The following is a 72,089-nucleotide window of genomic DNA, read 5'->3' as shown; positions in this document are numbered from 1 at the left end:
GGACTTGGAACCACAGTTTCAACTTCGACAAAGAGCTCACAGAGGTGATTCTGCCGGGCTGAGCAGGGATTTGTGGGTATGAGCTCTGGCCAAGGTCTGCACACCTTAGTTGTTCTTGTTATGCTGGTGGCCAGGCATGAGGTGGGAAGAGAGAATAACGAACTCATCTTTCTACTGGCTCTCTCAGCCAGTGTCACCAAGCTCTCCCCATGTATTGCACACCTGAATGTGTGAAGAGGAAAAGAGGAGAAGACACAGATGTGAACTTGGCTGACCCTTTGAAGGTCTCTGATAAATGAGCAGACAACAGGGCTGGGACCAGGGTGAGGGGTGACGCATCTAGGGGCAAAACTGAAGGAGACGCCTATTCCCAGCTCTGCACTTGTGGACTCTTGAGAGTGAGTGTGTCACCCAGTATTGCGCCCTAGGCTTCTCACCCACCTCCCCCTAATTCTGGCCCTGAAAGAAAATGCCAGGCCAGAAGTGAGCGGTGGTGCTTGTTAAGAAGTGCAGGGGCTGTGGTGGTCCAGGGTAGTTGTTCCCACTCTGGTCTAGGGGGCCTGGAAGAATTCTCAGAGGAAGTGAGCAGTTCAGACTCCTGGGAAAGGAGATACCTCCCCACTCAATCCAACTGATTGCACACCTCTGTCCTGGCCACCTCACCTTTCCAGGGCTGCCAAGAGCAGGAGGGGGGAACTACTAGTGCCGTGTCCTTTTCTTGCCCCTCTGTGCCCAGGCAGAATAGGCAAAAGAGAGCTGAACATTTGTGCACACGGTGCGGAATGCACACAGACTGGCAGGACGCAGCCGGAGAGGACACGGGGTCCATGGAACCAGTCTCAGCTTGAATATGCTTGTCTGGGAGCGCATCTGCACACCCTTGGAGGTGGTGTGCCCGGCCTGAGCTACCCAACAGCCAGTGGGCACTCGGAACAAACCAGGCCATGCCTGGAGGGAGCCTGTCAAGTAGGAGGATGAATGCAGGTGTGCACGCTCGGCTGAGCTTTGTCTCTGAGTTGGTTTGCTTACCTCAACGGTTTGTCCCTGTTTGGCGTGTGGCTCTGTTCATAGGTCTGTAACTGTGTCTTTGCACGTCAGTCTTCCTGTGACCCTGTGCTTTTCTCTCTTTCTCTCTGTCCCTGTCTCTGTCCCTCTGTCCGTGAGTGATGTGAGGCCAGGCCGGGGGCAGTCGCAGCCGCGTCCTCTCTTGCCCTCATTGGTTCACAGCCGTTCCCCCGGGCAGCCGCCGCCAGTCCCGCCCCTCCCCCGCACCCCCGCCCGGGACCAGAGCGCGCTCAGAGCCGCCAGAAAGCTCAGTCTCCTGCTCAAAACAGGAGTGCAGCAGCCGGAGCGAGTAGGGACAAGCTCGCCGAACACCGGGCGTCTCGACAGGGACCCGAGGCTGCAGGATTGCTCCGAGACGCTGCGGTGGCGGCAGCGCCGGAGGATGCGGAGGACTCTCTGGCCACCCGCCCTCCGTGCGCTCTGCCACCAGCGCTCAGCAGAGACCCCGGGCTGCGGCTGCACTCGCTGAGTGCCTCTCCCAGCAGCCGCAGCCCAGAGGTGCCCGGCACCTGGAGCTCACTGGAGCTGAGGGTCCGAGCTGAGCTGGCTGTTGTAAAGCCGAAAGACGAGTCAGTGACTGGGACCTCTGTCCTGGTGGCGACGGTGAGAAACGGTGAGCCCGAGGGGCGCGGCATAGAACTCTCCAGCTCCGAGCACTGGGGTCCGCCGGCCGGCAGGGAAGGCAGCTGAGCACAGAGGCGAGTGAGCGGACGCGTCCTGGGGTCTTTGCAGTCCCCGCCAGCCCAAGGCACCGACTCTCGGTCAGTTGAGCTCGGCAGGGCGGGAGAGGCGCGCCATGGAGGCGCCGGGTTTCGCCAGTATGCTCCAGGCCAAGTGAAGCGGTCCGGCTGGGGTCGGCGGGACCCGCGGGCCATGTACGGCGACATATTCAACGCCACGGGCGGCCCCGAGGCGGCGGTAGACAGCGCGCTGGCCCCAGGAGCCACGGTCAAGGCAGAAGGCGCTTTGCCGCTGGAGCTGGCCACTGCGCGCGGTATGCGGGACGGCGCGGCCACAAAGCCCGACCTGCCCACCTACCTGCTGCTCTTCTTCCTGCTGCTGCTCTCGGTGGCGCTCGTCGTCCTCTTCATCGGTTGCCAGCTGCGCCATTCGGCCTTTGCCGCGCTGCCCCACGACCGCTCGCTGCGCGATGCCCGCGCGCCCTGGAAGACGCGGCCGGTGTAGTGGGGGACTGAGCCACGGCCGCCGGGCGCCTAGTCCCGACCTAGCCAAGAGCAGCCAGCTTGAGCCTGGTAGAGAGGGCATGATGCCGGGGATCGCTGGCCGCTGGGAACACTGCACCCTGACCCAAAGACCCTTCCTGAACTAGAGTGGCAACCCCAGCGGAAAGGGAGACCGAGGCGTCGGGAGGCTGTGTAGGGTCTCGATTCCAGTACCTGTAGGTACCGTGGTTCTGATCCCCTGGCCGAATCTTTCTTCCTCTGGACAAAGAGTCCAGTTGGGAAACCTTCCTGAAAGGCGGCGCGCCAGCCCGGGCACAGAAGGCTTGCTCGCCGCCTGCTGACTTCCTTACTTTGCACATGGAAGGGACAGGGACCGCGAGCGTGCAACTAGCCTGGAGCTACCTGTCTGGACTCGCAGGCCCTGTGGCTGTTTCCCCACTGCTGCCACCACCTCTCTTGCTCCTTGACACCGAGGAGGACCCCACTAGGATCTCAGCGTCGTGAACTCACCTGAACTTTGGAAGGTTGGCACTCCGGGGCCGCATCCCCCTGGGGAAATGACTGAACGCGGGGTTTCAGTGGGTCCCGCCCGGGTCTAAGGACCCTGTGTTCCTTCTGTGGGCACGGGCAGTGGGAGGCCAGTGGAAAGGCGCAGGGGCCCACCTACGCGTCTCACATCTTCAGGGGCCGCATTTCTACAATAAAAACTCACCCAATTAGACCTAGTGCTGAGAACGTGCTGGTAATTGTTTGCGCCGCTTTGGAAAAGGGGATAAGGGTAGATCGATCCCGAGTAGGAGACCCAAGGGAGACCCACCTCTCCTCCCAGGACATTTTGATGATACTACCCCCTCTTCAGCTTTTCCCCAGGGTCGGTCAATTACTTCCTCGGGAAGTTTTTTTTCAGGATGGTCTCCAGGGAAAATTGCTGCCTGACCTGCTGAATAAATTCCCATTAACAGGGCTCCTGGGGACCCTTTCTGCAGGGCAGTTCCTTCCACCTGGCATCTTCCCTTTTGCTCTGGGCTTCCCTGGGCCTGAAACCCCTGAAGAGCCATATCTGGACCAGAACCATCTGGTGAAGGAAGAGCCTGAAGGTCAGGTGGTGGCAGTTCCTCCCAAAGGAGATGGGGCACTTCCTCCCAAAGGAGATGGGGGCCTGCCCTGGAGAACCTGGCAGGAGGGAAATGGATGCATAAACCCAGTTAAGGGGAAAACAACTTCAAAGAACTTGAGAGGGACTAGAAAGGCTTGTGATAACCTTACAAAAACCTTAACCAAAGTTAACCCAATTATAGGGAGTCTTTTTATGGGACTTTAAAACCGTTTCAGGAGTCACCTGGCTCTGGAGCACTAGAGCTTAGAGAAGGTTTGACTGAAAATGAATTTGACAGACTGGCTAATCCAGTCATTCTGACCCACGCCAGGGTCACTTGGGCTTTGGCAATCTTTAGACAACTAAGGACTCTTGGCTCTGGCCAAATGCGTACAGGCACAAAATTCTGCAACAATTCTAAGAGCTGTGACACTGAAACTGGTTCCTGAGGCCAGACTGAGGTTGGGGAAGAGAGATTGGCCAGGGCTCCCGAGGCCCAGCCCAGCCCACCACTTCTCCTCAGTCAGTGCCCAAGATTCCCTCCTGGCTCCTATCCCAGGAAGCACTGGAGAGGAGGCATAGAAACCAGAAAAGCCTCCCCGGGCTTGATTCTCCACACCTTCCAGAACTAATACCCACCAGGTCCTAACAATGCCAATTCTATGATCACCTCATACAGCATTTCAGTTTGGTCTTCAGAAAGGTAGCCAAACCTCTGCAGCCTATAATAAAGGTAACCCAAGCTAATCTCCATGAACCTTGGTTGCAGAGAGGACTAGATGGAAATAAATGTGAGAAATATGAGGGCCCGTGGCTGGCATACAAAATCACAGGCTGCTGAAATGGGGGACCCTTCAGCCTTGGTCTGAGGGCTTGGTCTGAGGGATTAGGAGACTAATGTAGAGGCAGAGTATCCCTCTACCACATGTGGTGGTGGCCAGATCTGATGGCAGTATGCAGAGCGGTCAAACGTACAAGCTCTGGAGTTCAAATGCCTGGCTTTAAATCCCAGCTCCACCTCTCACTAGCTGTATGGCCTTGTGCAAATAACCTATTTGAGCCTATTCCCTCATCTGCAAAATGGGTATTATATCACCTAGCTCTACAAGTTTGAATAATAGAGTATAACCAAAGTTATTATAACCAATAACATGCTAGCATAATGCTTGTACAAAATGAGCATCCAAATGATAGCTATTTGTAGAACTGAGCTATAGGCTTGAAGCAGCACTGCTGCTGGGAGAAGGAGACCCCACCAACAGGATGTGCTCTCACTAGGGCCCACTGTCTTTTGTGACCACAAACAAATGCAAAGACTGGTTCCTTCATGGAAGAACATGAGTAGATGAACATCATCTACTCATGACTGGCTTAGGATTCACTTGTAGTTCCTGGGCCAGAATCAGCTCAAACCAGAGTTAATCCAGGAGGCTTTTGGGATCTCTCTGATGTCTCTACAGGGTTGCAGTGGCCTCAGCCACCTAAGTCAAATGCTTGGCCACTTCAAATGAATAGATACTTTGGGAATAAGTTTCTGGGTAATTGAGCCTGCACAGACCTGGAATCTAGAAAGCACACAGAGTCAGTAAGGGTACTATCTGCCAGCATTGTGAACCCAAGTAACATGGTTCTCTTTTCTAGAATAGTATTGGACTGAGGGGTAATGGGTTCTTTCTCATGTTGAACCCAGCCCCAGATTCTCTTCTGAGCAGCAGGGATGTGTCTGAATTCACATCTGCCCTCTACAGATACTTAGAATAAGTGGACTACAGTGTGGTGATTGGATATTTAGATGGTGTTAAAATTGAACGCATATGTCTTCCCAAGATTCCTACGTTGAAGCCCTAACCCCGAGAGTGGCTGTATTTAGAGTAAGAAAGTGAAGTTATATGAAATCATAAGGGTGGAGCTCTGTTCTGATAGGATTAGTGTCCTTGCAGGACCACAGAGAGCTCTCAACTCTGGTCAGGCGCAGGCACTGAGAAAAGGCTATATGAGGACACACTGAGAAGATGGTTATCTGCAAACTAGGAAGAGGGCCCTCAATAGAAACCGACTCAGCCGGAACTCTAATCTTGGAGGACTTCTAGCTTACAGAACTGTGAGAAAATAAATTTCTGTTTAAGCTACCGAGTCTATGGCATTTTGTTGAAGCAGCCCAAGCTAAGAGAGATGACTGTCTGGGAGTAGACCTGTGCACACACCCTCCTGCCCTTTGCTCTCCCACCAGTTCCAAGATGTCTTGAAATCACCTTTGGAGACAGGGCATGGCAGGCTAAAAATAGGAATAGGGCCCATGTCACAGGTGTTTGGCTTCCTCTGCTATAACCAGCCACCATGAGCAGCCAAGAGGGTAGAGGAAGACATTTTTGTTGGTGGGGGTTGGGGGAGAGGCTGGAGATCATGGTGGGGAGGTAGTTGCCGATGCTAGGAGCCAAGGAGAGGTAGCATAGTGGTGACCAAGAGTCTGAGTCCTGGAGCCAATGACCTGAGCTTGGTTGTCCACTCCATGCCTTCATCATATTTCTGATAGCCCGTTTCATCATCTGTAGAATAGAGATGACAATACCTGCTTCAAAGGATTTTCAATATGGAGTGAAACATGATCAGTACAGTGTTCAGCTCATGTTTGACATGTAGTAAATGCCCTGAATGTGAGCTATCATTATTAACCAGGATGGCCATTTCAGAAGTGCGTGCAGCGGTACAAACAACTGCTTCCTGTCAGTGACCTGTCCTTTATCAGCCATGTGCTATCAGGAAACAGTAAAGAGGTCTGTACTTCCCAACAGGTATGCCCAGAATTGGAGGACAGCTATTCTGGGTCTTTTCTCACTTTGCACTTTCCCCCTAAACTATCTCATTTGCTCTCATGGCTTCAGTTGCTTTTCAGATGACTCTCTCCACACTATCCCTGAGCCCACTGAACACCTCCATTTGGGTATCTCATGGGAAACTTCAAACTCAACAAGCCTAAAACTTATCATCTGTCTAAATTAGATCCTCCTTCAGTCTTCACCTGAATAGATTGCACCAGCCTATGGTTGCCCAAAGTAAAAAAGGCATGGTGGTCCTTATTGACCCTAAACTCTTCCTCATCCTCCAATATGTAACTCATCACCCCCTAGGCACCACTCTACTCCTGTCCATGTCCACCATCACAACCCTAACTCAAAGTTCTACTTCCATTTTTGTCTCTCCTCACTCAATATAACATATCTGCCTCCAGCCCCAGCATATATACCAATGGCTTCTCTTTGCTCTCAGGATTAAACACAAAAGCCTAATAAGGACCAGAATCATCTGGTCCCACCAGCCTCGTCTTCTCTCACTCCTCTTACACTCCAGTGGCCTTTCAATCCCTAAGGCTCCTCTGCCTAAGCTATTTGTCTCTCCTCCTTCCTCTGGCTTGATGCCTTCTCATCCTTCATGTCTCCAGTTAAATGTTTCTTCCTCAGAAAGGGCTTGCCTAAATCCTGAGGTAAGATTATATCCGCTCAAAACCCCATATTGCCTCCCCAATCACAGCTACTAAATAACTGCATAATTAGTAGCCCAATGCTTCTTCCACTAGTAACTGTAAGTTGTATGAACAGAGAACAGGGATATCATCTGTCCTGTTCACTGCTGTTTTCTCAATGCCTAGCATAGTTTTAAACAGAGAATAGGCAATAAATATTTATTGAACGAAATATAGTGGGAAAACAGAGCTAGAGGTTAAAGTAAATTTGAAAGGTGTATTTACATCTAATATCCTTTGATTTTCCACCTTAAACTAACCTCGTATCAGGTGAAATACTGAGTTAAACATTCCTTTATTGATTGGTCTTCCAAGTGGCTAGTTTCCTAGGGGTGGTAATCCAAAGTTGTTAGCAACTAACGTTTCCTGTCTCCACCTAGGTAACACTTCAGTTATTACTGTATCTCCTGCAGAGACTAAAGAACAAACAATTTAAAAGTTTGTACCTTTAGCTATTTCTGCTTGAATAGCTTTCTCCTTTTCCTGCAGAAAAGCACAGATCATTGCAGTAACATTCACATGCCTTCTGAATTGCCTTGAATAAGAACTGGTTAAATCACTGTTTCACGTAACAACTTCCTCATCTTCTTGGACTTTGATCCCTTCCCTGGCTACTATATCTAAAATTATAATTCCACCTTGTTCCCCAACCCTGGTATCTTCCTTTCCTGCTTTTTTTTTTTTCTTTTTCTTTTTTCTCTCTTTGGAACTTACTAGTAAACACACACATATATTTTATTTACCTTGTTTGGTGTCTTCATTAACCAGAATGAAGATCCTCAAGAGAAAGAATTTTTGTTTTAACCACTCTTATTCCTCAGCCTGACATCTACCAAGCCCTCAAATATTAGTCAAATGAATGAACAAGCTCATATGGCTCAGGGCCAGAAAAAATAGAAATATTCAGAAACACAGGAGTAGAGTCTATAGTTTAAAATCTCCCTCATTTGTGGGTCCTGCTTCTCCACCCTCCAAAACTGATTAACCTAATGAACTTGAAACTACTCAGTTATAGCTTCACTTTCCATGAGGACAAGAACTATGATTCCAGCTCTACTGCCTAGCATAAAGCTTGACCTGTAGTAATCACTGAATTGGCAAGTTAGTATTAATTGGGTTACAGTCCAAGCTGCTATAACAAAGCCATCCACCACTCAAGTTTTTTTCTCACAGTACTGTTTCAGGGGTAGCACAACTGTTATCCTCATCCCTCAGCTTCCATGTCCACTTCAAGGTGCATACTCTAGATCCTGCCTTCATATCTGCATTCCAGCCAGAGGAGAAAAGAGCAAGGGGTGCATTCCTCTTCCAGATATAATGCAGAAGTGGTGCCTATCACTTCTGCTAATATTCTACTGGCCAAGCTTAGTCACATGACCATACCTAGCTGAAAAGAAAGCTAGGAAATGTGGTATCCAGCTGGACACAGGTGTTCTGCAATGAAAGGGCAAATGGGCACTGGTAAGTTTACAGCAGTTTATTAAACAGACAATAAAAGGAAAGGACCTTCTTTTCATATGAACATCATCTCTCCAGCCTTACTATTTACACATTACTAGTTTGTGCCTGCATTCTTCACCTTCACTGAATTCACTAACTTGGTCTAAACAATTCTAAGTTAATGAAAACCACATTTCACAAAATTTTATGTAAACAAAAGGCAATTAGGGAAAGTCTACTGTTAATTACACTTCTGAACTAATGTTGGCAAAACTATAAAGTGGATAAAATCTAAAAAGCCCTCCAGACCCTTTGTTGTTTCTTCTTCCTGAACTTCTCCCCCTATATCACCCACACACACTCTTCCGCAAAATTAATCTTTTATTCTGAAGCACAAATATGGTTCATATATTGGTTTTATCTTATGTTCCCACTCCCACCTGAGTGCAACGAAAGGCTTGCCCCTTATGTACAACAGTTAGGGAAGGATATTATGGAGTCTAAACCATGGCACTAAAATCACACTACAAAATTTTTAACACCCCAGCTTCTGTAAGCTCTGAAATTAAAAGTACACTTTTTGCAGTTATTTTCTCTTGTCAAGTGTATCAAGGAAACTATGCCCTGTCTACTTTCTTTGGGAAAATATTAAATGTTAACAGGTTAAAAGCTCTAACTTGACTATTAATTTTGCAGGTTCTACAAGCAACAATTCCAAGAATTTGGTAACTTTGTAGCAAAGTCCAAAAGTTCAAAGAGAAAGGATATGAGAGTTTTCTTAGCTGAATTTCCCCCTTTCTTCTCAATTATACTTTAGCCAACCCTCTCAATACCCCACCCCACATCAAACCACTTCTGAGGCATAAAGAGATCTAATAAAACATTGAGCTAGAAACAATTCAACTGAGAAGTATATTATTACATTATTTAAAAGGTAAATTCTAAATACTTAAAAAATTCACATCCTGCTTCAGTACTCTCATTAATTCAACAAATACTGGCATGCTTACTTATATCAAGAACTGTTCTAGCAGTGGCAACACAGGTCTGTCCTCACAGATCTTACATTCCCATGAGGTAAGATAATAATAAACAGGGTAAATAAATATATATGTTGGATGGTGATAAATGCTACGCAGAATGAAAAGCTTTCTTAGGTACAAAGAACTCAAGAAACACTTTGGAACCAAACCAACTTCTCTAAGAACTCTTTCAAAAAAGGAGCTAGAGCTCCATCCATAATCAGTAAAGTATCTGTGAAAGAAAGCCAAGGATCAATGTACAGTGACTACCAGAACAGGTTAGAAGGGCACACTCATAAACCTTTGCTACTGGTTTGGGGGTTTGAGTTTTTACTTTTCTCACCGTTAAAATTCTCAGCATTTATCTCAGATGAAAGTATTATTTAAAATGAAATAATGGAGGCAACTTATTAGATGGGGAAGGGGTGATTAAGACAAAGTATAAGCATCTTTTCAAAATCCATCTCTAAACATCAATAAACTGCCTCAGAAAATCTCTCACTAGGAATTACACACACACCCACTTGATACAATATGGATAATAAGTCTTAACCACCAGTCTAAATCCCTCTTCCCACCTCCCATCCGACATACTTTAACATGGAGACGGTTAACCAAGCGGCCCATAGCTCTTCTTTATATTGCCCATTACCCTTAAAAAAAAAAAAAAAAAAAAAAAACCAATTTAGATAGAAAGAATAAGTTATTTTTGTTTTTGCAAAGTTTATTATAGACTTACAAATTCGACGACAAAAATCAGTAATATTTAAAACGTTAAATGCTTCCTTCTTTCAATCATAAATACTATAGAGCTCTAAATAAGTACTTCCTTATAAACATTGCTGCAGCCTACTGACAACCTTAAAAATGTTTATAAAATGATACCCGCATCAAAACTGCTGTAATACAAATAGTATTAGCCACTGTCCCACCCCCTCATCACCTGAACTGTTTTGGCTATAGCAACCTGAAAACTAATTATCTTAAACCCAAGAGAAGCCAACATCCTTAGTGCTCACTGAACCTTCTTCTGCCAGGACAAATGTGCTTTTTAAAAAAATACACTTCTAAAACAATCAGTGATGTTGCTACAAAATACCTTACAAAATGCCTTTTAAGTAAAAAGACATAGGAATGAACTGATTTTCAGAAATTGGTAGGAATGTCCAATCTTTTGGCTTCCCTAAGCCACAGTGAAGTATAATTATCTTGGGCCACACATAAAATACATTAAACACTAACGATAGCTGATGAGCAAAAAAAAAAAAAAAAAAAAAAAAACCAACCAAACAAAAAAACTCGCAAAACAATCTCATGATGTTTTAAGAAAATTTACCAATTTGTGTTGGGCCATATTCAGAGCTGTCCTGGACCACATGCAGCCCATGGGTGCGGGCTGGACAAGCTTGAATACCGGAAGCCTTTCCTTAAAAAAAAAAAAAGGGAACGAGTGCTTTTACATTTATCCTTTTAGGGTTAAAATATGTAGTTTGGTTTTTCTACATTTCTGGCAAGGGCACATGATTTTTCACCATTCCTTTTTTTTTTTTTTTTTGAGATGGAGTTTTGCTCTTGTTGCCCAAGCTGGCGTGCAATGGCATGATCGTGGCTCGATGCAGCCTCAGCCTCCTGGGTTCCAGCGATTCTCCTGTCTCATCTGGGATTACAGGTATGCGCCACCACACCCGGCTAATTTTGTATTTTTAGTAGAGACGGGGTTTCACCATGTCGGTCAGGCTTGTCTTGAACTCCCGACCTTAGGTGATCCACCTGCCTCAGCCTCCCAAAGTGCTGGGATTACAGGCGTGAGCCACCACGCCTCGCTCACCATTCCTTTCTAATTAGAATGAGTTTGCACGTCTTCTATATGTAATTCAGAGGTTGGTGAAAGTGTGCACCACAGTGACAATGATGCAAAGTCAGTCTGTGATTTAAAATTTTTTCAAAAAAGAAGACAAAAGAAAATAAAAAATCGTAAATTCACAAAGTGGATAATCAAAGGTTGATACACTGAGGTTAAGCAACATCAGAAGTAATTATTCTGAATTAAAGAACTAGTAGAAATGTAAAAGATAGTAATAATTTTGAGTTCTTATGTTCTAAGTACTGTTCTAAATACTGTACTTGTATTACACTTCAATTAATCGTCCCTTAAATCCTTCCTATGAAGTAGACTTTTCCTTTACAGGTCAGGCAAGTGAGGCATAGAGTGGTTAAGCAACTTGTCTAAGCTATGAGGCCCATGACTCAAACGCAGGCAGGCCAACTCCAGAACAAAACAAAACAAAAAAAGACACATTAAGCAAGTTTTGAGGTTTATTAAAATAAAGAATTAGCAAACAATATGCAAAAACAAAGTTCTTAAGAGTTATGGCTTTGAAAAGCACAATATAGTAAAACCTAATACATTTTTATAAGTATCAAAATAACAGAATTGAAGCATGTTGCTAGAATTTCAGCTTCTACAACATAAACAGAAGCAAAACAAATACAAATAAGCAGCAGACCTACAGTGCAGCCATCAGCTTGGTCTTCATTATCTGCATATGAAATATCTTAAGAAAAGGTGGGCAGGTAGACACAAACATCTGTTTCCATGATTACAATCCTCTTCAATTTTAAAATAAGTGAAGTTCAAAATACAACTTACGCCAACCATGTTAAAAAAAAAAAAAATCACTTCCCTAACCATTATCTTCTAGAGTTCCTATAGTTAAAATACTTTATGAATAAATCAATGCAACATTATCTCGATATTAGAAGGGAAAATCTGACCCTAAAAGTTTGGTTTTTTTTGTTTTTTTTGTTTTTTTTTTGTTTTTTTTAACAAAGAACTTCGGATTCTTTGGCCTTACTGGAGTTTTGTTATAGTTAACACCAGTCTGTATTAATTAAGAAGGCACTATTAATGAGGGGGGGAATCTACCTGTACACAAAATTATGTACTTTAACAGCATCTTCAAATAAACCTTTAAAGGATAATGGTTTATGGTCATTTTAAGAATTTTAAGAACTGAGTTATTTGGACAAGAACCATACAAACCTTTTTCACTCTGCCATGAATGATCGAAGAATCCTGCTCTAGGACTGGATCTTTTCATAGAAAATAACTTATCACCTGTTTTACTGCAATTGCTACTAGCAATTATTATATAGCATGTGCTCTTCAAAACAGAAATAAAAACTGATGTGTGAAATCCCTTTCATTGGTTTTGGTAAACCATCCAATTTTGGGCTGTCATTTCAATTATAATACAGTTGTATTTTAGAAGATAAGATAATCCAATATAACAAAGGCTTGATAAATATTGTCACTCTGTAATCAGGACATACTAAACTGCAATTCAGCAAATTCCAAAGAACTGTCCAGGTTTCTTTCCAGCAGGTTGAATTCTTTGTTTATGCAGAAGAAATGCCTTCAATTCTCACATTCGATTCATGCATCTTGTATGATAAGAAAAGTTAAGAATTTTACTTATATCAATGAGAAAAATGCTGCTGCTCTGGAGGACCTGAGATTAGTCCCCCAAAAGCTGCCCTAATAATATCTGATACCACCTATAAACCACCACTTAGGAAAACTCTCTCCATAAAAATCACCAAACACTTCTAAAACCACCAGGCTACCTACTACCCTAAGACACGTGCTCATCTAGCTGAACAATATAACGATGACACACATTTATATTTATACCCAAGAGAAGAGGTGAGGATTTAACTAGTAAGACAAAGAAGGGATCTGACATTCTTTAAAGTTAAAATATAGGTCCAAAATATAAGTCATCACAAAAGGCTGAACTCAGTAATTATCAAAAAATTCTTCCTTCCTTATGAAGCAAAAAGGGTATTTATATATTTTAAGTGGCAAAGGTGATAATGATCCAAAGCACTATCAAGCAAATGACTAGAAAAAGTATAAAGAAATAGATCCAAATTGGTACATCAGATGTTCTCTATCACAGAAGTACAGCACTTTGATAGGTACTATCAAACTTTTTAGAGTTTTTCTGCTGTTGGTAGAATTTCATTTTTCGTATAAACTTTCTCTTCCAACAAAATACTACCACATGGGAAGGAACTGTTCCCCACAGGTACCCTCAGGTAATATGGAAGGTTTTTAACATGAACCCCAGTTCTAATCTTGACAACAGATTTCAGGTATGAGTACTTAATGATCATATCCTGAAGGATATCTTACTCTCAACTGTTATGAAAGGTATAAAATAGCTACATCCTCTATCTGTGCTATTAGATGTGGCTTGTTGAACTGTCTAGTACTCTTACTCTGGATTTCACCTCAGAAACCCAACCAATTCTATTTTTTTTAATATAGCAACAATACAATGTGAAAAATTATTTATAGTCTGACACACATATTTGACATTTTGATTGACGTCTTCCTTAAATTTCCTCTTTAAAAAAAAAAAAAGGTTAATGTTAGTAGATCAATAACGTGCCTACTAGTTTACATTTCATGTCAGCCAGGCAATACTGACCAGACCAATACTGACCAGACCATAAATATTATGTAGAGATGTTAAGCCATTGCATCTCTTATATCTTGCTTTTTTGCCAATCAACATCTTTTTGTTGCTTTAATTCATTACTGAGATTTCATTCTATTCTGCTTTTTGCATTACGAAACTGGTTGCAATTTTATTATTCCCAGATTCTGTCTTTTCAGCCAGCATAAACATACTGTACATGCTATGTGATTATTCTAGTGGTGCTAGAATTTTACTATAAAACATTCTGTAGATTAAAATGTATAACCATAATTTGCTAAAATGGTTTCTTTCAGAGGTACTTTCCTTTCAGTAGCCAGTTTTTTAAAAATCTTACTAGCAAATTTTATTTCCTATACATAGATAAATGAAAATCCTTAGGGACTGTAAGAATAGCTGGACTGAATAAAGTTTTCATTTAAAGTCCAAGGGTGTGGAGTTGACAACTTTTAAGAGACACAACAGGCTTATAGTTCTCTGTCAAACTCTTAATTGTTAATAACTTTAGTACTGTCATTCATGAGACACAACTCCTAAGAGAAAACAAAGAAAAAGCCAATCATGTAAGATCTTTTTAACTCAATACTGTGGCATAACGACCTCAAATAAAAACAATTTTTAATTAACTCACAGTAGAAAACACCAATAAAACAATTCTTTAATTTCCACTAGTTTACTGCAGCCCAATGAAGTTGATTACATACATCCATTATTCAATCGGAGTAATTTTTTTCCACAAATTTGTTCCAGAGATCGTGCCGTAAGCCTGGTAAGTAAAAGAATGATGAAAATGTCAAAGTTCTATCAAGTAAGCAAATATTCTCTCTCATGTGGCCGACAGAACTCTGGAAGAAACAGAATGCATGTCATGTAATACTTACATTTAAGGCTCAGGTGACTGTCAGAAAGTATTTCTTTTACCCAGCAAAGAACTGTGAGCTGAAACACAAATGGCAATTCATCTGAAAGAACTAAAACCATCCACTGGCTGCACATTGAAAAAGCAATAAATAATGACACAGAAAACAAAAGAAATTGCATAATTCTTTCCTCGAAAATGCTTTTTTTTTTTTCTTCTTCACAAAAGCAGAAAGGACAAAGTGGAAAGTCAAACCAAACTAACATTTTAAACAGAAGAATTACATGACTCCATATACTTTCGAAAGGCACCAGAAAATAAAGCTTTCACTGATAGGTAAATTAGGCATTTTTTTTTTTTCCAAAATAATTTCTTCATTCTCATGTCATAACTAAGTGTCCATTTGACGACTCCCGAGAAAAAAACTGGTTCAAAGTCCTTTATCCAAAGCCAAAAACATGATTGATTAAATGGATATTTTAGAGTTTTCATTCATGTCTTTTCTCTCTAAAGATTGTGTTTTGGGAGACTAGCTTCCACGTAAGTACTTAAAAAATGGAAAAAGAGCATCATTGATAAATGAGAGAAGAGTCTATATTCGTTGATGAATGAGTGTTTTGTTTTGTTTTCTGAGATGGAGTTTCGCTCTGTCGCCCAGGCTGGAGTGCAGTGGTGTGATCTCGGCTCACCACAACCTCCGCCTCCCAGGTTCAAGTGATTCTTCTGCCTCAGCCTCCTGAGTAGCTGGGACTACAGGCACATGCCACCAAGCCTGGCTAATTTTTGTATTTTTAGTAGAGACAAGGTTTCACCATATTAGCCAGGCTGGTCTCGAACTCCTGACATCGTGATCCGCCTGCCTTGGCCTCCCAAAGTGCTGGGATTACAGGCATGAGCCACTGCGCCCAGTCGAGTGTTTTAAAATCAGCTATCCCTACATCCACTGCTGATTCATTTAGTATCAGATCAGTAGCCTCATTCTTGGGGCCCAACTGAAGAGCCTCCTATGGCTCCAGTGCATAGGTCCTTGCATAGGGAGGCTGACGCAAGTAAGAGCAATGGGATTAACTACATGATTCGTCAGCACTGGTAACACCCATGAAACTGTAGTGAATTAAAAAGGCACCTTAAGTTGGAGCTATAGAATATACAGTCTTATAACCTAGGTTGAAAGTAAAACAAAAACCAGAAAAAAGCATAACTTCCTACAAATGTAATCTATAAATTGCAGTGTTTGTTAATACAAAAAAGGTACCTAGGATGTAAGGATAAGCATCTAAGTCCAAGTCACTTGAGTGTATTTTATCAAAGGTTACGCTAAAAACTGTCACCCATAAAAGTGCAAAATAAAAGATTAATGCATGTCAAAAATAGAGTTCTTGCAACATTGTCCAAAAGCAGCAAACATAGTTGAACAGGGCTGTGCATGCACTGTCACTTGCTATAAAGTAATGCTTATGACAGATTTTGAGTAAATGACATATACTTGAGATCAGTTATTTGCAATAATTTTTTTTAAAAAAGGAAATGTTTCACAAAAGATATATAGCATGAAGTCACATTACACTGAAGAACACTTATCTGTATTAAATGTAAATTTTATGTCATCTAGAAAACTATCATTTTGCATTTACTGAACACTACTGGTTAGAGCAGTGCATAGTGTTCCTTCAAATAAAACCTTGTTTATAGTTTCGTTTAAGCCCCTACCATACACTTTTGCAAAACAATGAATTATACTTTAAGTTGGTGGGACAAAGAAACTGGTAAAAGTACATCTTCTGGAAGATCAAGAGTAGGAGGGAAAACTTACTCTTCACTGTATATACCCTCTTATAAGCTACTATAACTTTTCATCATGTGATGCATTTTCAAATAAATTTAACAAATAAAAAAATTTTAGGGCAATAAAGTAAAAGCATGTTCCAGTTTAAGATCAATGCCAAATTTCTGAACTGGGGCATAATACTTACTCTGCATCTTTTACAACACTTCTGAGAGTTAATCACATGAACATGAATACAAACAAATGTAGATTCATCACAAAATACAAATGTATTGGTCACAATTATGTAGAAAAAAATAAGCTGTAATATCTGTTTTCCATGTAAGCTCACAGTATCTGTACTCAAAGTTTCTCTAAAATTAAAACAAGTCCACTAACAATATAATTGAAAAGAATACTTCTGCATTATGAAACAGAAGATATGGGGTTCAGAGGGGAGCCCATCTGAGTAAGGACTTTATCCAGCCACTGAAGAGGACCATGAAGATGAATCTCAATCCAACATGGGGTGCTGGTTACATCCTGCCGGTGATATTCTGCTCCCCAACCCTATGAAAATGAACAGATATCATCACAAATCCCTCTTTAAACTGTTAACTACTCTAAACCAATTTTACTATAACAAAAAGATAGTTTTTAACAGTAGAGATATGTAGAATTTACGTAAAGAGAATAATGATCACAAAACCAGTCTTAGGATTCATCATGAAATTAAAAGCAAGACAACAGCTACATTATTTAAAGATACATGAATTCTAAAATAATATATAATTCCCTTAATAGAAACCCTTGGAATCAGTTATATTTCATAATTTTTTAAATCTTAAAAAGGTAACACAATACAGTATCTCATAATTAAAACAAATATTTCTGCAGTGAGATACATTCTCCCTAAATGGGATAAATGCAAAATAGAAAATCACCACTAGGGCACCACAGTAATAATTACTGTAGACAAGATATATTGAAGAATGCAAAAATTGTGGGTAAAATATAAAAGAGAAACTGTGTATTTACATAGCCCCAAAGAATCTGCCTCCAAATATTTATAAATACTATTTTCTCTTAATTTCTTTGTAAGACTTAATGACTATTTAAAGGAAAAATTATAACAGTATTATAAGATATATAATGTGCAGATGTAAAATTTATGAATAGCACAAAGAATAAAACAAGGTAATTAAAACTCTTCAACAGCAAGGTTTTCATATTTTACATTTTAAGAATAGTACAATATTAACTCTAGGTAGATTGGGGCATGTTAAAGATACATGTGTGGTAATTCCCAGAGAAACCACTAAAAACTGTAAAAAGATGTCACTTAAATGTTAATAAAGGAATCATATGTAAAAAATAAAAATAAAACTCATAAATAGCCTTATGTAAGATCATGTCAGACTTTTTTTTTTTTTTTTTTTGAGAAGGAGTTTCGCTCTTATTGCCCAGGATGGAGTGCAATGGCGCAATCTCGGCTAACTGCAACCTCTGTCTCCCAGGTTCAAACTATTCTCCTGTCTCAGCCTCCTGAGTAGCTGGGATTACAGGCATCCACCACCATGCCTGGCTAATTTTTGTATTTTTCAGTAGAGACAGGGTTTCACCATGTTGGCCAGGCTGGTCTCGAACTCCTGATCTCAGGTGATCCACCTGCCTTGGCCTCCCAAAGTGCTGGGATTACAGGTGTGAGCCATCGCACCTGGCCCAGGTTTTTTTTTTTAATCAAAAATTTTTTATTTTCAAGTTGTCTGAAAATCAGATAAGGCATCGTAGATATTGATAAATACATGCATGTATAATTTAATGTGGCAATCACATAGTGATTATCCTTTAAGGTGGGAAATTACTGGGATGAACCGAGATGAAACCTTTAGCCTAAAACTCCAGATAAAAATTAAAATACAAAATTTTCACTTTTATTTTCCTGGATTTATCAAGTTCTCTGGTTTACTGCTTACGATAGTCCTGGCCCAGGAAAACTGGGTGGGGGAGGGAGGGCGGTCAGGGGAGTGAAGACTGGGGAGCACAGATTAAAATAAATATGCAGCCAGGCGCGGTGGCTCAAGCCTGTAATCCCAGCACTTTGGGAGGCCGAGACGGGTGGATCACGAGGTCAGGAGATCGAGACCAGCCTGGCCAACACGGTGAAACCCCGTCTCTACTAAAAATACAAAAAACTAGCCGGGCGCGGTGGCGGGCGCCTGTAGTCCCAGCTACTTGGGAGGCTGAGGCAGGAGAATGGCGGGAACCCGGGAGGCGGAGCTTGCAGTGAGCTGAGATCCGGCCACTGCACCCCAGCCTGGGCGACAGAGCGAGACTCCGTCTCAAAAAAAATAAATAAATAAAATAAAATAAATATGCAAAAGTCACACTACGGTACAAGAAGGGAGAAATGCCTTCAGGGTAACCAGTAAACTGATGTATACAATAGACCTACAGCAAAGTATCATGAAAACACTGGACTGGGGCTGAATACCAAAAAGAAAAAAATCCATGCAAAGCATGTGACAGGTACTCTTCTTGTGCTAAATTCTTAAGAACCATGTAGATATAGTACAGATTGGTTAAATACATGACTAAAATTCTTTTCAAATTTTAAGCACAAATCTTTGGAATGTCAATACGATTAGGTCAAGAGAGTAGATGATAACCTTGAAAAGTTCCTTTGAAATTTGCAAATCCTTAATATTAAGGCTGGTGGAAAAGTAATTGTGGCTTCTGCCATTACTTTTACTAATAGTACTTAGCTAGAAATGAAATAATTTTAATATTCTAAAGAATTCCACCAAGTCACCCTAATGAAATCTAGTAATAATCAAAACTGTTGAAGCTAAGAGCCTCAAATAGCAATTTTAATATTAAATGCTGATACGGTTTGGCTGTGTCCTTACCCAAATCTCATCTTAAATTGTAGCTCCCATAATTCCCACATGTTGTGAGAAGGAACTAGGGGGAGATAACTGAATCATGGGGGCAGTTTCTCCCATACTGCTCTCATAGTGGTGAATAAAGTCTCATAAGATCTGATAGTTTTATAAGGGGTTTCCCCTTTCACTTGGCTCTCATTCTCTCTTGCCTGCCGCCATGTAAGACATGACTTTGCTCCTTTGCCTTCTGCCATGATTGTGAGGCTTCCCCAGCCACATGGAACTGTGAGTTTATTAAACCTCTTTTTCTTTATAAATTACCCAGTCTTGGGTATGTCTATTAGCAGCATGAAAATGGACTAATACAAATGCCTTCTAGAAATTTAGTCTTTTAACTAAAATTCCTTTTAATCTCAGCCCCTATTCAATATCAAAATCAATATCAATCATGCATTTTATAACATCTAGATTACAAAATGAAATCTTAGATTATGTAGTTAAAATGACAAATTCAATCATTTTATTTAAAACCCTGTTAAATCAGGTCAAAAGCAATTATCAACTTTCATTTAACAAATAATTTTTTAAAATTATAACCTAAAGTCATAATATACATATTTATAGTGACTCAAATTACTTTAGAGATCACAACTCACTCACCTTGACAAAACTCATTCGAATGGTACACATTTTGGTGAGCTCATATACTGCCTCAAACCCATGGTTGACAGACTGAGCCAGAAGCTGAGCAAACTCCTGATTGTTAAAAATTTTGAGGCTGCAGCTGCTGGGAATCTTACAGACAGTGGTGGGATGAAAGCCATGATGAAAGTTGCAGTTCCTACTCTGTACAAATATGCTGCTGTCACTGAGGCATTCCGCATACACCTCCCCACCAACATAGTACAGATGAACACCTTAAAAAGACAAGCATCACAAGAGTCAGGTTAAAGAATCAGTATAATTAAACCAAACAGACTGTATGGAGCAACGAAGTACCCATTAATCCACAGCAAACTTCCAACAGTCTTTAGACAGAAGTTACCACTAGATGGCCTTCTGCTGCCAAAGATAATCAAGAGGTTAACGTCTGCCTGCATCTACAAGAGTGAAGCCTCAAATAGGCAGCATATTAAGTTATCCATTTTTAGGTTGTTCTCTTTTTCCTTTTCCAACAATTATTTATCCTCTCTATAAGAGAAAGAGAGGACTAAAAAAAAAAACCCAAACCTTCTTTTGATGAGTCCTTTCAAACAAATGCTCAGTGCTATCAACTATCATAAACAGTCATTTGACAGACTTTTGTACTCTTTGTGCTAACAAAGAGGACAGCAATACTAAAAAAAAACCCAAAGTTACATATATAATTTCAGGTCACAAGAAGAGCTTTGAAATGGCAGATTTATCTTACTTAAAATTTATATTTAAAAATATATGTATTCCTTTGCAAGACGTGAGGGCAAAAAAAAAAAAGAATTTTAAAAATACGTAAATATGTGGAAATAGTTTTAACATTAAATATTCAAATTATATAACTAAAGCTAGTCACCTAGTATTTTCCCAACATATATCCCTCCACCACCTCAAAACTAACCCATGAAAGAAAAGGTCCTAGAACTATATGCTGGGGAAAAAGAAAAAACTGATTCTAGAATTTCAAAATTCACAAAATAGATTTCCCTTAAATTACTTCTACTGTGATGGAAGAAAAATAAATAAATAAATGCCTAGAAGTGAGGCGCTTCACTGAAAAAAACTAAGGCAAGTTGGCAGTAAACTCAAAAGACAATGAGAACTTTGTTTCTCAACTTATTTTTGGCCATAGGATTTTTAAAAATCACTTCTATAAGAAATCCTACACAATTATATTTATTTACTTTTTGTTCCTATTTTGGACCAAGATTCCCTCAAGTTAAAGAAGCAAAACGCAGCAAGGGGTAAAAACAAAACGTCTCAAGAAATAGGCAATACACTCTACCTGGGATGGGTTTCCTTCCTGATCACTTGATGCATGAGACTTTGACATTTTATTGCAGTATGAAAAGGGCCCAGTTTGTTGTGGCAACTATCTTGCAGGACAAATTATTAATAAAACCTTATTGCCTAAATTTAAAAGATGGGAGCAGTGGTGGTGAAGCTAATGGAACATCATTCACACTAGATTTCCCATTTCTAATTCCACTTCTCCCACATCATGGTAACCCTTACAAGTCATCTCAACCCAAAATACTCCACAAATACCTTAATTATAAAATTCTAATCCTTCACCAGCACTCATACACAATATTCCATAAATATGTGTCACGTATTTATACTGAGGCACTCTTCTAGCTACTGGGGATACTGTTGTGAACAAGGCAAGTTCCTGTACAGCTTATGTTCCAGTCAGGGTAACACTCAAAAAACAAAGTGGTAGTATGATTTCAGAAACTTAGCACTGGGAAGAAAAACTAAGCAGGACAAAAAAATGAGGGAAGATCATGTCTTTATTTGATTAACACATTCTTCAATATTGGCAACTTAACGCAGAGGCCATGTGTTAAACTTCTTTGTATGTTTCTAGCACCTTTCACAACACATGGTTCATGGCAAGTACAACAAATGATTGAATTTGATTAAATGTAGGAAAATGACAAGATTACCTTTTCCAATATGTCGCCTAGTGTTTTCAATTGTCGAATTACGATTAACATTTGACAACAAACCCAAGCAGAATCTACTTTTGTTATTTGAAGGATCTGTGAATCCATCTACTAACACACTAGTAGAAGATGCATGAAAAGCTTCTCCAACACGATTGTTTAATTCATAGTAGACTATTGAACACCAATGTTTAGGCTCTTCATAGGCAACAGGCTGAACATCTGTGAACAAAACAGACAGAGAAGAAGTTTAATAAATATCAGAAACTTAGATTGTCCATGTGTTTATCTTTTAACCCAACCCAAGTATTACATGAAAAAGAAAATTTTCAGATATTTCACAAGTCTCACTGTCCTTCCTAGCTGTGAATCTATATCCGAAAACAGGCACTAGAAATCGGCTTGAATATGACGATTTAAAAAATTATAGAAATACCAGGATTGGCAATAGTCTTAGCTTGCTCGGGCTATAAAATACCGTAAGGCTGAGTGGCTTAAACAACAAATTTATTTCTCACAGGTCTGGGTTCTGGGAAGTCCAAGATCAAGGTGCCAGAAGATTTGGTAACTAGAGGGGACCTGCTTCCTGGCTTGCAGACAGCTGCTTTCTCACTGTGTGCTCATATGGCCCCTCCTCAGTGCATGCTCTTAGAGAAAGATCTGTTTCTTTTCCTCTTCTTGTAAGGGAACTAATCTCATTATGACAATCCCACTCTCAAGCCTACTTATTTCCATCTTCAAATACCATCACACTGGGAGTTAGGACTTCAACATATGAATTTTAGGGAGATTCAACATGGTCCATTAGCATTCTACCCCAGCAACCCAAAATTCACATCCTTCTCACATGCAAAATACACACATATATTCTATCCCAACAGCCCCTGAAATCTTAACTCATTTCTGCATCAACTCTAATGTAAGCCCAGTATCATCTAAATATCATCTACATAAGATATGGCTGAGACTTGAGGCAAAATTCCTTTCCAGCTGTAAACCTATGAAACCAGGTAAGTTACATGCTTCAATACTATAATGGTGGGACAGGTACAGGATAGACGTTCCCACTCCAAAATGGAAAAACAGAAAAGAAGGGAGTGATGATGGGTCAAGAAAGGTGAAAACCTAGCAAAGCAAATTCCATTAGGCCTTAAGGCTGGAGAATAAACCTCTTTGGTTTGATGTTCTACCCTCCCAACCCTCTGGGTAGAGTGAGGGGGTGCCCAGGCCTTGGTTCAATACATGAATTTTGGGAGGACACAATTCAGAACATAGCAGCAACAACACATTATTAATTGTTTTTCTAACATAAACTAATTCAGGTTTAAATTTGAGACAAAGAATTCTTTTTCAGAGACCTGAAAGATTTAACTCTAATCAGTATCTGTAAAATTATTTTAAACAAAAAATTAAACTACAAAACTAAGTGAGACTCAGCAAATTAGGAATAGAGGGAAACTTCCTCAGCTTGATAAAGAACATTTACAGCTAACGTCATACTTAATGGTAGGAAACTAGAAGGTTTTCTGCTAAGATCAAAAAGCAAAGATGCCTCCTCTCCCCCTTTTCAACATCATACTGGAAGTCCTTGCTAATGCCATAAAGAAATAAAAGGTACACAGATAGGAAAGGAGGAAATTGTCTTTGTTTGCAAAAGACATGATTGTCTACTTAAAAATAAGAAAGAACTGACAAAAAAAATTCCTGGAACTAGTAAGCATCATAGCAAGGTTGCAGGACACAAGGTTAATATGCAAAAGTTGATTGCTCTCCTATACACCAACAATAAACAAATGAAATTTAAAATAACAAAAATAATTATAATTTACATTAGCATCCCCCAAAATTAAATAGTTAGGCATAAATATAAAAAAGTAGGAACATGCTCTATGAGGAAGACTACAAAACTCTGATAAAAGACATCAAAGAAGAACTAAATAAATGCGGAAACACTGCACATTCAAGAATAAGACTCAATATTGTCAAGATGGCAGTGTTTCCCAGCTTAATCTATAGAGTAATAATACCAATCAAAATCCCTGCAAGCTATTTTTTGGATACAGACAAAATGATTCTTAGTTTATATGCAGAGGTAAAAGCCTCAAAATAGCCAACACGATATGAAAGGAGAAGAACAAAGTCAGAGGACTGACACTACTTGACTTTAAGACTTAATATAAAGATACAGTAATCAAGATCATGATGAAATAAAAGGACAAACAGATCAAAGGAGCAGAACAGAGTTTAGAAACAGACCCAAATAAATACAGTCAACTGGTCTTTAACAAAGGAGCAAAGGCAATGGAAGAAAAAAATAATCTTTTCAAAAAATGATACAGGAAACAACTGGACATCAAAAAAGTAAACCTAGACTATACCTTACACTCTTCACAAAACTGACCCAAGATGGATTACAGACCTAAATGTAAAATGCAAAACTATAAAACTCCTAGAAAATAATATAGGAGAAAATCTAGATGACTTTCGGTATGATCATGCCTTTTTTTTAGGTACAATCCATGAAAGAATGAATTGATAAGCTGGCCTTCATTAAAATTTAAAACTTTTGCTCGAGAAAGATACTGTCTAGAGAATGAGGAGACCAGTCAGAGATTAAGAAAAAAAATATCTGCAAAAGATCTATCCGATAAAGGACTATAATTCAAAATCCACAAAGAACTAAAAAGCAATCTGATTAAAGTATGGCAAAAGATGTGAACAGGGAACCCACCAGACTTACAGATTGGTCAAGTAAGCATGTTCAACATGTTGTGTCATTAAGGAATTGCAAATTAAAACAACGAGATGCTACTACACACCTATTAGAATGGCCAAAATCCAAAACAATGACAATATCAAATGTTGGTAAGGATGAGGAGCATCAGGAATTCTCATTCATAGTTGGGAATGCAAAATGATACAGCCACTTTAGAAGGCACTTTGGCAGTTTCTTACAAACCTAAACATACTCTTACCATAAACTCTAGCAATCGTGCTTCTTGTTATTCAAATGAGATGAAAACTACATCCACATAAAAAATCTGCACATGAATGTTTATACCAGCTTTACTCATAATTGCTCAAACTCAGAAGTAACCAAAAGGTTCTTCAGTAAGTGAACGGATAAACAAACTGTGGTACAACCAAGACAATGAAATAGTATTTGGTGCTATGATGGTTAGTATTGAGTGTCAAACTGATTGGATTGAAGGATGCAAAGTATTGTTTCTTGGGTGTGTCTGTGGGGCTGTTGCCAAAGGAGATTAACATTTGAGTCAGCGGACTGGGAGAGGCAGGCCCACCCTCAATCTGAGCAGGCACCATCTAAGCAACTGCCAGCATGGCTAGAATAAAGCAGGCAGGTAGAAGATGGAAGACCAGACTTGCTGAGTCTTCCGGCCTTCATCTTTCTCCTGTGCTGGATGCTTCTTGTCCTCAAACATCAGACTCCGAATTCATCAGCTTCTGGACTCTTGGACTTATACCAATGGTTTGCCAGGGGCTCTTGGGCCTTTGGCCACAGACTGAAGGCTGCACTGTCGGCTTCCCTACTTTTGAGGTTTGGGGCTCAGACTGATCCACCCCTGGATTCCTTGTTCCTCAGCTTGCAGATGGCCTATTGTGGGACTTTACCTTGTGATCATATAAGTCAACTCTCCTTAATAAACTCCCTTTCATATATATTACATATATCCTATTAGTTCTGTCCCTCTAGAGAACCCTAATGGAGGAGCTAAAAAGAAATGAGCTATCAAGCCATAAAAAGACATGGAGAAACTAAAATGCATATTACTAAGTGAAAGAAGCCAGTATGAAAAGGCTACATACTGTATGATTCTAACTACAACATTCTGCAAAAGGCAAAACTATAGAGACAGTAAAAAGATCAGTGGTTGCAAGGGGTTGTGGGGAAGGAGAGGTGAACAGGCAGAGCATAGATAATTTTTAAGAGGTAAAAAATGATTCTGTATGATATCATAAGGGTGGATACATGTGTTAAAAACCCACAGAATGTACAAAAACCAAGAACGAACCCCACTGGATAATAATCACATGTCAATGGAAGCTCACTGACTATAACAAATGTACCACTCTGGTGAGGGATGCTGATAATGGAGGAGGCTGCGCCTGTGTGGGAGAAGAGAGTATGTGAGAATTTTCTGTACCTTCCACTTAATTTTGCTGTGAACCAAAAACTGAACTAAAAAATAAAGTCTATTAAGAAAGAAAAGAAAGAAAGAAAGAAAGAAAGAAAGAAAGAAAGAAAGAAAGAAGGAAAGAAGGAAAGAAGGAAAGAAGGAAAGAAGGAAAGAAGGAAAGAAGGAAAGAAGGAAAGAAAGAAAGAAAGAAAGAAAGAAAGAAAGAAAGAAAGAAAGACAACTAAATGAACATTTTCTTTGGGTAAACAGAGGTATATGTTTAAATTTTACATGCCAGAATTGCCTACAGAAAAAGGTTTATAAACAATATAAAATACTGGCCAAACTCATTAATATAAAAGTCAGTATCTCAATTGACACAAAGCATAGAAGAGACACTTGGAAGTTCTACATCCCAGCACCTTTCCTGGAGCCGAAATCAAGCAAACAAATCATGGACCCTCAATTCTCTTTCAAAAAAGGAGGATTATGGCTGCGTGCGGTGGCTCATACCTGTAATCCCAGCACTTTGGGAGGCCAAGGTGGGCAGATCATCTGAGGTCAGGAGTTCAAGACCAACTTGGCCAATATGGTGAAACCCCGTCTCTATTAAAAATACAAAAATTAGCCAGGTGTGGTGGCGCGTGCATATGATAATCCCAGCTATTCGGAGGCTGAGGCAGGAGAATTGTGAGCCGAGATTGTGCCGCCGCATTCAATGCTCGGTGGCAGAGCGAGATTCCGTCTCAAAAAAAAGGGGCAGGAATAAAATAACACTAAGGAAAACGTAAGAGTAATCACATGGTCTATGTATGAAATTTAAAATAATTGGTTAACTTTTTTTTTTTGAGATGGAATTTCGCTCTGTCACCCGTGACTGAGTGCAGTGGCACAATCTCACTGCAACCTCCACCTCCTGGGTTCAAGTGATTCTCCAGCCTCAGTCTCCCAAGCAGGTGGGATTACAAGCACCCACCAGCATGCCCGGCTAATTTTTGTATTTTAGTAGATATGGGATTTCACTATGTTGGCCAGGCTGGTCTTGAACTCCTGAGCCTCAGGTGATCTGCTTGCCTTGGCCTCCCAAAGTGCTGGGATTACAGGAGTGAGCCACTGTGCCCAGCCAACTTTTTTTTTTAATAGAATAGTTTAACTTTTAAAACTCAATTCTGAGTTTTATATGACAAAGAATTCAGATGAGAAGAGAAGAAAATAAATCAATTCTGAGTATTCAATGGCAAAGGATGCAGATGAGAAGGAAGAGAGGAAAATAAACCAATGTAAACCCATAGAGAGAAGTCTTAAGAGCTCAGATTTTAAAGTTCATACATGTAGAGGCCCATAACCAAAGACAGGTACAAATGAGTCGCAGGAAGTTATAAGAATAGCATCAGGAAGACTAGAGCTAAGAACGAGCAGAAGGTTACAGAAAAAAAAAAAAAAATGCTAGGCAAAACTAAAAAGGCGATTTTGGTTAAAAGGAAAAGAAGAACCAGAAAAGCACTGCCTCTGCTCAGGCAGAAGACATATTGTTGCTAACAGGTGGTTCCAGGCATTGCCGTTTAACTTTGATTTTCTTTTTTTCACTTGTCAAAAGGAGAAAATGCACATAATCTGACTGAAATGAGAAGAAATTCTAGTGAAAAAAGATATCTACAAGAGTGAGAAAATGTGAGTATCAAGTTCCAATTAAGGGCTCAGTTGTTTGGCTGACACAAATTATATTCCAATGGACATCTAAACATACAACACTATCAAATGGCACTATGATCTCTGGAAAATCAGGAGAAAAGAAAAGGAAAAAGTTAAGTGGAGTAAATACAGTCCATATTTTCAAAAGGAGAATAAAGTGGAGTAAATACAGTCCATATTTTCAAAAGGAGAATAATCATACTATTTATTGTGTATGGCCTAATGTTGTGTGCCAAGATCATTACATGTATTGTCTCATTTAATCAACATATTAATAATTCCAGTGTATCATACCTATTTATTTTATAAATGAGGAACCTCAGGCTTAGAGACTTAAAAACTACCTATATTGCAAAGCAAATAAGTAGAGAAACAGGAATTCAAATCCAGAAATTCATGTTCTATTTTATCATAAATGAAGGTAGATTTTTATGAATTATAGGCAAATTAACATAATGAGATTTCTTGATAAATTCTAGACATTATATAAACATTAACAAAACTATAAGGGGTCTGGAAATTTAACTGCTCCTAGAAATACAGAGCACTCAGTACAACACACATTCAGTATTATCACAAACATAGAAAACGCATAAAAACACATTGTTTTAAGAAACGTATAAAATAGCAGTACATATTTCTAAACTTGTGACAAACTAAGGAGGTTTAGGTCTCAAAGTGGCATTAAAGCCACAATGACACCATAAAGATATAAAATTTTTCATTTGTCAATTATCAAAAAAACCCAAAAAAACAAAAAAATACAGAACAACCCACAACCCACAATGAGATATCTCTTCATATGCATTAAAATGGTCAATGTCTACAAAATAGAAAACTAGTGCTGGTGACGATGTGAAGAATATGGAACCTGTGTGCACTGTTGCTGAGAATATAAAATGGTACATCCACTGTGGAAAACAGTATGGCTGTTCCTCAAAAAATTATAAATATAATTACCATGTAATCCAGTAATTGCACTTCTGGTATGTACTCAAAAGAAATGAAAGCAGGATATCAAAGAGATAATGTGTATGCACATGTCCACAGTAGTATTATTCACAATAGCCAAAAAGTGAAAGCAATCCAAGTGTCTATCAATGGATGAATAAACAAAATTTGGCATATACATACAATGGAATATTACTCAGCCTTAAAAAGAGATGAAATTCTGACATTGCTACAACATGGATGAGCCCTGAGGAAAAATAAGTCAGTCACAAAAAATAAACAAATATTGTATGATTCCATTCAAATGAAGTACTTACTTAAGGGTGGTTAAAATCATAGGGATTAGAAAGTAGACTGGTGGTTGCCAAGGGCTGGTGGAAAGGGAGAATAGGAAATTTTTATTTAATGGGTATAGTTTCAATTTTACAAGGTGAAAAGAGCTATAGAAATGGATAGTGGTGGGGCCGGGCGCGGTGGCTCAAGCCTGTAATCCCAGCACTTTGGGAGGCCGAGATGGGCGGATCACGAGGTCAGGAGATCAAGACCATCCTGGCTAAAACGGTGAAACCCCGTCTCTACTTAAAAATACAAAAAACTAGCTGGGCGAGGTGGTGGGCGCCTGTAGTCCTAGCTACTCGGGAGGCTGAGGCAGGAGAATGGCGTGAACCCGGGAGGCGGAGCTTGCAGTGAGCTGAAATTCGGCCACTGCACTCCAGCCTGGGCGACAGAGCGAGACTCCGTCTCAAAAAAAAAAAAAAAAAGAAATGGATAGTGGTGATGGTCACACAACATTATAAGTGGATTTAATGCCACTGAACTGTACACTTAAAAACAGTTAAGATGGCAAACTCTATGTTATGTATAGTTTGCCATAATTAAAAAAAAAAAAAAAAAACACAATAAGACTCCATCTCAACAACAAAAAAATTGGCTAAGCATGGTGATGCATGCCTGTAGTCCCAGCTACTCAGGATGCTAAGGCAGAGGAGCACTTGAGCCCTGGAGTTTGAGGCTGCAGTGAGCTATGATCACGCCACTGCACCCCAGTCTGGACATGACAGAGCAAGACTCTGCCTCTAAAATAAATAAATAATTTAAAAATTAAAAACAAAACAAAACAACAAAAACTAGGGAGAAAAACCTTTATAGGAAAGCTTTAGTAATCAAGACTATGAGGTATAGATATATAAGTAAACAGAGTCCTGAAATAAACCCTGGCATTTACAGTCAATTGATTTCTGACAAAGATGTTAATTCAACAAAGAAATGATACTCTTTTCAACAAATGGTAAAGCCAACTGGATTTCTATATGCAAAAAACTTAATGTAGACATTTACCATATACCACACACAAACTTAACTCAAAAGGAACCACTGACCTAATGTAAGAGCTAAAACTATAGAACTTCTAAAATAAAACATAAAATAATATTTTCATGACCTTAGGACAAACAAAAATTTCTTGAATCCAACACCAAAAGCATAATCTAGAAATGAAAAAACTGACAAAATGGAATTCATCAAAATTTAAAGCTATTACACCTCAAAAAGACATCATTAAGAAAATGAAAAGAAATCCACAGACTGAGAGAAAATATTTGCAAATCATATATCTGATAAAGGATTCATATCCAGAATATATAAAAAATTCTTACAACTCAATAAGACAACCCAATGGGCAAAAGATTTAAAATAGACACATCAAAGAAGATACATAAATGGCCAACAAGTACATTTAAAAAATGCTCATCATTACTCATTAGAGAAATGCAAATTAAAACCACAATAAGCACTTGACACCCACTAGAATGGCTATAATTAAAAAGCCAGACAATAACAGGTGTTAGGAGGATGTAGAGAAAATAGAACCCTCATACTTTGCTGGTGAGAATATAAAATGGTACTGCCACTTCAGAGAAGTTTTATAGTTTTCTTAAGTAGTTAAACTTACCATGTTATTCAGCAATTGCACTCCTAGATATCTATCCAAAGAAATAAAACAATGTCCACAAAAAGACTTACATGCGATTTTGTTTGTTTTTTTGAGATGGAGCCTCGCTCTGTTGCTCAGACTGGAGTGCAGTGGCATTATCTCAGCTCACTGCAACCTCAGTCTCCTGGGTTCAAGTGATCCTCCTGTCTCAGCCTCCCGAATAGCTGGGATTACAGGCATCTGCCACCAAGCCCAGCTAATTTTTTATTTTTATTGTATTTTTAGTAGAGACAGGGTTTCACCATATTGGCCAGGCTGGTTTTGAACTCCGGACCTCAAGTGATCCACCCACCTCGGCCTCCCAAAGTGCTAGGATTACAGGTGTGAGCCACTGTGCCTGGCCGCAAATGTTTATAATAATCAAAATATGGAAACAATTCAAATGCCCACTGACTGGTGAATAAATGGGATATATACATATAAAGGAGTACGGTTCAGCAATAAAAAGGAACTATTGATACATGCCACAACATGAATGAACCTTGAAAACATGCTAAGTGAAAGAAGACTACATTATTACATGATTCCAATTATATAAAATGTTCAGAAAAGATAAAATCTACAGGTACAGAAAACAGATTAGAGGATATGTGGAGCTGAGGATAGGAGGATAGACTGCAAATACACAGAGAAACCTTTTTAAAGAGTTATGGAAATGTTCTAAACCTAGACTGTGGTGCAAAGCTTTGTGTATTTACTAAAATCTTTGAATCATACACTTAAAACAGAAAAATTTTAAAGCACATAAATTATACCTCAATAAAGCTGTTTTTAAAAAAGTAGCCAATAAGTTAAAAACAACTACTACCACAAAATAAATGAAGTGAGTACTTCTCTTACCTCTGCTGGATATACTGGGCATAATCTGAGGAATCATATTATTGCTTGTATCCATAGGCTGGGAATTATCTTGACCCATCTGATCATCAGGTGGCATATAGGCAGGAGGAGGTGTATCAGCTAAGAGGAAAAAAATAATAGTTAAAATCTTCATTCTGCTCAAAATTATTACTCTAAAAGCTTTAGAAAATTCTTAAGATTACCAGCAAGCTTCATTACTGAACATCACACACACAAAAATGATGGATACTATCCTAGGGCAAGGGAAAAGGAGAACAGACAGCACACCTAATAGCAATTGAAAACCTACTACAAGTCCCCGTTTATTTAGCCCAGATCCCTGGTAATCCAGGATACAAGGATCAGTCCTAAAATTCAGTAAAACAGAATTCAAGGTCAAGAATTTTGCCTTTATTTTTATGTGTTCAGAGAAACTGCAGCTATTACAAATCAATCTGAAGGACAGATAATCCTCATTTGGGTATATATACATATACTATAGAGACACCTTTAAATTATTAAGATCAGCACATACTGTATATTGTCATTTAAAACTGGAAAGTAAAACTATGTCCCTTCAAAATTTGCCATCAATACTAACAGCAATTGTCTAATGCTTGTGCAACATCCAAACATGGCTGTTGCATCCTATTAAATGGTTAGGTAATTCCCTTAGGAAAATAAATGTTAACCAGAAAATCTTTTGAGTTTCAACACTCATAGTTGAAAATTTTCGCAAAAGCTACAGCTATACTTTTTTGTCTCAGTAACTATAAATAAGAACCGAATTTGTCTTTTATCCCAATGTTTTGTACAGGATGTATTTTGACACAGAACTACAATCAGCACTGAATCTAAGATAAACTATGAAAATTTGTTTTTGAGCAAATTCCTAATAGCAAGTTAAAGAGCTGGCACTTAACTTCTCTTCAAAAGAAAAAACTGTATTACCAACTGATATTTTGCTGCAGTAGAGAAATCACAAAGGATATACTGTAGGTCTTCGAATAATGTTTTGTTCAATATTGTTTTGTTCAGCTGCATTTTGTTATGACATTGATAAGAAAAAAAATCCATTCCCAGCCAGGGACACTGTCTGTGTGAGTCTGAACATTCTCCCCACGTTTGTTTTGAGTTTTCTCTGGTTACCCTAGTTTCCTCTCACATCCCAAACACATGCACATTAGATGAACTGGCATGCATGTCTAAACGGTCCCAGTGTGAGTGCAGGGGTGTGTGAGTGCACTCTGTGATTTAATCATGTCCCTTTCAGGACGGGTCTCCACCTTGTGCTCTGAGTTGCTGGAATGCGCTTTGGCTACCTATGACCGTGAATTAGAATAATTAAGTAAATAACTGTCTTAGTTGTTTTTATTGATCTTTTTTAAATATATGCCCAGCTCACATTTATTTCAATGTTTAATATTAGAAGAATTTTGGGTCTTTATTTATAAATTTAGTGATATTTTTGTGACCAGAAATATACCACAAGAACTTAACACTTGTTTATATCAACTAGCCTATGATAAAACTGGCTTTGTAATATGCTGTTTCAGTTAAAGTCAGTTTTCAAGAAGTTACCAATGACATTAAGTGAGGACTTACTGTAGTTACATATGCAGCTATTACAAATCAGCAGTAGGTGTTCAAATATTTGACAGTGACATAATGATATGTCCATATATGACATGCCATTAACAAAATTTAGGAACTTCACAAAATCTACTTATCTTTCTCCAGTGAAATCAGTTCATCAGTTATCTAACTAAAGATAACAAGGATTCATTTTAAACTTCTAAAGTCTTAAATAATTTGAAAAGCCACACAGTAAAGTTGAAAGAACATAGACTTTAAGAGTTAGACAAACCTGGGTCTGAACCTCTAGTTCTTAGCTCTACCGTAGGTAAGGTACTTAAAAGTTTAAAATTTACTTTAGAATTTCTTTTTCCATCTGTAAAATAGGAATATCTATCTCACACAGTCATTCTGAAGATTAAATTTAATGCCATAGTTTTCATCACAGTATCAGTTATATAAAAGACAATAAATGGTACTGAGTGTCATAAAATATAAGAAAATATTTAAGTCAAATAGGGCTACTTCCATTTTTTAAACATATGGTACTTGGCGAAATAAAACCTAAACTCTTCTGGAAATCAAACAATTACCTAAAAAATAAAGAGTCAGAAACAGCTATACCTTGGCATGTAACAGTTCACCCAGAGGGCCCACAGTAGGAATAACTGTGATTGTTAGGATTTTTTTTTTTTTTTTTTGGTATCAATAAAATAAAGTCTTACCTGGGAGCTGAAATGGACTTCCTGGTCCAGAACTTGCTGGGGAGTTGGGATATGTGCTGCTAGCAGGAGAAGGGGGATAAGGGCTGTTTGGAGATAAGGGAAAAGGAGTGTTGTTGGGCTGGTGGAAAGAATCTGGAAACGTGGCATTTTGTGGCATGTGTGGTTCATTGTGGCTCAGGTTCCTAAACTGAACCAGAAGGCTGTGTTGTGGATTGAATTCATTATGACGAGGCACTAATACTGGAGGTAAGACTGAAAAACAAAAATCAAAAGTCATTTGTCAGGAATGACTAAACATATGCCCCATCCACACTAATGGGTTGGTAGAAAGGATTCATGTAAAGCTAAAACTGTAAACCTATTAAAACAATTTAATTTTAGAAAGGGTTGTTTCATAGAGCCCTGAATCTCTATTTAGATAATAACCGAATCCAAAACTCTGTAAGCATTTAGCCTGCATAAGGTACCCTGGAAGACAGAAAATCCAAAGAAAGATACCATACTCCTGTCCTATGAGATAAAGGATATTAAAAAACAACCATAAAACAGAGAATTTAGCACAATGGGTGTTAAACAGAGGTGAGTGTTCCCAGCTAGCAGAGAATCAAACAAAATACTGTAAGAAAAAAACATACCTGACTGAACCTTAAAGATACAGGAGGATTTCACAGGGGAGTGCTGGGGCTGGGAAGAGGTAGAAAAGCAAGGTGGCAGAGGAGATGAGAAAATCAGCTGGCCTACGTACTGAACAAGGAGTTAAGACTACAGAGTGAAGCTGGAACCTGTTATGTGAATGCCCTAAAAACGTCCACATTTCCAATTATGAACACTTTGATCTTTCTTAGTTGGAAAGATCTCATGTTTTACGTTGCTCAGCATGGTTTTCCATACTGAAAATGGTAATATGCTCTAGGTAAAAGACTTCCAATCAAAATCAGTCTTCTAAATATGATCATAATGAAAATATACACAACAAAGTCTAAACATTTTTAACAGATACATTTTTAAGAGATAAACTTTATTCAAATATTCACTTTCTCTAAAGACCCAAGTGACCAATCACATTCAAATATCTGATTACCTTTCCCTACAGGAAACTGAAACAAACCTGATTCTTCAAACATTTACAATTCATCTCATTAACAACTGTCCTGTATCTATCAATGTAATTTCACTTAGAAAAATCTCAACTTGATTCCGTTATCATTCAGCATCAACAAAATGAGTTTGTTTTTAAGCTACCTAAGTCATACTTCACCTCCCTGAAGTAGGGATGTACCCAACGATTCAGTGTTTCTGTTAAGTCAGTATTCGTGCTATTTTTGTCTATTGTTTCATTTCATTCTACCACATTAGTATACTAAATATGTGGTTAACATCTGACTACAATTGTTTTGTTCTACTGTGTGTTAACAACTGCTATTCCCCTTACACAACGAGGCAGCTGCCACTGGAGAGGAGGGCATTAGGCAGCAAGAATTTCTACATATAGCAGGCTAGCAATCTGAGAGACTTAGTGAGATAACTACTCAGGAATTCAGTTCAGTATGAATTTCTTTGCTTCTTTTTTTTTTTTTTTTTTTAAGAGGCATGCTAAAATTACTGGTTTCTCTTTTACTTGTACATTATCTATGCACATGATTTTAAAAAATTATTTTATATTCATCCAAGATAATGTTAATATGTGGACAGTTTAAAAAAAGACATGCTATTAGAGATTACAACAAAAACTGCAATTCCTAGCCCCCTCCCGTATAGTGTTTCTATAGAAAACAAATTTAAACTCTTAGCCATCTCTTACAACATTTACTTTGTGTACTGCTAAATAATATGCTTATATTGCTACTATTAGTCAAGATATTATTTGTAGACTTGCTCTTAGGGCAAATAAGGCAGCTTTCTTATATTATTCTATCCCACTCCCATCTCCAAAATAGAGTTAAATATAACATTTTGCTTAAATCAATAGCCAGTATTCATATATATGTAATCCATTGCTGAACCAAGTGTACTATGAGTCTACTTTTTCTTGAACGGTGTTTTCACTAACGTTAACCATTGCCTTGTTTCTTCATTTAAGTACATTCCACTAATATTTCCAGAATTCCAACAAATCTGTTAAATGCCTATCATCACTATTTCTTGGATATAACAAATCATCAAATAATTTATATTCACTCCATGTTTTCCCTTGGATCTTCCCTCTTTTTTTTTTTTTTTTGAGACGGAGTCTCGCTCTGTCGCCCAGGCTGGAGTGCATTGGCGCGATCTCCGCTCACTGCAAGCTCCGCCTCCCGGGTTCACGTCATTCTTCTACCTCAGCCTCCCAAGTAGCTGGGACTACAGGCGCCTGCCAACACGCCCGGCTAATTTTTTGTATTTTTAGTAGAGATGGGGTTTCACCATATTAGCCGGGATGGTCTCGATCTCCTGACCTAGTGATCCGCCCACCTCGGCCTCCCAAAGTGCTGGGATTACAGGCGTGAGCCACTGCGCCAGACCGGGATCTTCCATCTTTTTGTTCCAACCTACATTGGTTACTGCTCAAGTCTCCTACAAGTCTGAAATCCTTGGACTTCCCTTCTCTACTGCTCGATCACATTTCCTGGACTTCATCCTCTATTAGTATCCCAAGAGAAAGTAAAAAGTTAAATTTTCTTGACTTCCTGCATGTACAAAAATCTTATTTTTTTTGCTTGTCTGCAGGCAGATAACATTTCCTTCTGAATTTTGAGGGCACTACTTTACTTTCTTCTAGAATCCAGAACTGCACTGAGAAATCCAATATTCTGATTTCTAGTCCTTTATGTTTCCTGTCTTTGCTTTCTGGAAGTTTACAGAATTTTTTTTTTTTTTAATCTATGATACACTAAAATTTCATGTGGGGCTTCTTTTATCCTTTGTTCTGATTATTTGGTCACTGAGTCCTTTCAATTTTCAGTTTGGGGAATTGTTTGATATTATTTCTTGGAAAATTTTCTCTCTGCCATCTTCCTCAATGCTCTATTTCCAGAATATATTATTCTATTAGAATTGATATTTAATTTGAAACTGATTCTGGGCCACTTAATGTTTTAACAAGTACTTTCTAATGTACCAACTCATCTAATCCTCATAACAACCAATTATGTAGGTAGTATTATTCCCATTTTACAATGAGTAAACTAAATCTCAGAAAGGTTAAGGCCTGAGGTAGTATTTGGTAAAACCAGGATTCAAATCCAGAAAGCCTGGCTCCAGAACCCACAGTCCTAATCACTAGACAATACTGTCTATTACATCAGGGGTCCCTAAACACCCCCCTAGTTCATGACCTCTTACGAACCAGGCCATACAGCAGGAGGTGATGGTGACAGTGAGCGAAGCTTCATCTGTATTTCCAGCCACTCCCCATTGCTCTCATTACCACCTGAACTCCACCTCCTGTCAGATCAGTGGCAGCATGATATTCTCATAGGAAAGCAAATCCTATCGCCAACTGCACATGTGAGGGATCTAGGTTGTGTGCTCCTTATGAGAATCTCAAGCCTGATGATCTGTCACTGTCTCCCATCACCCCTGGATGAGACAACCTAGCTGCAGGTAAACAAGCTCAGGGCTCCCACTAATTTGACATTATGGTGAACTGTATAATTATTTCATTATATATTACAATGTAATAATAATAGAAATAAAGTGCACAATAAATATAATGTGCTTGAATCATCCCAAAACCATCCCCCAACCTGTTCAATGAAAAGACTGTCTTCCAAGAAACTGGACCCTGGCGCCAAAAAGCTTAGGGAGCACTGTATTCAACTAAACACCTAGGGCCACCTAGGTTGGCCCTCTCTTTTTCTTATGTTCATTATCTCTTTCCAACTATCCTCCATCTTTTTATCTTTTTGCAAACTTACTCCACTATATTCTAACTGTGTGAGTGTGCCTAAGTTACTTCCCTTTTAAGTCTTCATTTCCTTATCTATAAACCTATAAGTAAACGGAAAGGGGTGTAAAATGTCAGTACCCTTTTCTAACCCCATGAAGGAATCACTATTCCATCAGTGCTCAATAAATATTAATTGCTATCACTGTTACTACTACCACTACCACCACCTTCTACTACTTTATTATACTGGTAATATGAAGTGATCCATTCTGTGTCATAGCTGCTTAATCATGGGGGGTCAGCAAGCTAATCCAGCTGGGTAATCTGTCCCTTCCCCCAAGATGTTTGGACTCAGAGCAAAACATGAGGTCTCTATAGTCTCTTTCCAATAGTTGAACTACTAAAACATGAAATTTTCAGTCATTTAAAAGCATCAGAGCTATGCCCCAGTCTTTTCTATAGAATGCATCATAGCTGAGAAAAATGTATACAAAAAATAAGACACTTTCATTGGCTGGTTGATTATTAGTTACACTTTGGCTATAGGGGAATACATAAAATTCCTAGACTTACTCCTAGCAAACAGCAAGCTTGGGAGTTTTTCAGCCTATACTTCTCTACTAAATCCTCGTATCTTCCTTTCTTCATCAATTCCTTCAGGTTATCAGCTCTCCTTGGACTCAGTAAGAAACTGAGAATCACATCATACCAACTGTCTAAAGTCACTCTAAAGCTCTTAAGTTGAACTTTCCCAGATAGCATAATCACTGCTATCTGCTATCCTTTCTATTAGTCTCCACATCCAATGTTATTTTCAGTCTTTTTACCACACTGGGTTTATATTACCTCCATGTGAAACCCGGATAGACTCTAAGGTGACCACTATGATTCCCACCTCCAGGTATTCAAACCATTGGGTAATTCTCCCTGCTTGAGTATGAGTATGACCTATCACTTCCTTCTAACCAACAGAATACGGCAAAGGTGGCAGGGTGTGTATGATTACATTCCATAAGAATATAACGCCCTTCTTGCCAGAAGACCCTCTCTTTCTTACTGGCTTTGAAGAAGCTGTCATGAAAGTGAACTAGCTATAAAGAAGGCTATGTGAAAGCAACTGAATCTGTCAATAATCACATGGGCTTGGAAGCAGATCCTTCCCTACCTGAGCTTCTGATAAGACCTCGGCCCTAACCAACACCTTGATTACAGTGCCTTGCAAAGGACCCAGCTAAGTGTGACTGGACTCCTCACCCAAAGAAACTGTGAAGTAATAAACATGCATTGTGCTAAGCCACTAAGTTTGTGGCAATTTGTCATGCAGCAATAAATGACTAATGCACTCAGCTAGTAGCTCAGCTTATACCATTCATTACAAAAAAATATTTACTGAGCATCACCTACCAAGTGCCAGATAACAATATACTATTCTAAGCACTAAGGATAGAGTAATGAATGAAATAGGGGAAGACTCTGCTCATGTCAGTCAATAAACAAAATAAATAACTAATACAGAGTCAATTAGTGATGGGGATATTTAAGCAAGGACTGAATGGAATGAGAAAATGTGCCATGGAAAGATCCTGGGGGAGAATAAGTAAACAGCAAGAGTTAAAGCCTGGAAACAGGAGTATGGCAAGTCCAACAAACACAGAACTCTGAGGATAGGTCATACAGAGTCTTACAGAAATCTCTTAAGTGTGACAGCCTTGAAAGTGTTTTCAGTAGGAACTGACATGATTTAGTATGTTTTTAAAAAATCATTCTGGCTGTTGCGTAGAAAACACAATGGGTTAAGGGGAAGAATAGACACAGAAAGACCAATTAGGACACTACTTAAGGTAAGTGATGATGATGATGTACTGTACTAAAGTAGTGGCGTCAGAAATGATGAGAGGTGACACTATCAAGATATATTTTGAAGGTGCAGCAAACAGCATTTGTTCATATTTTAAATACAGGACTTAAGTAGGAAAAATAAAAGATGAACTTGTGGTTTAGGGCATTAGCAATTACATGAATGCTGTTGCCATTCACTTCAACAGGGAAAACCAGAGGAAAAAAATGAAGTTTCGCTTAGACATATTACATTTGATATGTTTAATAAATATTCAAGTGGAAGTGTCAAGTAGGCTACTGGATACACCAGTCTAAAACTCAAGGGAGAAGTTGACTTGACTTCAAAATGTGAGCATCAGCTTATAGACAATCTTAAGACATGTGACAGCATGAAAGCACATAAAGAAAGAATACAAATGGAGAAAGGGTCCATGGACTGACTCCTGTGAAAACAGCAGAATACGCCAGCAAAGAGGGACAAGAACAGTCAGTGAGGTAGGAAGACCAGGGTAGCATACTGTCTTAGGGGCCAAACAGAGAAAAAGTTTTGAGTAGGATTGAAGGAGATCAACTGTATCAAATGCAGTTGAACGGACAGTAAGGTAAGACTGAAAAATGACCCCTTGACCTATAAAAAGGCAGTCACTAGTGATCTTGACAAGTTAAATGGTAGGAAAGAAAGACTAACTAGAGAGGTCACAAGAAAAAAAATGAAACATTAAGATAATATAAACGGAGAATCCTCTAAAAGGACCAGTGGAAACAGTGCAGTGATTGGGGTTGGGTTATGTGAATGGGGTGAAAAGCAGAATTTTTTTTAAGTTTTATTTTAGGATGGGTAGTATCATGGCATGCCTGTATGCTATCAGAAATACTGTGGTAGAAAGGGAAAATAATGCTGGAGAGAAGGATGATAACTGTAGGAACAAAGTTCTTTATTTGACAAAAAGGAATGGGATATAGTACACACTTGGAGCTTAGACTTTAAATAAAACTGAGACAGGTCATCCACAGGAAAAGGCAGAGTAGATATATGGGTGCTTACAGTGAATAATGAATTGCATCACCTGCATATAAACAGCTAAACTCAAAATCCAATAGTCCTTCCAAGATTAGAATATTTAAGATGGAAACACAAAGCTAATATAACATTTTCATTACTAAATCTAGTTACATGCATTATCAGGAAGAGAGGTTTTTTGTTTTTGTTTTTCTAAATTCTTCTCAGGAGTAAGACCTACCTGGACTCTCCACTCTCTTATAGTGGTATGGGTTGATACAAACTTCTTTTTGCTTAGATCCAAAAGGAAATTCACAAATATCCAATGGCTTTAGCTCATGATGACTCTGCAAATCCGGCCAGCGCCAAACACGACAATATATAACATGGGGTAAGCCTTTTCTGTGAGAAACCTGCAGGCGTCCATCTAAAGATCTGGGAATAGTGACACATTTACTCGGCTGTCCTGGACTGCTCAAGGCTTTCTCCAGTTCCTCCATGGCACCCTTTTTCTTTTTTAGCTTCTTCACCAAAGCATCAACTGCCTTTTCTGCCCATTTCTCCTCCTCATCACCTTGTTTCCAGCCCAACAATCGCTTTACTGCTGGACTAGTAAAAGAAAACAAGCTGGCCATTGACGTCATTTGATACAAATCTTCAGAGACCTTCCTGTAACTCAAAGTCACTGGCTACTGAAAGAACAGATCACAGGTGAAACGTCATACACAGGTCCTAAGCGGAAGTTCCAATTAAAAAGGGAGGAGTGACATTTATCTTCACAAATGCCATATGCTTCTTTCATTGGGTCAAGTCCTGAAAGAGAAAGGGGGAAAGGATCCTAGTTTAAAGCAATTCAATTTATATACATTTAAATTAATATAACTGAAAGGTATATTATTATTAAATAAGAACAGAAAAGCATTACGAAGTAAACAAAAAATTGATAAATTTTCTCCAAAAGTTCTGCGACCACTCAATTCCTTCTCCATAATATGAACAAGTAAGACACTGGCAATGTCAAATGATAACCAAAAGCAAAACCAGGTTGCTCTACCCTCCTATGTATTATCCAAAAATAGCTTCTGGACTCCCTTTGATTAGGCCACTAAACCCTAAAACACTCTTCTAAAATTTGATTCGGAAGTACTTTTATTCATTGAAATCCATGTTACATGCTATGTCAGTTTTGAACGTGATTATGTCCTGATCTGAACAGAAGTCTTAAAAGAAATCCAGCTCTTCTCTAAGGTCATTATTCTCTTTAAAAAATGTTTCCCAGACTGAGAAGGTTTGGACAAAAACCATGATACTACTGAAGTCACATTATTAGATGCAGATTGTATTCATGGTTGTATAAGATGTACCAAACCCTGAAATAAATCATAATAACTGCTAGTAAAATGGCAAGTATCTATTTTTAAAACTAAGTATGTTGAGTAAATTTAAAGAGAATAAATTCATTTTAAAAGAGTCAGTTTCTAATTTTATAATTCCTATTGGCTTATTTTAAGTGATACTTAAAGCATATTGGTTAATGAGCCTGCTCCAGGTAAACCACTATTCTGCACCATTAAGAAGTTCCTGATGATGACAGGAGGAAGTGACAGGTACTCCACTGATAAGAGCTGGTAAAAACCAGGCTCAGTGGCGCACACCTATAATCCCAGTTACTCGGGAGAATCACTTGAGCCCAGGAATTCTATCACGTCCAGTCTGAGCAACATAGTGAGACCCCATCTCTAAATAAAGAATAAAAAGAATGTGTAAGATCTCCTGCAGATCACTACACAGCCAACCACAGACAATAAATACCTACTGAAGTAACAAGAATAATGTTTGGAAAAACGGTGTAACAAAAGATGCTTCCTTTCTTGTGCCTAAAATTGCCAAATGCTATAGATCTGTCTTTGAAAAATTCTAGCAACAATATTATTCTGGACTGGGTTGTGTCTTCCCAGCAAAGAATATATGTGCTCAGTTAAAGCCCAGACAATAACATAAAGTAAATAAAGATAATGTAAACACACAGAGTAAATTAAAACTGACATACACTCAACAAATAATTATTGATTCTTTGTTACGTCCCATGTATTGTGAATAGCCATGATGGGGCTTTTTAAAAAAAGTTATGCCAAACAGGGTTTAATCTCAACAGTCGATAGATTCATTCAAAATATACTTACTGAGAGCCTACTAAAGTACCAGATACAGTTCTGGATGCTGATCAACTACTGGCAGCTATCCAGTCTGCTATGCTGGAACCATGGTGGGGAAGGGTACAGGGAAGTAAAGATATCCTCCTTATGTATGGATATGCCTTGTGCCTTGCCTTGCCCAGCCCTATATAGGATGATTTTTGCTAGGCAAACAAAACTGGCCACATTAAACTAGAGAAATAATAACAAAGAGAATGAAAGCATAATTGTCACTAACAGGTCACAGAGTATACAGTGTTATATACCAAACGAACTGTAAGAGGAGCTGACCTCAGTTGCCTCTACATCAAGGATGTATGGTAAAATCCATGTGGGTCAGGAAGTAAAACCATGGTTTGGTTGCCTGAGATGAGATGGGAAATGTCAAAGGCAAAGGCACACAAAAAAATATATATATACATATATATATATATAGGCAGACACAAACAGAGCATTTCCTAGGCTAGATAAGAGACAGGGCTGGCTGACTGATACCTTATTCATGAACACTAGAATACAATGGGGGGCTAGATAGGGTGGTGTACATATGTGTGACAGAGTATGTGTATGAGCAACAGAGAGACAGTTAAGGAAGAGGGAGAAAAAAAAGAAAGCAGCTTCAAGACCAGAATTCAGAATACAATATTATACATGATCAGGCCCTTGGCTTCTCCTTACTCATGTCTTAACCATTATCCTACCTAATTGCATTTAACCACACTTGACTTCTTTCAATTTCTCAAGTATTCTAAGGTTATTTCTACCTGAGGCCTTTGCATCTGATGTTCCCTCCCCTGAAATTCTCTTCTCCTGTAACTTAACGCAGTATACTCACTCAAATTAATTCAGTTGTTCAAAGGTCACCTCCTGAAAGAGGAATTCCCTGACCACTTGACTGAAAATGGCATGACAGCCCATTCTCACAATATTCGCTATCCTCAACCCTGTTCATTTTTTATAGCATTTACCCTAATCTGATATTACATTATCAATTTTATTTACTTTATGTTTTCCCCAATGACATGTTAGTATGCAGGTGGCCTCATCTGCCCTCAAAACCACTGGATGCCCTGGACCTAGAATAGTGTCCATTTATCAAATAAATGAGTAAAAAAAGCAATTTGTAAAAATACATATATACCTTTCTAAGGATGTCTATATCAAACTTAAAACAAAAAAATTGTTATTTATGGATATCTATGATATGAAAGAATAAAAATATGCCTGAAAATGAAACACACCAGACTCAGCCTCCCAAGTTGATGGCATTAAAGGCTTGAGCCACTGTGCCCACCAGATTCTGTTCTTTACTAGTATCACTTTTTCAAAGCCTATTAACTTTTCTGTAAAATAGAGATGATGGTTCCTAAGTCACAGAAATGTTGAAGTAATAAATAATGTCTATCTAACACAAGCTTTACAAACTCAACCATACTATTCAAACATTAATTATAATCATTAGTATTCAGACAGAAGAAGAACCAAGACTTAAGAGACTGGCTAGGTCTAGTCATAATCTAACCTTGCCCACTACTCTTCCACTAGACACACCTTCTGATCCAATCCAAATCCCTGCCCCTCTGCCCATCTGTGTCTTCCAAGAGAAATCTTAGTCATTCTTACTGATGGGCTCCAATCTATCCCCTTTTGTGAAGACTTCCTCTACCACCCCTTGCTGAAGAGGCTATAGTCATTGAACATTTATAATAAAAACTAATTAATAAGACATAAATAATATCCTAACTTCCCAAATACAGTACAAAATCCTCCTAAGAAGTAGTCTTCAGCACCTGGACCATTCCATGTGCCATAACACACACTATGATACTTAATGAATGGTCACTGATTTTTCTATTAACTGTATCTTGAAATTAGAGATAACTTCAAATTTTAAACCCATGTTGACTAAGATCATGATAAAATGAGAATTCTACCCACAGAATTAAAAACACTCATAAGGCAGCTTTGTCAGTAGAGATGGTGGTAAACTCCACTGGGAAAAGGTCATGACTGGAGATACAAGTTTAGCCAGGTAAAGATGAGAAACAGATTTAAGATTTTGCACAAAGAGCTGAAACAAATATATATATATGTTTTCAACAGTGAAAAGAACAGTAAGTAAACACCTAAATATTAGGAAGCATTCACTGTTAGGAAAGAGTTTCCTGATAATGAGTTACTGATAGTGCATTATTAAAAAGATAGAACTAGATACAATGGTACTGCAAAAGATTAAACATATGGGAGAGTTTAAAGAGAAAGTAAACAAAGAAAAGGCCAGTGAGTTTGGTGAATGGTATGCCACTAAATTTCAAGAGATTAGTTTCAAAAAGAACAATAGGTGTCAGTTTTTAAAAGCTAGAACTCTTACTAGTAAAACCAGCACAGGGAGAGGAGCAAATCTTACACTCAACTCTTCAAATATGGAATGACTAAAAAATTTAGCACTTTTGATGAAATTATTTCTAAAAATGTTTTCTATACTTCCCAAACTGGTAAAGTGGTATGTGCAAGCTACCCAAGTACCGTTATCTACGTCTCAACTTACAAAGTTACAAAAGGAAAAAAAATTCATCATAAAAATTAACTTCACTAGTGAAGAGTCAAAAGATCTGAACAGATCCTTCACAAAAGAGGACATTAAAATAGCCATTGGATGGGAAAATGGGCTCAATATCATTAGTTATCACATGAATGCAAAAAGAAAACAAAAACTACCACAGTAAAATCTTACTCAGTACCTACCAGAATGGCTACACTTAAAAAAAAAAAAAAAAAAAAGATTAACTGTTCATGATAATACGGAACAACTGGAACTCTCATATGTTGATAGTAGAAATATACGTTAGTCCAGTCACTTTAGAAAACTGTTTGACAGTATCCACTAATGCTAAACATAGATCCCTATGACCCAGCAATTCCATTCCTAGGTATATATCCAACAGAAATGAGTGTTGTGTCTACCAAAAGACAAGTATATGTTCCTAACAACTTTATTTATAATAGCCCCAAACTGGAACCCAAATATTCATCAGCAGTAGAGCAGGTAAATACTGGTAATAAATTCATAAAATGGAATACTTCACAACTACAGAAAGAACTAGTATATGCAAAACATGGAGAATTCTCATATATTCTTAGGGAAAGATTACACAACATTTAAAAACAGGCAAAACTAACCTATGCCATCAAGGCCAGAAGAGTACTAAAAGGGTCACGAGACAGCCTTCTAGGGAGCTAGAAATTTTCCTATTTTGATCTGGGTGATGATGACATGCATATGTAGAAGATGACTTCTACAGATGACTTCTGCATATGCAGAAGTTCATTAAGCTGTACACTTAAAATTTGTGTGCTTTACTATATGATTATTTCAATTTTTAAAAATATTTTTAAAACATACTTGTGACTGATCACTTATAAATCAGTCCCTATTCACAAGTGTCTCCCTCACCGTAATGGCTCATGAACCATGAGTGAGACTACAGATTTTGCAAAAATTCCAAGATTTCCAAAGTTTATAAAAATGATGGCAAACAATGTAGGATCTAGCATTTAATTTTACCCCACTTACAAGTTAGCCTGTTACTGTCTTCTGCATGTCGCCAAAGGACATGAGGCTCCTGGGTTAGAAACTCTGTTACTCAGGGGACAGCAAGCAGCATAAGCATCAACATATTTGAGGTTTTGTTTGTCCCTAAGACCCATGGGGATAATGTGATGTCTTTTATAGTTTTGCCTGTTTGTAAATGTTGTACAGAAGGAATAACATGTAATCTTTCCTTCAGTATTGTAAGATTCTCCATGTTTTCTATGTATTAGTTTGTGCTTTTTTGTAGTCTTGATGCATGGATGAGGAACACTGGGCTTGGAGAATCTACCACTTTTATAGTAATCAGTAAGCAAGACATTCTTTGTTGGGGGGTGGGTAAGAAAAGTTTGACTATCAAAGAATTAACAGAGGTCCTTGGAAAAATGTATATACATTTTTATATTTTTGCAAAAAAAAACCAACTTAAAGCTAATGCCACAAATGTCAAATTAAAGACTGTCATATCATGATACTGAATTATTTTGTGGGAAAAATTGTTTATCCATTCACACTTGATCCATTATTTGTTCATTATAACAATTTATGCATGTTTACAGTTACTAGAAGCTAATGTTTTCCTAGAATTTTAGTTTCATTCTTCAAGATAAAATCAGACCTTTTACTCACCATTTAGTATAAAATGGTGGTCTACAATTTTCAGTGGTTTCATTTTAAATGAAATTCTCTATAGAAGGCATAAAACATGGGCTGCATTGTTACCGCCTAAAGAAACAGAGGGGCATGAATGATCTTAAAAGGCCACTTACAGAGGCAGATGTCTGTACATTTTACTTTCTTAGAATATAGCAACAGGTACTTCAATAATTTCAACAGCTTGCTTTCTAAAACAAAATCTATTGCTTAAGCAAAGGAATCATAATATTCCCTTGATGATGGTAATAATAATAATAAACCACTAACATTTATTGAGCACTCACTATGCCAAGTACTGTTAAGGACTTTACATTTAGAAACCAAAAGTCATTAAATTTCAAAACAGCCATATAAAGTAAATTCCATTATTCTCATTTTACAGGTGAGAAAACAGGCAAAGGGAAATTAAATGCAACTTGCTTAATTATACAGATAGCAAGAAACAGAGCTGAGAATTGAACCCTGGCAGTCCAGCTGCAGAATCTATATTCCTAACCACTGTACACACTGCCTCCTAAAAAGAAAGCCGCCTGCCAAGGAATTTTCTTCCCTTAAAGGTCTCTAATTGTTCTCCATATTCCTTTGACTTCTCCAAAATATTGAAATTGTTCAATATTATCATAAGATTGTACAGTTTAAGAGATCAAGAATAATCCAGCTTAATTTGCGCATTTTCAAACTTATTTTTATACCACTTAATGTATGTCATCAACCTATCAACTTTAACCCAACCTTTCCAGGTTTGTGCTAGGTCAATCAGCAGGAATGAAAGGCTTATCTATATGCTTACTACCACTGCATAAAAATACATATTTTTTTATGGTGGTCTTACTCCAAAGCCTTTCTAATTATCATTAGGACATTTTTAGCACACTTATCACTAGAACACAATGATCTCAGAAATGATGAGAAAATGCACCACTTTTTAAAAAATGTTTTTCCTTAAAAAATATTTTTCCTAAGTATACTCACCTATAATCATACCATTAACATATGGTATGCTTATATTTGTTTCCTCTGCATATATATAGTCTTGCCCACAACTGCCCATAACAGGATATACCATGATACTACTTGGTATTCTGCATTTTCCATTTAACACCACAAGCATTTGCTCTTCCCTCACCCCAATATATAGATTTTTTTAAATGCCTTTAATGGTGCAATCATATTTCACTCATGTATTTTCTTAATATTTAACACCTAGGTTTCTGAAGGAACTAAACCACCTATAGTAAAAGTAAAATTGCTAAACTGAGATTAAAACTTCTTTATAGTACCCATATAATGGATGCATTTTGTCCTATAGTCTTTTCTGCAGACTATACCATATTCAAAATAACACCTTGGTCCACAATTAGAAATAAAACAATCAGACAGCTTGGGTTACAGCAATAGATTTACTTTAGTATCCTCACATAAGTACTCAGTTATGAAAAAATTTCTCATTATGTATACAAAAAATAAAATACACTCTGATTTGCATATATTAGCACATGCTACACGAGCCACAAGTGAAGCTGCAATACCTCTGAAAATTTTATGAGTCTCTTTTCTGAAAAGTTGATTTAATTTTTCATGCCCCCTTTGCCTTTCACTAAATAAAACAAATTTAGAAACACTGAGAACACCCATCTTCAATTTAAATCAGCTATGTGTCTAACACCCCACTTCTACATCATCTCTACACTTATTCCAATAATAGAGAAAAACCCCAAAAGACTGTATTTAGCAACTACAGTCTTTACACATTACAGATTACTGGACAGCTAAATTTTGGTCCTCTATACTCCTTTTCTAAATGCTTTCAGAGTCTACTGAGGCAGAAATATATATAATAACCAGTGCTAAACTTAAGCTCCCACTTATTATATCCTTATTTATACAACACATATTTACTGAGTGCCTATAAAAGGCAAGGCACTAAGCTAGATAATAAACAGTTGAAATATAAATCAGATCCAGACTAACTCTAAATAGTTACAAATTAATAGAACAACTGAAATTTGCCCATATCTATCTACGATGCACAGTGGAGAATGGAGTTGACCTAAAGATGTAAAGGCTGCTAAAAGGAAGTCAGGATATGACCTTCTGGGGAGAAGGATGAAGGGAGACAATTTTATCTTAAGCATAAAAACTTCTATGTCTTTCACAAAGTAATATTTTATTTACCAGGATAAGGAGCTACAGCACCTCATTTGAAGCCTAATACACTTGGGTTCAAATTCTGGATCTAGCACTTACACCCAAAATCTCCATTTCTTCCTATTTTGTATCGTGAATACCATAGCCCTAAAAGGTTCTGAGAATTAAGTGAGAAACACTTAACTCAGTACACAGTGCATACTCAATAAAGGGCAAATGTAGTTATTATTGTTGTAATAATCATGAACATTGTCACTATCAGGCTGAGGACTTTAAATAAATGGTTGGACTCCTTTATTTCAACAAACATACAGTCATGTACTTTAAGAGTCTGCATTATTTTATGAACCCTGAAGGAAGAAAAAGCTGCAAATTAAACAGCATAATGCTTTCTTATCACTTAAAATTTTTCTTCACAGTATCAACCTTCTGCCATCAACAATGTAAGTATAAAGAATGTTCTGACATTGCTCCAGGACTGTCTTTCAAGCCACTGACAACCATCCTGCAAATTTTGATACTGGTGCCTGTTTGGTGTTCCTAGAGCATGCAAATGAAGATGTGAAAACAACAACTAAGAAAATATTTTAAGTGGCAATTACTCAACAAGAGAAGTTAAAACAATGTCCACACTGAGACTGAAATGACAGCAACAGAAACAGCAAGTCAGAGCTACGCCTGTACAATGACAACTAGATCAAAACTGCCACCTGGCCAAAAGCAATACTCAGATGCCATTAACTGTACGACAGTTACTGTTATGTTATGAGGTGAAAAAACAAAAGTACATCTTAGAAGAAATATGGTGGCTTTTTCTTTTTTCCTCTCTCAAAGTCCTTTCTGATGTTCCCCATCACTTGCCACCAGTATCTGTCATTCAACCCCCTTCCTTTGTTCTCATTCTTTTAACTCTTTTTTTTTCTTTTCTCTTTCTATATTTCTCATAGCTTCTCCTATATTCCTCAGTGTTGCTTTTGGAGAAACTTGACAAATTACCTAAAGAAAATGAAATTTTTCTTCTGTCTCAAAAAGAACCCAATTAGCATAGCATACATGATTTGTATCCTTGGCACTTTCAGGTGCTCCAGGGCATGCTTACTTCTGAGTTCCCCAGTAAGTCAAGGGAGGACGCATCTGACAGTCCACATAGGTGAAATAATGCCCTGGACAATCTGGCTTTTGAGCAGATTCTATTTGCACCTCTGTAATCCTCATCTTGAGTCACCTAACATACCTATCCTAAAGTACACCAGTGGGAATAATATATATTAATATATACCAATATAGTAAGACATATTAATATATATCTAAAGATATAAAAAGGTAATATATTTAGTTACTAAGAAAACCAAAAAGTCAATAGGCTTCAAAGAACTTAAATCATCAGGCTATTTTCTTTTGCAATAAACCTCCATAGAAACCTATTGTAAAACAGTTGTTTATAAATGTTAGTCTTATTTCAATAATATAATCAGGGATAGAAGACAAATTCTGCTTTCTCTTTTTTGCTCTTACTAGGGCCGTATTAAACCAAACTTTCAGAATGTTAAGTGTCAAACAGCCTTTTCTTTAAAAGCCAAGCCTTGTTACAATAATTCAGAATGGGCTAACCATGAGCATCATAAAAGAAAAACACAAACTAAACTGAACAGTGTCCATGAAACCTTTCAGGGAAATTCCCACTTCTAGCTTGAAAACCAGAGAATCCCCCAAAATCTAAATCTAAAATCCCATTAGGAAACCCACAGGACAATTTGTGTTAGGTGAGACAGTCAATTTTCATCAAAACTGCCGTATGAATGAATGGAATTAAATCTGAATGATCAAACACTTTCAGACTCAGATAATGAACCCATTATCTGCTATTATCTTGGCCTGTCATAGTATACCTCTGGTTTATGAGGTATTTAGAGTACATACATGGAACAGAAAGAACAGTATAACTGGAAAGTGGAAGAAGAGAAAAGCTCAAGGAAAAAAGGAATAAATACGTAGATTTTGAGGATCATATTAATTGGAGAGATGAACTGTGATGTTAGACAGAGGAGATATTTGATTTATTCAAAATTTATTGGGTGCCCACTAGTGTTATGTCAGGAATACTCCATGCTAGGAACTCAGGCTTAAAAGACACTACCCGTAATCTCTGTAAGATCTTAGAGAGTAATGGAAAAAAGAACAAGTGCTATAAAGAGTTTCATATGCCATTTAACCTATCACTTAGTTTTATCCTAGATTTATTTCCATATGATAGCCAACAGAAATAGGGCATTAAAATTGAGTTTAAAAAAATGTACACCAAGCACAGAGAGCCAATAATTAAACAGACAGGAATATATGCTACTTCTTATACTAGAAACTGGATGGACTTAACAGCTATGAACCCATTATCTGCTATTATCTTGGCCTTTCATAGTATACCTTTGGTTTATGAAGACTTGACTTAATAATACCCTTTTATTGATGTATTTTGTCATTTCTTAGTGAAATGACCTCAAAGCTAGAAAGAAAACCAAGGTAATAATATTTAGAAATTCCTATGTATGTGAGGTTCCCTGATTCTTCTGAAAAACTGCAACCGCTGATTGAACAACACAGAATGTCACTAGTAAATCAAAAGAGATGCAGTGGTACCTCAGCCATAAATGAAAACCTTATAAAATTATGGTATCTCATGAATTACAAAAGAACCTATCACATTACAAAACACACACACACCTCACCTCTCTTTCAGCTCAAGTATCCCTTCTTTGGGGAAGTCTTCCCAAACCGTCCTGACAAGAAGTCCCCCTCTTATATGCTTACTGCATCACATACTGCTACTTTGTAGCACTTACCACACCTATGTTTTCACATTTACCTTTCCAGTCTGTCCCCACAAGAATGTAAATTCCACAAGAAGAGCTGTATCTGTTTTCACTCATCATTGTAAGCCTAGTGATACATATGCTCAATAAATATTTGTTTAATGAAAGAAAGGGGATGTGATATTAGCTCTGGTGGTGGGGTTAGGTGTACTTTTCACTTTCTGCTTCATCCAATTCTATATTTTTTAAAGTAAACCTATTTCTTGTAGAGTCAGAGGAAAAACAGGTTTCAAAACTAAAGTGCAGCTATACCTCAGCCATATTATGAACCCTTACTAAAGAGAGGATTCACATTATCATGAGTCATTCATGCTTCAAAACAATTCGCTCTAATATACTTGGGGTTATACAAACTTGGAGGCTGAAACTAAGAAAAATCAAATCAGAAACTAGGTACAAATACTTCCGTAACTATAGGACTCTAGGTATATCAACAGAAATACAGAAATGATTATCATAAAGTACACCTACTTCTTTAAGAACATGTGCATTAACTGACTCAACAGCTATAATAGCCATGAATCATCAAACACTTATTGAGCACCTACTATCTAGCAGACACTGTAGGACATGCGGGGGTTTATCAGGACCGGGCAGGGGTGACGGAATAAATAAATGAGAAGGCCTTTTTCTAAGTCCCATACAACGGTACTATGTGAGTGAACAGTAGGAATAGCAAAAATGCAAACAGGATAGAATCTCCCTTCACAGAATAACGTAGCACGACAGACACCAAACTATACCCCTATATGTAAGCACAATGAGATACACTCAAGTTATTACAGAAATACAGAGAGACAAAGGAAGGGCATGTAATCCAGGTATCTAGCACTTTTCACAGTGTGTCCTCTTACTACAAATGAGTTGTTGCTCCTCAAAACAATGAAATGAAACTCCCGAAGCATTATTCCTGCTCCCAATAAATATTAGTAAGAATTCATTCTTCAAAAGCATTTATCTTCCTACACTGGAACGTCTTTTGAACCTCAGATACTACAAATGCCATTTTCTGCTTATACCACTTTTCTTAATCCCTGGCCACTAATTTTTAGCTCTATCATTATTTAAGTCTCAGCTTTAGGTCTCATCCCAGATACCTTCCCTGATCACCCTGTAATCCTATATAAAGTAGATTTTCCCTAATCTCTAATCCAATACTATGTTCATTTTATCACAGTATTAACTGATTCACAATAATTTGTTCATTAACTTTATTTCTGTCTCTCATACTAGAATACAATCTTTAAAAAACAGTACCGCATACATTACAATAACTTGTTAAATTCATTCAAGTCATTCATCCAAAAGAGTATTTATTAAGGTAGCATTTTAGGAACTAGGAATATAGAAGTTAATAAAAGGGACCAAAACACTTGTCCTCGTTTAGCTTATATTCCAGCAGGAGGAGGCCAACGAGATATAGTAAACGGTATGTTTGTTAGGTGAAAAGTGCTATAGAGAAAAATTAAAACAGGGGAAAGTGGGCAAGAAGTCCTGGAGGAAAGGTGTAATTTTAAACAGGGTGGCTGGGCTGGGTCTCACCAAGAAAGTGCCAACTGAGTTGAAATTTTAAGGATATAAAAGAGTGAGCCAACAGGCACGTAATCTGGGGGAAAACCATTACAGGTAAAGGCAACAGGCAATGCAAAGATCCTAAGGTAGGAGCATGTCTGGCATACTTAAGGAGCTAGAAGACCAGTATAGCCTGAGAATACAGTGTACAAGGGGGAAAAGGTAAGGAGTGGGGTCAAAGAGGTACCAGAGAGCCAGAATGGCCATGCTGGATATAAAGGCTTTAGCTTTTACAGTAGTCTAACGAAACTGAGGACTCAGTGGAGAGCTCTGAGAACAGACATGATAGTTCTCGACTTACATTATTAAAGAATTATCCTGGGCTGAGGTGGGCAGATTACCTGAGGTCAGGAGTTCAAGACCAGCCTGGCCAACATGGTGAAACCCCATCTCTACAAAAAATACAAAAATTAGCTGGGTGTGGTGGCACATGCCTGTAATCGCAGCTACTTGGGAGGCTGAGGAAGGAGAATTGCTTGAGCCCAGTAGGCAGAGGTTGCAGTGAGCCACTGCACTCTAGCCTGGCCAACAGAGCAAGACTTTGTCTCAAAAAAAAAAAAAAAACCAGTTATCCTGGGCCAGGCATGGTGGCTCACGCCTGTAATCCCAGTACTTTGGAAGGCCGAGGCAGGAAGATCACTTGAGCTCAGGGGTTTGAGCCTAGCCTGGGCAACATAGTAAAACTCCGTCTCTACAAAAAAAAAAAAAAATTAAAATTAATTTAAAAATTAGCCAGGTGCAGTGGCACATGCCTGTGATCCCCAGCTACTTGGGAGGCTGAGGTGGGAGGATCACTTGAGCCCAGGAGGTCAAGGTAGCAGTGAGCCAAGATCACGCCACTGCACTGCAGCCTGGGTGACAGCGCAAGACTGTCTCAAAATAAATAAACAAATAAACCCTGGCTGGTATGTTGAGAATAAGCAGGAGGAGAGCTGGACAGCAATGATAAAAGCAGAGAGACCAGCTCAGAGATGCAGTAATCTAGGGGAGGGAGGAAAGATGACGATGGCTTAGACCAGGGTGATAGCAGTGGGGTGGTGAGCAGCAGACATATGAAAGACAGTAAGCTTCCCGATGAAGGAGATTATGGGGTGTGTGAGAACAAAGGAGTTAACAATGATTCCAAGGTATCAGTCTGGACAATTGGAAGAATGAGGTTTGACATCAATTGATTTGGAAAATGCAGATAAGAAAGCTAAAGGAAGATTCAGGGTTAAGTTTTATACACATTAACCATACAATAAAATGTTGCTAAGCTTCACAAGGCTTCTATTTCAAATGAATTCATGTTAAATCAATAACCCAAAGGTCCTGTTCTTACCTCAGGTCATGGAAGTACTACATACTGACCAACTTTCATAATAAACACCCACACAAACTGACTTCAATACCTTCCCCAAGACACACATATATACAGACACACATACATACATAAAGACACACACACACACACACAGAGCTCATATCCAGATTTCTAAAGTAAATTCACAGAAACAACTCCTTCACTTTCTGCTCCAACATCTCTATGACTGCTTCAATCTGAAATAAAAAGACAAGCAAACCAATTCCCCAAATTTTCCTCAACACTATTGGCCAAAAATCTCCTGAGCACATCATCCCATGAAATAAATGTCCATATGGGTCGCAACCCATCGTATTCTAATTCAAACCTATACAAAAGAATCGGACATGGGTTTTTAAATAAACGAATTCCTTAGAACCAGCCCTCAAAATTCAGATTCACTAGGCTTGGCAGAAGGGCCTTATCGCCCACATTTTTAACAAGAATCTCGGACCACGCAGCAGGCTTGGGAACCAAGGTGCTCAAGATCCCCTGCAATGGAAGAAAGACACTTGCATACATACAACCTAAGGGTAACTTTTGGGGGCAGGGGGGATGTGGGGGTAAAGCTGTAAAAATCTCTTACCCTTGTGGTTCTAATTATCAATAGTATTCACCAAGTGTCAGCAAGTAGATCACCACCACCACCACCGCTGTCAAACCATCCCTAGATTCAGGTATACAACTGCTATAAAACTTGTAAGCCACATTCACAACTGCACACAGAGAGGAAAAGGAAACCAAAAGCATGTCTACTCACAGCTCTTCTAGATTCAGAAATCCTATTCTTTACAGGAACATCTACAAGAAAGACAGGATAAAATTACATGGGCACCAAAATTATTTTCACAGAGAAACATTTAAATCACCACTTTCCTCAACTGTGGCTCACGATTTCCAAAGACATCAGAACTTCTCATAGCAGATTTCAAAGCCCTTCAGGAGCTGAACTCATGATTCCCAATACTTCTCAGTGCATAATCTTCTTGCCTATTCTCTCTGTGCCCACAGAATTCTCTACTTTATTATCTCCCACAGCCAGACTTTTGTTTCCCAGTTTTTAATCATTCTTTAAGCTTCACCTGCTCCCCTAAGTCCCCTAATTAAACAGAGCCTGATCTAAATGTATCACTCACCCTCACAGAGCCTGCAAGATTTCCTACATTGCTACCAGATGTGTTTGAGTATGCTTGTACAGGCGTGTAGGCACAGGAACAGACACAGAGCTGGTCAATCTTTGTAGCGATTTCCTTTAAATTATAAAACCATCAAGTGCAGATACCAAATCATGACTGTAAAATGTGTCTGTGGAGCACAAAGAGCTAACCTGTGTACACGACATATATTACAGTGCATTATGAAGATGTTCTCCAGATAGCTCATGTGCACCCAGAGTTCTAGTTCCCTGCTTAAAAGAAAAGGGAATAAACATGGCTCTGGCTACATTTTCAGCTCTAGTGTCACCATTCACTTAACTTACACTTTCAACTGCAAAGAATAAGAAATGGTCAATGAGTACAGTAGACAAGTGGGCAGAAGATGTGACTAAGAAGAATAGAAGAAGACTGGCTTTTAAATATTTTTGCAGAACTCCCTCTTCCTGGGAACACACAAACCAGAATAACTAGATCTCAAGTTATACAGCCTACCAGATAGGATCCTAGGCAGATCCTAACACATCATGAAAACAAAACTGAACAAAACAAAACTTGCCTTGAAAACACCAGCCATATTCTGAGATCATAGTTAAATTTGAAAAATGTAAGCCTCCTCCCAAGACTCCAGTTGCTATGCTCAGAGAAAAGGTGGGAATGGGACACTAGTTTTTAAATATTATTTTCAGTGTAACAAAACAACATATATGGATATCGAAAGAAAAAAAAACCCTGCTAAAATCTTAATAGGTCAAGTCATTTTCAAACTTCTATAGAGTACCAGCCTATAAATTACATATATGCTATAGGAAGAGATGAGGGGGGGATCCCAAAAAATCCAAGAGCAAAACCCATTTACAAAATGTATGTTAATAACTAGCTTCCAAAAGTGAATTACAATTACAGTATTGTACAGAACTGACTTAATAAAGAACTCTTTCTTGCAAAATATCATCTCAACCAAGTTAGGATACAGTAAAAGGAGAAAGAAAAGTCACTGAAAACACCACTCTACTAGAATTGGGCCAAAAACTTCCCCACCTAGCTGCCCAAGGCAAAAAAAAAAAAAAAAAAAAAAATCAAAAGTAAATAAAGAGCCCAGTCAGGCACAGTGGCTCATATCTGTAATCCCAGCACTTTGGGAGGCCATGGCGGGCAGATCACTTGAGGTCAGAAGTTCGAGACCAGCCAGGCCAACATGGTGAAACCCCATCTCTACTAAAAATATAAAAAAATAGCTGGATGTGGTGGTGGGTGCCCATAATCCCAGCTACTCCGGAGGCTGAGGCAGGAGAATCGCTTGAACCCGGGAGGCAGGATTGCAGTGAGTCAAGACCACATTACTGAACCCCAGCCTGGGCTACAGAGAGAGACACTCTCAAATAGCCCAGAACTAGCTGATAATTTATGAAAAACCTAAGAACGCTGTAATTACCCCATCTTTCCAAGTTGGAAAACAACAAAGGCTGTTAGAATATGAAAGTGGCCTATGAGATTAGTCTTAACAACAATCTAGTTTTTAACAATTCTTCCAAAAGAGTTCTAAATCTTGACCTCCCATTTAGTAAACGTACTTCTCAGATTCAGAGTTCTGGTTGCAGGTAAATGGTGTGTGACAACACCAACGAACTGCAAATTCCAATGACTATCATTCTATCAACTTCAGAATTGGAAAAAACAAAGTATGTTAGAAGTTCAAGACCAGCCTGGCCAACATGGTGAAACCCCGTCTCTACTAAAAATACAAAAATTAGCCGTAAGTGGTGGCGGGCACCTGTAATCCCAGCTACTTGGGAGGCTGAGGCAGGAAAATTGCTCCAATCCAGAAGGCAGAGGTTGTGGTGAGCCAAGATCACACCTCTGGACTCCAGCCTGGGTGACAGAGCAAGACTCTGTCGGGCAGGGGGAAGACACGGGTCAGCTTCCAGGGGTCCTTCATCATCTGTTTTGATGGGAAAGCACCCTATATTGCACCCCAGCTTCCTTGGGCCCTACCTTCCCAGGTATTCTTTTCTCTAGAATATCCAGACTGGTAGAGATAAGAATCATTCCTCAGGCTACTAGTATCCCTTATAAAAGGGAATCTTATTCAATGTCTTTGACCTTATGAGTAGACTGGCAAACCATAGGATATAAGCTGCTTATAACACCTGAAGAAATAAACTATTTGCCTTCTTCTTTGTGCTTAGTGTACACAGAGAGAGACAGACAGATACAAGGAACATAGACCCTCTAGAAATAAAAATAGAGAAGACTGATAAATCAAGAGAATAGACACCTATATCATCAAGTGTACTCAAGTCAGCTCTGAAATTCACCCAGATGTGTGGCTCATTGCCTAGACCAACATATACATCTGGTAATAATAAACACTGATATGTCATAAACAAAAAGTTTCCTTAACTCTACAAAGTACTAGCAATATTAAAATTTACAAATACAAAGAATATATATGAAATAGATTTTTTTAGATGGTATTTCAATTTAAGTTACTGTATTAAGAAATGAAAAACTGGTATTTTACTGCCTAGTTTTCAAAACACTAAAATCTTTAATTTGACCAAGTTACAAATCTGTTTTCAGTAGAGGGAGAAAACACACTGCCTCCGTTCAATGCAAAGGACAAAAAAGATCATCATTGCAAATCATAATGTTTGGGTTCATGATGAAAACAGGAAACAGACAGGCTGCCCAGGTATAATTATGGTTGTAGTCTAATGTGCCTTCAGGTTCAGCCAAGAATTAAAACCCAGTGAAGAGGGTAAGCAGAATTTACTTGCCTCTACTTTGCTACAGAATGCAACTTTTAATAATACTCCCAGCAACATGTTACATAACCAACAGTAAACAACAATCTGATTCAAACCTCATTAGTAACAACATTCTGCCACTGTCTCCCACTGAAATTAATAGCTGACTTTGCCAGAGGGGAAAGAAATGCAACACATTATCAATCTACCCATTTCTGTGGCGCCTACCACAGTGAACCAGACACGCAGATAATACTACCAGATCTGTACAGAACCTACGAAAATATTTTATTCTTTTTTTCCAGTTTGCTGCTCTCTTCCTCCTTTTAACTAGACCATATCATGTGGATGCCTTTAAAACCTTAGAGAAAAGTCAGTTGAGAAGGTTAATCTAACTTTTCTTGCTTATTTCGGCTATGATCTGAAAGGAATGCACAAAATGATGAATGAGGTATTTTTAACAAAGGTACATGGGTAAATTAACAGCAGCAATGTACAAAAGACTGAGGGAGCAGCAATGTGGAGAGGGAAGGAAAGGAAGATGAATAAGAACAATCATACAAATCATCATCAAAATTAAACTTTATAAATCTAAACACAATATCTACAACCTTTATGAAGATTAAGTTTTGTTAAATTGTCTCTTCTAAGTTTTGTATTTTTACAATTTTCACCGTAGAGAAAAAAATATTAATAGTTACCAAAGGAATAAAAGATTAAAATAATTTGTTACACATCTGCAGATAGCTCCTTATGGAATTTGGAACACTAATTTCATAATGATATTTGGATCAATAAATGTGAAACTGTCACACTGAGTGTAGGTACTGTTTTCCCCACAACGGACACTACTGCACTGGCATCTAGCAGAAATTGTAAGTTATTTGGAAGGTTACTAAACCTACTGGGACTAAGGTTTTCAAACTTTTGCCTTTCAAATTAAAATTAAAAACGAATTCACTCTGGGCAATTCAGGTATTCTGCGGAAATTCAAGTACTCTAGTTTTAAATACGAATTTTAAAAAACGCAACCCAAATATCCTTTCCTCTCAACTTCTGAGGCCAAGCCACGACCTCCACCTATCCAATCTTTGCTGCTAGATAAGAACTCTTTTGGTAGTGCTAGGCAACAGGCATGATGTGACAAACCTAGACATCAAAACTTTTCCACAGAAAGATAAGGTAAACAAGATATACTTAGCACCACACCCATTTAAATGCACAAGCAGCCAAAATTGCTTCTTCCCCCCGCAACAACCCCCCCCCCCCCCCCAAAGCTCCAGCTGGTCAGGAAACATCGTCTTTACAATCAAGATAAAGATCTGGCTCAGGGTGTTCAGCCATTCCTCACCTACAGACCAGCCTAAGCTCCATTCTCCAATGCCATCACCACCAGAATCGGAACATTCTGTTAGGAAGCCGGCAAACGTCCAAATACCCCGACTATCCTCGCCCGAGTTCTGCAACCAAAAATCTGTTTTGCCTACTGAGCATGCTCAGAATTAAGACGGGCGCGCCACATGGGAGTTTTCAAAGCTTAGGCTCCAAACTCCACGTAGTAACAGCAGCTGAAAGGGGGAGAGGGGAAAAGGGGAGGGGAAGAGACTGGAATATTAATTTAAGCCCTGATATTAAAGTATAGGACCCGGCCAGCGGCTGAATATGATGAAGGCAAAAAGACGCTGCTTTGGCATATTCTTTGCAGCACAGAGTTTACATGAAGTAGAAGAAATCCTTGCAGTGGTGCAAACTGACATGGCAAGTGGCGGAAACCAGGTCTAACCACCAGCTGATTGCAGTAGCCGGTCACAACTGCCCAGAGTGTAATTCCCACCGATAAGCGCGGATCCTTATCTTTGAAACACAAAGCGACAGCAGGACGGATTCATCGAGCCCCTGGACAACTTCGCAGTGCAGCAGCCTAGGCTGTCCGGCCGAGAACCGCAGTCCTATCAGGGGTGTGTATCGAGGGTGGTACATCAGACGAGTTAGGAAAGGAAACCGCTCCCCAGGACAGAGCGGGGTCAGGGGGTCCCCTCCAAGGCGTCCCAGACGCCTCCCTCCAAAGTCTGGGCGGTAACGGCGGGGCTGGGACAAGGGCCAGCCCCGGCCCCGCCTCAGGACGCCCCGGCCAGCCGGCGAGGCCTCCGCAGCCGCTGGGCCGCACCGTGTCCGCCAGCCGGGACCCCGGCAGGCCAGGACTCGGCCTACCTCCCGCCCGACAGGCCCCGGATCGTTTCCGTTCCGTGCGCCGCCGAACGCCCCCGCCTCGGCCCGAGTCCGCCGGGGAAGAGCCCGCAGCCCCTGGTTCCGCTCGCCCGCGCGTGCCGGGGACCCTCACTCACTCACGGGCCGGCTGGGCGCGCTCTCCCAACGCCGTCGCTGCGCTTCTCCCCGCTGCAACTTTATTAGCAGCTCGGCCGCGGGACACGCGCACGGCGCCCGCTCGCCCAGGACCCGGATGAGGGAGGGAGGGAAAGGGAGCCCGGGAGGACGCCCGCTGGGGTCGGCGCATGCGCGCCAGAGGTGGAGTGACCGCTGCGGGACGGAGGGAGGGGTACTTTGCCAGAGCGGCTGAAAGAAGCCTGCGCGTCTGGCTCCGCGCCGGCCAGCGCCGACTTCCGATCAGCTGGAGGCCTTCGCATCGATGGCCAGGCCTGGGAATGGGAGTCAGATAGCTCCCACCACCACCACAGTAGGCGCTAGTAGCTTCCACTAACCAAATCAGCATACATTGTAATAAAATTAAGTAATAGTCGTTGATACAGACAACTGGAGATTTTCTGTCACATATAAAGTGTAAACAAAAACATCTTCAGATACTACTTAGCTACTTTTATTGATTTGTAATACAAATCTGAATGAAGAATCTTCTTTTTGCGCAAAGTAGCTTCAAAACATGTTTCTGAGCATCTTACAGCTTCTTACTAGATGCAGCACTGAAACCCCTCCCACGGGGCAATCCTGGAACCCTTGCGGGCCTATGGAAATGGAGCGAGTGCCCACCCTGGAGTTCCAGGAGTGGGACTGTCCATACACTGGATTGCAACCCCAGTTGTTCAAGACACATTCCCTCTCCAGCTCCTTGTGAGGAGGGAGATCCCGTGGGGACCCAGCCCCTGGACAGATGGGGCCACTGAGGTGCAGAGATGCCATCCATAGGCTTATATACACCACCCCGTCTCCTGGACTCTCTTTTCTTAGTAATTGGAGCTCTTCTCAATGCTTTTTCCTCCAAATTTCCAAAACTGTCAGCATTTCCCAGAATATAATATTGGTACCACATAGCAAACCCGCTTTGAAGAGTGCTGGTAAGAAAAAGCTTTTGAATATTTTTGTTTTTATTTTAAAAGGTCAATACTGGCTCTCCAATGCTCTAGTATAGGTTTTCTTTTTAAAATAAGTAAAAATCATAATCGGAGTCATTTTGGAATCCTCTTTCACACCCTAATCCAATCCATCAGGAAATTCTACTAACTCTTTCTTCAAAATATATCCTAAATCTGACCATTTCTCACACCTCAATTGCCACCTCCATTGCCTGAGCCAGGGTCATCTCATCTGACACACAAATGCCTCAGCTGCTATTTTGCTCCAGGCTCTAGAAGTTTATTTAAATGGAGAAGAAACTAAATAAATGTTCCAGAAGTCTCTGCATTAGGGGTGGCCATCTCAAATGGTGACAGAGGCCTAGTAAAAGAGTGAAGGGGAAGTGGGGGAAGAGACCAGAGAGCTAGTGTCTAGTTCCAGAGACCAAAGGGGTCACTGCTATTTCATTCCAACCAACCATTACCATAGGGAAATGTGGGAATAGGGGCCCAGTGTTGGCAGATATTCTGATTTTTCAAGCAAAGCTGGAAATTTATATTTTTATGCAAAAATCTCAATTATATCTGTTTAGCAACTTCTTTCTATTTTTCTCTCTCTTTGCCTGTCTCCTTCCCTCCACACCCCCCCCCCCCCCCGCCCCCTTCCTCTCAGTCTGTTAGACATTCTGGAGGCCAGCTACATGCAAGCCAAACAAAACAAATCCATGGTCCCGATTTAGCCTACTGGCCACCAGTTTGCAATTTCAGGTCTCCATCTTAAACTTCTTTACTACATCATAAACTTTGAGAAAGTAAAGTCTGTGTACTTTAACTCTTTGTCACACTCACTGATTATTTGTTGTTAATTCAGAAGTTTCCAGCCCTTGGAAGGCAAATATTTCTGGAGCCTGCATGGGTTTACAACTCCCAGAAGTGCATATAATCCTGCCTTGGAGGATACTTTTTTTTTTCCAGAACTGATGTTTGCAGAGTGCTTTGTTGAACATTATAGGACATAACAATTTGGTTTAAATATTTTGTATGGTAGAGATACTCCTCACTTCAAACAGCCAGTAAAATCCTTCCCAAAACAAATTATTTGCTGTTTTGCAGTCACTATACATATGTCAGAAGAATTTGTGATTACGAGATTCCTTTTCATAATCACATATGTAATCTCACAGCCAACAGTTTTGCTTCCTAAGTTATGTGTCCACATACTGATCAAATCAACCAGAGACTCCAACCTCTCCAAATTGCTGTTTGAGCTCAGTTTAGGTCTAAAGTTGGAAGAGATAACATAGAAGGGAGGACTGGAAATTTTAGTACCAAACCAGCAGCCTTCTGAAGGTCTAAGAAATTACGTAGACCTCAAAGGCTATAGAAAATCAGAGGGATCACTAAATATCTATATAGTCAAAAACATTATAAAATAGCAAATGAATAGGCATCCCAGAACCATAAGAATGAAGTAAGGAAGTCCCTGTTTTTGGCAATCAAATGGGATCTAAGAACAAATGTAGAACAGTATGATCTGAACAGATCGACATAGTCAGTGGGGCATCAAAATAGACAAATTGCTTTTTTCGTTCAGCCATTCACCTGATCGAGAAGACCAGATAAAAGCAACTCCAATACTCACTTTTACTTTACTTGTAGAGAAACCCATTTCTGTACAATTTAGGCCTATAATTCTCAACCAGGGGTGACTGCACCCCCAGGAGACATTTGGCAATGTTTGAAGATGTTCTTGGTTGTCATAACTAGGAGGGCGGTGCTACTAGCATCTAGGGAGTGGAGGCCAGAGACACTCCTGAATACCCTACAATGCACAGGACAGCCTCCTTCTACCAAAAATTAGTCAACCCAAAATGTCAGTTTTGCAATGGTTGAGAAACCTTGATTTAAATCCCAAATAGTTTTTCTTGGGTTGGGTTGATGTTTATGGAAGAAATAATCCTTTCCTTTGAATTTTTTCAATAATCTTTTATATTATCAATCTGATGTAGAGAATTAGCCTAAATGTTTAGGCCATGACCTACTCCCACCTTGAGTTTTTCAGGTCTAAGAAGGAGGCAACTTTTGGGAAAGGTGAGACAACATATGGAAGATGAAGAACTGGAATAATTTACAAATATTTCTATATTTTTTATTTTAAAACGTGTGGTAATTGAGGCAAATTGTTTTTGGTTTGAAAATCTTTAATAAATATCTTAATTTCGTAGTTTGCTGTAGCTCAGAAAGCTTTGCCTATATGACTACTGCATACCCTACTGGGAGAATTGGAAGAATGTGATGATGTTGGGAGTCACCCACCATAGAAGCATGAGTCAATGACATCCCAGAGATCTGCAAAGGATCCTGGTAGCCACTTCAAAGACTTTTTCTCCCTTCCTCAGACAATCATGGCAAATGGACATCAGAGGAAGAAATGGCGAAGTATGTATGACTCCTCCAGCAGAGTCCTCGGAAACAATAAAGCTTCCTTTCCAAGTTCTGAGAATTGTGTGTTATTCTTTAATTGACAGACTGCCGACTGCACACAATTCTTAATATTGGAAACAGTGCAGAAACCAGAACTCAACTGAGGAGTTCTGAGATGAGTGAGGTTCCAAGGAAATGATGTGCAGAGGCACACCCCACAATCCAAAAAGAAAAAGTTCATCATGTTTGTCAGAAGAGCTTTCATGTCAGTCTTTAACAGAATGAGCCAAGCTTCCAGGCTGACCAGAGAATATGGAAAAGTAATTTTATCCAATATTTGAAAGGAGTTTTTTTCCAGTAAAATTTTGGTGTTCTGGTGTGAAACACTTCCCTTATAATCCACAGACCCTTTATTTTCATAACTCAGAAGTTGAGATCATAATGTATTGGAAAAAGAAAAAGTAAAAGAATGACAGCTGCCTCCACTCAAAGCACAGGAATCTGGCAGCCACAGACTCCTTGAAGCTTCAGGGAAGGATATCAGAGAATCCGTGACCCCACCCCCGGGAATTAATGTGCACATTTTTGTGTATATACCTACATACAAATTTTCTGCAGAAAAAGCCTATAACTTTCATCAGATTCTCAAAGGTTTCCTGACCTCCACATGTTTGCAGATGCTTAAGAGGGTGGTTACTTTACACGTGGTATAGGTTTAATGTGTCCATTTTAAGGTATCTTTTCTTCTCTTTTTCAGAGCAACATAATTAGGAGACTCCTCTCTAGGGAAGGCAGCTTAATGTAGAGTGTAGAAACCTGGTTTGCCTGTCTCCAGCCATCTGCCACATTAAAGAAGGCCTCCTATGGCTGGAATCCAAGACACAAAATTAAAAGGGTTGCTTGCACCCAGAGTCATAAAACAAAGAGGCTTTCTGAAGCAGGCCTTGGAGCGAACACTCATTTCTTCCTGACTTAAACAGCATCTGTTTCTCCTGATGGCGAACACTCCCCAAGTTAACTTGAATAACCTCCAGGGTTCTACCTTCTCAGTTTTCATCTCAGAAACATAGTATCAGATGAGCCAAACCACATGTGTACCCCACCACAAATCCAGAGCAGCAGGTGAAAATCTGAAAGTGTTATGGAATTGAGGAGAGGGGAAAGAGATGAAAACTTCATGTTCTCTAGGAAGCTCTTTAACTACATGAAGTCTTAATCATGAGAACTCTGATGCCAGACTTCTTCATTTGAACACAGACTATCTCACTACCTGTTTGACTATGCACAAGTTTCTTAATCCAATCTCTGCCTCAGGTTCCTCATCTGTAAAATGGGTATAACTGTAGTATCAACTTAATAGAATTATGAGGATTACATGCATACAGACTTGCAAAGTTCTTAGAACAATTCCTGACACATAGTAAGTTCTATACAGGTGTTTATTTTAAAAAACACATGTATTGTCCTGATATGCCAGCAATTTCTAAGAATGAATTAGCAAATCTATTTGTCATATAAAATGTGTATTCATTTTACAGTACAATAAACCCTCTTCTCTTCATACTCCAATAGGTAATCTTATTCACTCCCAGGCCTCTAGTACCATCTATTATAGACAATTCCCAAATTTCTGGTTCCACCTTGAATGTGGCTAATGAATGCCAGACCCGTAAGTTCAACTACCCTCTTACCATCTCTACCAGACTGCAGTAGTTTGGATTTTGTCTGCCTCGATACCTCCCAATCCTCTTTTTCCTGCTTCCTTTGTGATATCATTTCCTTACTATATTAATTACAGCACAAGACACCTTACCTCAGAGATGGGCACAGGACCCAGGAGGGTTATCATAGTGCCCCAGCTACCCAGGCCAGTGTGATTGGTTGATAAATGGACATATGACATAAGCAAAATAACAGTATCATCTTTTAAACTGATATATGGATGTTGAGAGAGAAAAGTCCTTCTTTTTACTATCATTGCTAAGCTAAGGGTGACTCTGAGGCTTCCTGGAGCTATCTCACCACCATGTGGAGGCAGTTTGCTTGAAAATGAAGCCAAAAGAGAGAAACAGATCAAAGAAACAGAAGCTAAGTCAAATCCCTGACAAAAATTTTTGAGTCCCTGGATCCAGCTATACCTGAAGCTCTGAAGATCCTCCTTAGACTTCCCAATTACATTCACCAGTATATTCTGCTTTTGCTTAAGCCAGTTACATTTCTACCACTTGTGATTCCTGTCATCAGCAGTCTCACTGGATTTATCAGGTGAAAATTTGAACTCCTAATTTTTATCCTCTCTCCCCAACCTGTTCCTGCTCCAGTCTTCCCCATACCAATAAATGGCAGTTCCATCCATGTAGCTGTTCAAGCCATACCTAGCTGTCATAATGGAAGATTGGATTATAGGTCTTTAACCCTCAATCTCTCCCTGTTGTGGAATTACACATTCATACCCTTTGCCATGCAGTATCTTCCACTAGAGAAGGTGAAATATGCTTCCTTGCTCATTTGAAATTGAATTTGGTCTTTTGTGCTTTTGCCACCCACCATTTAGAAGAACAGACTCCAGGTAGCCATTGATCGAAGGAAGATGAAAATACACATGGAGCAGAGTGGATCCCAACCCACAGTCCAGAGCCTAGCTCAACAGACCTACAAGCCTGAAGCACAGCTACCCAAGCTGATCCACAGACCCAAGAGTAAGAAAAAGTAATGTCTGTTGTTGTACACCACGGAGATTCTAGGTTTGTTTGTTATGAAGCAATAGCCAACTAAAAACATTCTTCACTTATGTTGTCTCACCCTCATTTACTTATTCATTTATTAAATTAATGCCCTTATTCAATAAGGCAATAAATATTTATTGAATACCTAATATGTATCAACAATGTTTGGGGCATCAGGAATAAAACATTAAACAAAACAGACAAAAGTTAAAGCTGTAGTAAACAGATTATTAATAGTGAGAAAACAAATAAAACTTAATATGTCCCATGGTAACAAGTACCTGGTAGAAAAATAAAACCATGAACGGAGGTTGAGGGAGAGAGTGCTGGGATGAGAAAGGATGGCTGCTGTTAGATGGAACAGCCAGAGTTAAATAGGGCTGCCCTTTCACTTTCAATCCAGTGCCAAGTCTTATCAGTTTTACCTTCAAACCATAGCTCAAATCCATCCACTTCTCTCTGTGTCTATTATCTACAGGTCATAGTCCGGGTCACCCTTATTTCTCACCTGTACTATCTTCTGCCTCCACTCAGCCTCACTCTACGCCCTCTATCACCCAACAGCTATTCCATGTTGAAAATATAAATAAGATTACGGTTACTGTCACAGTAAAGCTCTTCAAGATCTTCCCATTGCACTTCCTATCAAATCCCAACTTCCTCCCTGACTTTCTCCACATGGGCCCTAACCTGAGTGATATGATCCCTGCCATGGCCCACTTCTCGCAGGTGCCTTGCTCACACTGACCTTCTTTCTGTTCCTCACATGTCACAAATTCTTCCCCAGATTAGGATCATTGTATGTGTGGTCACCTTGCTTGTTCTATCTCTCCACCTTGGAAGCTTCTGAAATGTTTTGCCTGCCACTCTTGACTCTTCTTGCTCCTTCTCATCAAACTTGGGTCTCAACTTCAATGTCCATTTCTTACAAAGGCCTTCTCTGGCCATATCTGCTTTCCCCACTGCAGCCTAGACCGGGTGCCCCCATCATATGCCGCCAAAGCATCCAGCTCTTTCCCTGCTGGGACTCAGCTCCCACATGTCATGACTTGATCAAAGTCTGTGTTCCTTACTGTAATTAAGCTCCTCTTCACAACTGTCCTCAACACGTAGATCAGGGCCTCGTGTGCTGTAGGCCTTCAATAAAGGGGCATTGAATTTTCTACTTCAATTTTGGTCTTATGTGTGCTCCTAGTTAAAATTACTTTGCTCCCATTTAATTTTTCTAAATTTCCTATTCAAATATTAGTATGTAAGAGGGTGTGACTCTCTCCATCTCCCAAGCAGAAACTCAGCCCTTAAAGTTATCATTCATTCATTCAATTATTCATTCAATATAAAAATATTTATATAGTACCTACTCCACGCCTGGCACTGTGTCAAGCCCTGAGAATACAAAGGTGAATTATACTTTCCCTACCCTAGTAAAGCTAACAGTCTCCTTGGGGAGGTTTTGTTGTCTTCTGTCTTCAAAATCCATGAACACTGGTTGGAAGACTCCCAGACTAAAAATCAAAATGTATCCTTTCAAAGCTGTAAGCCTACATATTCTCAGTGGAGGAGACTCTTCTTACCTTTAAGGAACTCCTTGTTTTGTAAAAAGCTCCCACCTATAATAGACCATTTAACTATGAAAAATGTGAAACAAGGAGCTTTTTCCGAAATAGAGTTTTTAGCACTGAAGGGTTAACTATTCAGTCTGATCATTGGAAAGGCTGTTACAAGTAAAGTTGCATCCCACTCAACTACATTATCTGAAATGTTTCATTGCTAAGTATGGATTTTTTAAAAATCGCTTTATAGTTTTTACACAAATAATGCATGTTTATTGGAAAAATTCAAATTGTAGCAAAAAGTTCAAAAAAGGTAAAAATTACTTAAAATCCCATGAATCAGAAATGACCATGGTCAATACACTGATGGAACATCTTACAAGACATCTCTTTATGCACACACACACATACACACACACGCACACACACATAAATAGCCGATATTGATTAAGCACTTACTTTAAGCAAAGTACAGAGCGACATGCCTTTTATATTTGACAAAATGCTACAATAACCTTACAATGTAGTCATAATTACCAACATTATCATTCTCCTTTTTATAAAGGAAGAAACTAAGGCAAAAGCCATTAAAGAACTAGCTGCTGTGAATGCACATATTCCTACAGCCTGTGTGGGTTTCCAACCCTCAGAAGTGTTTTTAACCTGCCTTGGAAGCTGCCTTTTTTTAGAAACTGGTGTTTGCAAAATGCTTTGTTGATCATTAAAGGATATAAGAGAATTTGTTTGAAATATTTTGTACACGAAGCCCCTTTCTTTGTTACATTCTGTAAAATCTTGCATTCTTTGCTTTCTACAGCTCAGTCCCTTCCAACCTCTCCTAGCATCTCCTATACCTCCTTCCTTTTCCTTGCCATTAAACTGGTGTTTTTGCTGTCCCCACTGCTCGCATCTCCCACCTGGCCATCACGTTGCCATTGGCCCAGCTTTACTTTTATAGTAATCACTAAAGGAGATGTCCCTTCCTGTAGCCAGTGCTACCTTTCCTTCCCAGGCCACCTTACATTTCTCCTTCTCCTTCATGATCTGGCTGATTCTCAAAGATCTTTTCTTGATGCTTGATATTCTGGGAGGTGCGTAAAAAGGAAAAGAGAGGCACAATGTTGAAATGGAAAGAGGTGAGGGTTTCACAGTCATTTTACAGATAAGAAAATGGAGGTTCAGAAAAGTGAAGTCACTTCCTGAGTTTATACACATAGCAATGAAACTAGAATTCAAATCCAAGTGAACCTAACTCTCAAGCTCTTGCTCTAATCTTGACACAATACTTCCTGCTCTCTTGACTCACTCTTTTTGAGATGCAGAATCATTCTAAACTTTTGCACTCTAATAAAAATGGTACTTATGAATCCTGTGATCAATGTCAGGGAACTACAATACTCTGTAAACCAAGCTGAGAAAACAATAGGTTACTAAGTAAGAGAATGAATAAATACATGTGTCAATGTGCACAACTGCAATTTCTAACCTGAATTTGTATTGGGTGATGGTGAAGTCATACAGAGAAAGTAAGCCATAAAACTGTATTTATTCTAACAGCCAGGTAAGGGCCCTGAGCAAGCTCAAAAGGCCCTGAGTGAATGGAGTTAGTGTTTCGACATGTTTATCTTGAAGTGTAGTGAAACCTATTCATTCTATTTGTATAATGACTAATGCTTCTGTGGATGTATCATTTACAATATGGTGGCATTACTAATGTGCCACATTAGAGGTGATTTAAAGTGTTGAATCAAATCAGTTAAGCTCTTCTAAGTAAACTCTAGCTACCCACCTCATGTGGTGTAAGGTTTCCATTGCAGAGAGGGACCATGCTAAGCAGTCTAGGGATGTTGATCTCATCTGTGTTGCCTCCACAGACCTGCTTTGATAGAGCACTGTTGCATTGTGTACTGAAAACTAAATTTCAAACATTTTAAAAAGAGGGTAAAAAGTCAACAAAGTCCTCTGCTTCATATGTGCCACAGATGGAGCAGAAAGAGCCCCCTGCCAGGTCATTCTGTCAGAAATGAGAATTTGTTTGACTTCTGAGCTCCAAAGTGGTCTTGGCTGTAATGTCTCTGAGGTCAGAGCAAAAACCATCTGGGTACTGCTTCTTTCTTCTAGGACCATTGGAAAGAAGTCTGTTCTCATATAAGAGTAAATATTTACTTTACCTGCTTATGATTGCTAGATGAGTTTCCATTCTATGCTAGGAATTATAAGGTAAGAAATTATTCTATACATTTCTCTATTTATTCATGAAAAACAAGGATATTCAAAGACAAAGATATCAGTGGAAAAGAATACACACCTCTCCCAGTGAACCTCTTTCCCCATCTCTTCCTTCGATCAGTTCTCTGTCCTAATCCGTAGTATCATGATTACAACTCCCTTTTTGATTCATTTATTCATTCAACAAACATTTGCTGAGTACCTGTTATGTGCCAGGCCCTGGGGAATGCCCTATAGAGTAAAAACAGGCCAAAGCCTCTGCTCTCAGGGAATAAAATCAAGTCAGGGAGACAGACATAAATCACTTAATCTCTAGTTTGCCTAAATAAGATGATCCCAAACACCCCTTTTATTTTTCTGATCAGCATTGGCTGAGCTAACTTTTTAAACTGTATTTTTTTCTCTCTTTCTACTCATCTCATCATCAATACCTGGAGTTCATTTTTTGAGGCCTATAACCAGTCTCAGAGAAACAGATATTCTCAAGGCTTGCTTGTTGTCTTTGTAACATTGACACAGCCACAGACAAATTGGAGTAACAAGGCAGCCAGACACCCAAACACCTGCATCTACATTGACTCTTGAAGGATTTAGCACCTAGGGTGCTGATGATTACCATGATTCATAAGCAAGTCATGTCATCATTGAGCTGTGACGTTTCACTTTGAAGACTCCAACAGTTCTAGAACTACTAGGATGTGATAAACAATTTAATCAGCAGGCTAATCCCCTATAGCTAAATTGCACAGGAAAACAGACAGTAGACATAGGTTGTATGCTGAGTAGTTTGTGGCTACTACCTTTATTTTATGTTAATTTTGTTTTTGAGAGACAGAGTCCTGCTGCGTCACCCAGGCTGGAGTACAGTGGCGCAATCACAGCTCACTGAAACCTCAACCTTCCAGGCTTGAGGGATCCTCCCACCTCAACCTCCCGAATTGCTGGGATTACAGGCATGAGCCATTGTGCC

At 39.1% G+C, this 72,089-nt stretch overlaps 2 protein-coding genes and 1 long non-coding RNA gene across 8 annotated transcripts; 2 read left to right on the top strand and 1 right to left on the bottom strand.

Moving 5' to 3' along the window:
- Positions 1-1,332: 1,332 nt before the first annotated feature.
- Positions 1,333-2,274, top strand: SMIM32 (small integral membrane protein 32). The gene has a single exon (XM_025388967.1). It carries the CDS (start codon positions 1,939-1,941, stop codon positions 2,248-2,250), a length of 312 nt encoding a protein of 103 aa, XP_025244752.1. The 5' UTR covers positions 1,333-1,938; the 3' UTR covers positions 2,251-2,274.
- Positions 2,275-11,630: 9,356 nt separating this feature from the next.
- On the bottom strand, positions 11,631-61,342 carry SMAD5 (SMAD family member 5). 6 transcript variants are annotated; one of them, XM_025388024.1, is made up of 9 exons: positions 60,714-60,963; positions 47,160-47,234; positions 42,261-42,344; positions 40,847-41,418; positions 33,899-34,150; positions 31,599-31,718; positions 21,984-22,205; positions 20,002-20,258; positions 16,432-17,026 (listed from the first exon to the last, which is right to left on the bottom strand). In XM_025388024.1, the coding sequence occupies exons 4-9, from the start codon at positions 41,247-41,249 to the stop codon at positions 16,883-16,885; spliced, it is 1,398 nt and encodes a 465-aa protein (XP_025243809.1). In that variant the 5' UTR covers positions 41,250-41,418; positions 42,261-42,344; positions 47,160-47,234; positions 60,714-60,963; the 3' UTR covers positions 16,432-16,882. The 6 variants fall into 6 exon arrangements, with proteins under 6 accessions (XP_025243804.1, XP_025243805.1, XP_025243809.1 ...); XM_025388019.1 differs by lacking the exons at positions 42,261-42,344; positions 47,160-47,234; positions 60,714-60,963 and adding exons at positions 55,736-55,776; positions 61,225-61,293 and having other exon boundaries at positions 11,631-17,026; XM_025388020.1 differs by lacking the exons at positions 42,261-42,344; positions 60,714-60,963 and adding an exon at positions 61,225-61,342 and having other exon boundaries at positions 12,154-17,026.
- Positions 59,269-64,687, top strand: LOC112626186. The gene is made up of 2 exons (XR_003119837.1): positions 59,269-60,837; positions 64,413-64,687. It is a non-coding gene; the product is annotated as an uncharacterized LOC112626186 (long non-coding RNA).
- The last annotated feature ends 7,402 nt before the right edge of the window (positions 64,688-72,089 follow it).

Source organism: Theropithecus gelada, chromosome 6, assembly GCF_003255815.1.
Source record: "Theropithecus gelada isolate Dixy chromosome 6, Tgel_1.0, whole genome shotgun sequence".
Taxonomy (NCBI): domain Eukaryota; kingdom Metazoa; phylum Chordata; class Mammalia; order Primates; family Cercopithecidae; genus Theropithecus; species Theropithecus gelada.
This window is presented reverse-complemented; position numbering and strand designations above follow the sequence as displayed.

What these genes read in the sequence shown, in the direction of transcription:
- SMIM32 (XM_025388967.1), top strand. Translation starts at nt 1,939, where the DNA reads ATGTACGGCGACATATTCAACGCCACGGGCGGCCCCGAGGCGGCGGTA.
- SMAD5 (XM_025388020.1), bottom strand. Translation starts at nt 41,249, where the DNA reads ATGACGTCAATGGCCAGCTTGTTTTCTTTTACTAGTCCAGCAGTAAAG. An exon ending in TAAGAGAGTGGAGAGTCCAG is followed by an intron (nt 34,151 to 40,846) that starts GTAGGTCTTACT and finishes TTTGTTTTTCAG; the next exon opens with TCTTACCTCCAGTATTAGTG. An exon ending in AAGTCCATTTCAGCTCCCAG is followed by an intron (nt 31,719 to 33,898) that starts GTAAGACTTTAT and finishes TTTTCCTCTTAG; the next exon opens with CTGATACACCTCCTCCTGCC.